The 60,948-nt window shown below is 39.8% G+C and overlaps 3 protein-coding genes across 4 annotated transcripts; all 3 read left to right on the top strand.

Moving 5' to 3' along the window:
* The first annotated feature begins 834 nt into the window (after window positions 1-834).
* Window positions 835-24,245, top strand: LOC101874211 (transmembrane serine protease 7). The gene is made up of 16 exons (XM_034074519.1): window positions 835-885; window positions 4,967-5,034; window positions 5,892-6,085; window positions 6,969-7,007; window positions 9,581-9,809; window positions 11,109-11,239; window positions 12,488-12,600; window positions 14,225-14,331; window positions 16,226-16,362; window positions 16,983-17,090; window positions 17,906-18,016; window positions 18,977-19,093; window positions 19,317-19,494; window positions 19,673-19,941; window positions 21,783-21,919; window positions 24,075-24,245. The coding sequence occupies exons 1-16, from the start codon at window positions 835-837 to the stop codon at window positions 24,243-24,245; spliced, it is 2,160 nt and encodes a 719-aa protein (XP_033930410.1).
* Window positions 24,246-25,993: 1,748 nt separating this feature from the next.
* LOC101876606 (suppressor of tumorigenicity 14 protein-like) lies at window positions 25,994-43,848 on the top strand. The gene is made up of 17 exons (XM_034074518.1): window positions 25,994-26,074; window positions 26,400-26,568; window positions 27,214-27,332; window positions 28,210-28,277; window positions 28,959-29,140; window positions 29,237-29,275; window positions 29,382-29,601; window positions 31,817-31,956; window positions 33,485-33,582; window positions 34,369-34,481; window positions 35,356-35,489; window positions 37,773-37,880; window positions 38,931-39,050; window positions 39,681-39,864; window positions 40,314-40,585; window positions 42,150-42,286; window positions 43,690-43,848. The coding sequence occupies exons 1-17, from the start codon at window positions 25,994-25,996 to the stop codon at window positions 43,846-43,848; spliced, it is 2,343 nt and encodes a 780-aa protein (XP_033930409.1).
* A 2,897-nt stretch (window positions 43,849-46,745) lies between these two features.
* C2H3orf52 (chromosome 2 C3orf52 homolog) lies at window positions 46,746-55,607 on the top strand. 2 transcript variants are annotated; one of them, XM_034074534.1, is made up of 7 exons: window positions 46,746-46,982; window positions 47,512-47,695; window positions 51,426-51,549; window positions 52,130-52,263; window positions 52,894-52,964; window positions 53,186-53,385; window positions 54,420-55,607. In XM_034074534.1, coding segments are annotated over exons 2-7 (699 nt in total). In that variant the 5' UTR covers window positions 46,746-46,982; window positions 47,512-47,527; the 3' UTR covers window positions 54,422-55,607. The 2 variants fall into 2 exon arrangements, with proteins under 2 accessions (XP_033930425.1, XP_033930424.1); XM_034074533.1 differs by lacking the exon at window positions 46,746-46,982 and having other exon boundaries at window positions 47,332-47,695.
* Window positions 55,608-60,948: the final 5,341 nt, after the last annotated feature.

The following is a 60,948-nucleotide window of genomic DNA, read 5'->3' as shown; positions in this document are numbered from 1 at the left end:
AAAGGATTGTTTGTTTCTTTTTTTTAACGAAATTTGGCATTCTTTCAGTACGGTTTCTGAAGCTGACCCAAGGAAGGTATTGAGATTGTTAATCACTTACATGTAAAGTCAGCTCTGTAGCTCTCATCCATTGAGGAAAGTACTGGTTTACATCCTCTATAAATATTTAATTAGCAAAGAAAATAGGATGGAACTGTTATGGTACAAGTGGCTTCCTGCATCTGGTTATAAAAAGATTATCAGTTTGAAGCTTAATCTATTTAAAAGATAGGAGATATGTTGCCTGGAGCAGTTTATTTCTCAGTTACAATAAATAACCAAATTGGAGTGCTCAGTAGGCACATTACAAAACTGCAGGAAAGAGTCCAAGTGCTCCTCTTGGTTTGCAGTTATCTGCTGTTTGTAGCACTTACACTCAAGGTGTTTACTTTTAGTTTCTTTTAGTTGCATGGTTTTGCTCTCATATTTTCATTTTACTTCTTATTTATTGTTGGTAACTTATTTTGTGAAGATTTAATGCTATATAGATTTTAGCTGTGTGATTTTGTGTTTGAACAAATGGGAGTTTATTTTAGCTTAAAAAGACTATGAAAAACCTATTTTATTCAGTCTGACTTGATGTCTAAAGTTACATGATAGCATCCTTCTAATATTCACAAAGGAACAATAGGGCAGATGAGATTACAATTGGAAACTCATTGAAGTAAATTGATGCCTCTTTTGGTCCTGACGTTGTTGTTAGCTGTCTTCAGCTTCAGAAGTAGAAGTAGTGCCTGAGAAAAGGTTCAAGGCTCTGTTGTAGTTCAGACAAACAATAACATTAGTTTTGGTGTTATGGATGAAAAACAAGATCAGCCAGCAGCTAAAACTGAAGATGAACTAAGTGTAAGTAGATGACTTAAGTGTTCTTGGTTTCATGCGCTTCTTGACACTATTAGATCTCTTATGATGTATTTCTCAAGTATTAAACTCAACATCACAGTTAGATTTAGTATGTTTTTCTGTTTTGTAACTCAATCTGAAAATGTCAGCATATGTTTCATAGCTGGTAACGTGTTTTCAGGCAATTGAAATAATGGGCATGTGAGTGTGACAATGTGAAAAGTTTATATTGGTGTAGAGGTAGTGGGCTTAGAGAAAAAAGGATTTCTTGACAAGGAAGGCAATATTAAAGGTAAAGTGTGTTGTTTTTCCCTGAGGAAATGCAGAAGGGAACACTTGCATGAGCGTTAACTCGTGACAAAGAAGCAATAAATAATTTAGTATGTGCGGATAGTCACATTGCAGCTCCAGCTGGAAACCAGTTCTAGAATACAAGGACTAAGTTGCAGTAGAGAAGAAAGCTGAGTTAAGAATCATGATTCTTATTGAAGAAGAAAACATCTGAACTTTGTCTTTTTATTCCTCTTACTATATATATATATACCTTCTAGTATATAACAAGTCACATACTCTTGCAGTGTACCTTCTGAGAAGCTTTGAAGGATGTAATGGTGGTAAATAGCCATCTTTATGCAAGGGGGACTGGCTTTGTATCTGCAAGTGTTTGGAAGAAAATGACATTATTTTCTGACTGAAGTTTTAAACTGCTACTAAGTTATAGTTGTGTGTATGCAGTCACAGGCAAGTATATATGGAAATATGTTCTGGCTGTTGATCAGTCAGTTTCTGTTAGAAACATTCCATGTTTTCTGTTGTCTTTCACCTTATTTTAGGTAGCCAACATCTCAGTCCAAATGGTAGCTGCAGAAGATAAGCTGGCGAAGCGGATTCTGGCAAGGAAAAAGCATGGCAAATTGAAACTGAAGAAAAGAGAGAGCTTGCTGTGGGATTTCCAAAACAAAATCATTCTCTTTACCCTCATTCTATTCATTTTAGGAGTTGTAACCTGGACATTACTGTGGCTGTTCATTGGTGAGTTGCTGAAAGCTCACGCCAATTTCATACATCTCCATCCTCAGCAGCACTTTCAGCTGGGTTTAGGGTCTCACTTGCCCTGAAAGCTGTTTCTAAAGAAACATGGAACTAATTTAAATGGGGCCTGAAACCCTTTTGGGTGTCTTTGTTAAGATTTAACAAGGGATTAAAAGAGCAGGCATAGCAGCTGGCTTTTTTGTGTGACTTTTTTTATTAAGTGACTTTTTTCCATTAAGTAACGTTCTTATTAATATTTTATTATTTTTTCTTAATGTTCTTATTCTTTTTATCATATTTATATGTTTGACTTTTTTTATTAAGTATTATGAAAATTGTGGTTTATGTGCTAGCTATTGTACAGACGTGACAGTTCCTATGAGCTTTACCCTTCACATATGTTGACTTCCATTGTGTTTCTTGACCTGCTGAGGATCAGGTTAGTCTTTTGTCTGTCATGCAGAACAGGTTGATAGAAATTAAAAGGGACTAAAACATAGAAGTGTCTAACTGGGCAGTAAAAGGGATGCTCTGCTCTTTAGACCCCTGATGCCAGTTCTGCTTAAGATTCCTTAGGGATGCTCCAGAATGTGGGTGTTGATATTCATTGTAGCAGTTCATGTGTAAGGTGCGATCATGTGTGTAGGGAACAGGTGCTCAATGAACTGTATTGTGGCGCTCATCTAGAGCCATTTGGCTGTGAAAATGTAATGTTCTTTCATTAGTTAGGCTGAATAGAATCGTTTGGTTTAGAGTTTAATCAGAAACAATCTCTTTGTTATGAAGACAAAGAAAAGCAAGAAGAGGCGAGCTGTCTTCTTTGTGTCTTACAGTTCAGGCAGAGAACAAAGATGCCTTGTATTTTGTTGGACTGTTCCGTGTGGCCAACATAGAGTTTCTCCCAGAGCACAGGCAGAAGGAGTCAAAGGAGTTCCTCTCGGTGGCAAAGAACGTGCAGCATGTGGTAAGATGAGTGGGCTGCTTGGTTAGCAGAAAGACCAGAGTGACTTTCAGGTGCTGCTGAGTCTGCTGTGGTGTTCTTTTTCTGTTCCTTATTTTGTCTCCCCTCTGGAAGACCATATACAAAGGGTGGCTATCCGCAGGTAGGAAGGAACTGATTGCTTTCAGCTTGTTAATCACAAGCTGAGCTTTGAAAAGGTCTGTTTGACTTTAACATTTACTCCAAATCTTATGTACTTCTCTCCCACAAATAGAGGTCTATGAATAGAAAGCTACAAAAGCCCTTTAAAACTCAATTGCCACTCCAGAGACATTAAACCGATTAAGTCTTTTGCAGTTAAATTGGTATTTTCTGCCAGTCTTATGCCTTAAAGCATCTGTAATAACCCTAGAGCTCTCAAGCATGTTTACATGTATGTTTCCTTCTGATGGTAGGTATTCTAAAGACCATTACGTTTCCCAAACACTTTGCATCAGTCATAGCAGAAATAGCACTGTGTTGTAGGCAATTAAGGCTGCTGTAAAGTTGGGGAGAGAGAGTGGGAATCTTGACTAAAATGGAATTTGACTGTAAAGACATTTGGTATAGGAAGGGAAAAGATGTTAATGTCAGGAAGTACAGCACTGTCCACATAAGAATTCAAGCAATAGCATGAAAACTGCTAAAAACCCAACCACCCAAACAACACAATATCAGATGCACCCATGAGATTCTTTAATAATTGCTCATTTTGTCTTATGATATGAACTCGGGTTCCTGTTTTCCTGCACAGGACATGTCTTTCCCCTGCTCTCCACGGAGCAACTTTAACCTATTGAGAGCCCTGTGTCTTGCTCTTTATCTAGAGGATGCTGCCATTGTCACACATAGTAGAGAGAGGTGACATACAGCAGGTGTGAACTGCCGGTGTCACCACCTCCTGCTTGAATGTAACTTGGGATTTACTTCTTGCCTGTCAACTTCTGCCTGAACTCACCAATGGATTTTGCATTGCTGAAACTGTGCTTCATGGTGATGGCACTAAAATTGCTAGGTGCATTTAGGGTTTTGCTGGTTGTACTACTTAAAACCTGTGTGTTCACAGCTCCTGGCCCACAGACCCTCAGAGTAGCAGTGGGAACACCTCTGAAGGGGGGTTTGTTTCCCCTTTGATAGTAACAGTAATATGTAAAATCCCTTATAGCCTAATCTGGATAAAGATTGAGCTCCCACAATTTTATCTAGCCCCTTAAAATAACTGACAGATTTCCTTTGTCAAATACTGAAAGTTAGGAGCTAACATTACTGTAACTTTTGCAGCCTTTTCTTCAAAATCATCTGTGCTTTAGTCCCTTGAGTACTTATTTTAACCAGCACGATGTGAACAGCTTGAGGTACATGCCACCTTGTGGCTTTAGAAGTGTCTCCTTGAACAAGTGGCAGGAAGGTTATTATTACGTTGCCACCCTGTCACACACACCTGAAGTAGTGATGGAATCAGAAGCTTGCTTTCCCCAAAAGCAGTCCTGCAGCATGAAATACAAAACAAATCCATATAAACATTAGAAATAACTGCTTAACTGTGGAGGTTAGTGGACACTGGAGCAGTTTCCAGAGCCTGTGAAGCCTCCTTTCTTGGAGATACTCAACTGAACATGCCCCTGAGCTCTCTGGTGTAATTGACCCTGCTTTGAGCAGAGGGGTTGGATAGATGCTCTCCAGAGGTCCCTTCTAAAGGCTCTAATGTGTGCTGTAAACTGCACCTTAGTAACAACACACAAAATATTACAAGCACGTGCATATTACCCAAAGACTGGCCTGAAGTTTCAGCATAAGGATAGGGAAGCCCTCTGTGATTGGGATTTGCTGGGCAAAGAAAGAGCACCATATTCAGAACTCATTTATTTGGAAGAAGCATTGCTGTACATGTCATCAGGCTTTGGCAGAAGGTTTGGTGTTTCCTGGAGTGTCTGACTTGTTATGGATGCATTGAAGAGCTGGTCTGTGCATGTCTGCTGCTTTGCCTGGAAATGTGTGTGTACTGCATATTCTTGGTGGAAAGAGGATATTCCTAGGAAAGCCTGGGCTAAATATTAATACTTTCTCTTTCAGATGAACTTGGTCTACACAACCTCCTCTTTCTCCAAGTTTTATAAGCAGACAACTGTTTCAGAAGTCAGGTAAAACTGTGGTTAATACAATTGCCTTTCTGCAGGGTAGTGTATAATGGAATGAGCCTGCAAGAGAAGCCCCTTTCTGGTGGTTATGATTTTATCTCTGCTATGTACTTTTACTGATAGCAAAATACATTTAAAACCTACACCAATTAGTTTCACTAAAGTATGTGCAAAACTGAAGTCAAAAAAGCAGTTGCTTGTCTGCCAGAAGTATAATCAAAGGTAAACACACATGTCCCTAAAGGGATTTGGTGATGCTCTGGCTTATAGGTCACACAGAAATTTAGCCACTTAAACATGTTTTTAGAGCACAGCTCTGCATTATAGGCTAAGATGCGCATGTTTTCTAAGTAATGTTATTGCCATAAACCTCATTTTCTACTAACAGAAGAGCAAATTTCTATAGAATGATAGAATCTACAGAATGATTCTATGATTGCAAGATTGGGGTGATCATACACGTCCTCTGATGCATTACCTTAATAGTCAAAGAATAGTTCCTTATGTACTGCAGTGCACAGTACAGGGTGAAATGCATAGTGATGCAGTGTTCTGTATGTCTGGGGGTGATAATTTTACTACTTCTGTTTTGACTTTCTTAGGAGATAACCCAGCTCTAATTTAAGAACATTTTTTCCACAATACAAAATAATATCCATTATTATAAAATAATAATAAATATAATTATTATATAAATACTATATATTTATATAAGAAAAAAATATCCATTGTGTCAAAGTTGCCACACAAGATGGAAATGAGCCATACACTTCTGAACTTGTACTTCAGAAGCTTGCATTGAGCCTAGTCTTCAGAAAGCTTTCAACATGCTGATAACCTGGAGGACCACTTTATTTCAGTAACAACAACAATGGAGGCCTCCTTGTTCATTTCTGGATCGTCTTTGTGGTACCACAGGCAAAAGGCCAAGTGCTGTGTGAGGACTGTGTGGCTGCCATTTTAAAGGATTCCATTCAGACAAGTATCATTAACAGGAGCTCGGTGGGAAGTCTTCAGGGCCTTGCGGTCGACATGGACTCCATTGTGTTAAGTGGTGAGTATCAGCCCATGCTCATATCCTTGCGGAAACACTTCATTGAACAAATATGTTATCTTGGAGTAGCAAATTCTATAAATAAACCAAAATCTTTATCTGGCATCTTTAGCTTCTAATACTAAAATTATTACAGGGCAAAAAAAACAGGGAAAAAGGAAAGTCAAAACCAGACTTGAGGTCAAATGAAGGTAAAAAATGTCCTTGTGAACAGTGACTGCAAAACTTCATGTATTTGGGATGCTTAGGTTCATATTCAGGAGCTAAGCCGACACTTTGCAGGCAGCTCAGATTTGGGTTAGTGTATAAGAAGATGTAGGGTTAAGGTTTCCATATGGATCAAACTTCAGCTCCTCACTGAAAATGTGCTTCTTGTCACGTCTTTATTAAGAATGGATTATAAAGCTGCCCATGCATTAAACAACTCCTGTACCATTCCTGTCTGGGGAGGAAATTAGAAATGTGGGTTTCAAGGATCTCTAGGTGATGCAATTTAGCTACACACTGTTGTATGACTTTCAGTTCTATGAATGAAGGACAGAACAAGCTGCAGTCCAAGGACTCCATGTAACTGAAAGATGAGAAATACTTTGTGTCCAAGGGTGAGAAAATGACCTGGGTACTTCAGTATCAGTCCTTCAACTGAATTTGACTGATTGACATGGAGTCTCTTCATGCCTCAGATGCTGAGTTGCCTGGGGATGTGATACTTCCAAAGCTGCTTGCAGGATCTGCAGAAATGAAGGGGTCTTGGGTGGCCTCCCTCATAAAGTTAGCTGCTCTGTCCTGTGTTTAGTGCTAGCACTAAAATGTGATTTAATTTGATCCTGAATTCTGGCTTTTAGGCAAATGAAGAGACTCACACAACTCTTTTTCTATGCAGCAGGTCTTCGGTCAGATTATTGGTCATCAACAGGAACAGGTAATTCACCATTTTGGCAGCTTCCTGGTAAAGAAGTGGAGAATAAAACTTAGTTCTTGCCTTAAGCTCAAAGATACTCTTCAGAGTTAATTTAAGAGGGTTAAAATCAGCCTTGACATTTATGTCCTGACTTGCTATAAGAGAAAGGTGCAAGAAACATGATCTGCCTTTAATGTGACTGGTAAACTTCATGCATGCACCCTGTGGCATGGTAGGAAATAAACTCAAGTCAGCTGTTTACTATTCACTGTGTTGAAGAGATTAACCTTTCCTAAACTGGGTAGTACTGGATTTAAATCATTGCCTTTTACACTGAGCAGTGTGCAGAGACTTCATGAGCAGTTTAAAAGTACAGCACATCTATATTCACTAGTATGTGGAATAGGCACCTAGAGACAAGGTGCCGCTGGGCTAAGCAATAGTGTGGTTATCACCTTTGGTACAGACACCTGATAAGTTTCTGTTGGGTTAGCAGTTGTAAGTCAGCTAGGGTTGTGTTTGTGTTCCTTGCTCATTGACACATGCTTACACTTCATGTTTTGAAGTTGCACTCTTCCAGTTTCTTAAGGGGTTTATACCATTTCATGTCTGCAGATTTAACTTCTTTTTGTGAGACATTAACTTGTTACACTTGTAGCTGTGATTTCCACTTCTGCTATCCTGCAAGGTTTTAATTGGTTTTTGCTGGTGTGCAATAGAGTTGTAGAGGAAGAGCAGCATGGATTGCCACAGGAGTTGAGAAAACCTTGTATTAGTGTAATTTAGTTTGTTGGGGTTCACTGAGCGTGTCTGCTTAGGACTATGGAATCTGGTGCATAGATGAAAGTGTTAATGCAGCAGCATACAAGGAAGGTGCGTCTCATGGTGTGTATTTTGAGAGTAATGGAGTTACTTTGCCACGAAGATTTGCACTCAGTTATTAGTTCAGGCCCAGCACTGGAGGGCAGATATATTAAAGCATGGCTTGGAGAGGAGTATTTAGCTGAGGAGAGTGACTTGCATTGCTATGGTACCCGGCAATGCAGGATTTGTTTGGGTAAGGACTGTATTTAGATTTGCATTCAAGCTGGTATGCTTGCATTGATGCTAGCTCTGAATTCTGTGCACTGTGCTCCATACCAGCAGTGAGTTTGTTAGATTATTAATTACTTAGTAGAAATAATGGCAGTCATATAATTCTAAAGATTATGATCACAGCTGTCTTTGTTAAGGGTGAGTAAATAAGCACAAACAACCATTATAAGAACAATGTTATTGGGAAGAGATAAGAACAAGAAGGAAGTAAGAACAACAATGGCTCAACCAAAGCTTTAAATAGCTGTAACTGTAATTCAGCTCAATGGTATGTGACCCTTATAAGTTGTTCATAAACATTCAGAGCATTAGTTTCAAGATGGTAAATTAGAAGTGGAAGTCAAACAAAGCCTGCCACTTCCTATCTTGATTAACTGCTGGTTAAAAGGTCAACATTTCATTCGAGTCAGCAATTGATAGTGAACTTTTACAGTGCTGTAAAAGATGCTCCATGATAGTAACTATTTCAGAGACTTGTGTTCTTAATGGGCAGAAATTAATGCAAATATTTACTTTGGATCTTATTCTCTCTAATTTGTATATTTTCCTGCTTGTCATCATTCAAAGAGCTATGTTAAATTAAGAGTTTTAGATATGACCAAACAAAAAAATCCCTAAGCTTTCTGCTGACTGTGAGCTGCAATATTGAATTGAAAGCCTCAATATATTTGACTTGCAAGTCACAATTGTTCCAGTCTAATTGGAAAACTGGATGCAAGTAGGGTAATTTTCTGGTTATTATCAACTAAAATACAACACAACTCTTTCTGCCTTTTTTTTTTTAATATAACATTATGTAGGTTGGATTCTACATATTTCACACTAATTCCATTTCTAGCAGTGACTTCTAATGTGGCAAAAGTTTACAAGACTTGAGAGATCTGAATTCATTTTGACCCTGCTTTAAGCAGGACGTTACATTGAACAACAAAATGCTAGTATCCCTTCCAAACTGAAGGAATTGGTCAATCTGAATTTGGTGGTAGCACTTACAGCCCATTCCACAATACAACAACCCAGATGTTTGAACAGTAACCTAAACAATCCCAGAATAATACAGACATGGAGCTGAGTGTTTATTTGGTTTTATTTATTCTAAATATCATTATATCTGCAAGGGGTGAGCAGCTGATTTATACCTTAGCAGTAGAAGGACATTTCCCAGTGAACCATTATTTAAGCAATTGATCCTCTGGGAGCCCTACAGAGCTTTGTAAAGTGCAGATACCAACTGTCCAAACTGATGCTGCTTTAGTGCGAATACACTGCAAAGACACCTTACAGCATTACTTGCCATGCTTTGTAGTCTTATGAATAGACTTTCCCTTGACCACAGACTTAGAACTAAGATGAAAACAGTGAATGGCACAGATGACTTTGTTTTCAGGTTTAGATCTGCTTTCATATGTTGCTTTACTTGAAAATAATTGTATTTTTTTAAATGCCACGTGGATTTAACATTTCCATAGTGTCCAATGTTGAAAATGCCTTTTTCACAGGAACAAATTGTATGTATGATATGTATGCTGATCGCTTACATGAGCGCTTCCCTCTGGATATCCGCACTACCTCAGGGTCAACAATATGCTATTTTAAGCTGACTGCATCAGTGGGCCATCTTATTCGTCTTTCAATAGTATCCCTTCATATTGAAGCAGATAACTGCATCACGGACTCTCTAACCATCTATGATTCTCTCATGCCAATCACACAAAAGATACTGTACCGGTGAGTATGTTTGTGTGGGGTTTTTTGCTTGGTTGCTTGGTTTTTGTTTCATTAAAAACCCTTAAACCTTCATGCATTACACATACCATATGTGGCAAGTTGTGTCCAACCACCTCCTCCTGCCTTACAAAACAGGAGAAGTTTATGTTGCTAATAAAAGAAACAGTAAATGTATCTTTTCATTCTTCTGTAGTCTTCAACCGGAGTGCATCTTCCCTTAGTTACAGAGCTATGAGAAGTTCACACGTTCCCAGGTGGAATTTTCTGTTTCTATTGGGAAACAGATGTTAACTAATAGATACTGTGAAAACTTCCTCCCCTAAGCAAACTCTCCTTCTATTCTTAGTGTTCTTCATATGGAGACTGAAGTTCTAAAACAGTCTCGTGATTTTTGGGTACTTGCCACCACCGCTCACCAGCTCAGTGCCTTTTTTAGCTGTTCTATTTGAATCTGTTATAGGGGTTTTGAAGCCTAGAGTTGAAGCTGCAGTGGTTTGAGTGCTGTGGACTATCATTTCCACAGCCTTCCCTTCATGATCCAGTATACTTGTTTGGTGACATTTTCATCCAAAATTCCTATTAACTAGTTTCACAGTGCTTTGTTAGACCAAGAGGCACCTCTGGTCTAGGAGAAAGCATCTCCATCAAGCAAATTAAGAGCTCAGTGCTTTGATCCCTACAATCCTTTCCTTTGGCCTATCAATGTATGTGTAAGCCTCAAAAAGGAGCATTGGCTTTTCAGTTCTCTTCCATACCTGACCTTTACTAACCTGAATCACTCTCTGACCTGTCTATAAAACAGCAAATGGCATTCACTTACTCATTATCTGTAGATGGATGAGGATGCCTGCTAGGTAATGCATATGGAAAATACTTTTGAATGAGATCAGTTGATTGGCTTTATTTCTGACTTAAAGAATAACTTGCTTGTCTTTCCCACTCCCCAACAACAAGCTAAATATGTCTGTCTAGTGAAATAATTCTTCTCTTTCTACAAGACTTTCTTTTCTATTGGCTTTGTTCATTTTAACATGGAGTCAAGGCTCTAAGTCAGTATTATCACCTAGACCTAACCATTCCATCTTCATTATCATGTTTGCATGATGTGACTTTCCAATACTGGATTTCTAACTGGCCTTGTAATAGATGCTTAAGAGCAGGGAGTTTTTACCAGGCTTTGAAGTAAGTAAGCACTGCAACAGTGGGAAAATCTATGCACAGAATGCAAGCAAATGTGTTGGGGTTTTGGTTTGGTATTTGTTTTTAACAATTGTATGTACTCTCCTTTCTTCCCTTCAGTGCCTGTGAACCAGCTGATTCACTGGTGTCACTTGTGTCCACAAATAACCTCATGCTGGTGATGTTTAAGGCAGCACAAATAAAGGGACAGAAGGAATTCCATGGCTATCTTGAGGTCATTACACAAGAAAGTAGGTTTGTTCAGGAATTGTTTCTTGTGTTGTTTCTAAGATTCCAAAGGGGTTTCTATGTTCCTATGAACAAATGACTCCTGTACCTCAGTTGTTCTGCATGCCTGTCTCTCTCCTTCCTTTCCTCTGCGTTGCCAAGGGTCTGCCTTCCTCCTGAGTGATTTAATCTGTGCAGATAAACTGCTCCTCACTGACATTCGTCGGTAGAAGGCAGCAATCAGCAGTCTGAGCTCAGTTGGTCACTACTGCTTGTATCAGTAGATGGAGCTGTTATTCCGAGTGTAGCCCTGCTCGGGATCCCTCCTGGTTTGGGGCTCGGTGATGATGTTAAAGGTGGAGGGAGTTCAGCACGAAAACCTGCTTTCAGAAAGCTTCAATAGCTTTGTTCGCATTTTCCACCGCTGCCTATTTCCACATTAACACAAAGGAGCCAGTTTTGTTTGTCCTGCAAGTTAATAATTCGCTTTTTATTGCTTTAAGCTTTAAGAAGTGCTTAGATCATAAGCACAAACACTACAAGGGAACCTACAGTTCATAATCACAAATAGCACAAGGGAACCTACCCAGAAGCACAAGGAGTAAAACTCCAAGATAATGCAAGGAAATTCAAGCTGCTCAAAAACATGCTGCATACTTCACTTTTGAAAGTAATTAAGTGTCAAAGTACCATCATAAAATCATGTTAGAAAACCTCCATCTTGTGTAACTTTAAGTTCTAAGCTCTTGTTTTGTAGATATAAAATCAGAGTTGAGCTTTCTTTGTTTCTGTGTATTTTGTTTCTGTATTTTGTTTTTAATGAGTTACTTAAATCCATTCAGCAATCATAAAAGGAGAAGGCTTTGAGGAGGCTGGTTAGTATAGCACAATGTCCATTTCTCTTCTAAACAGTTGTATTTTAAAACTAGAGATGCTCATGTATTACTGCAGTGTGGATGCACTGATGTGTAATGCACTGATGTGCAACTAAGATCTCTTTGCAGAACCAATATAAAACTTGACAATGTTTTACCCTGGTCTTGCAGAGCCCTGCAAGCATTCCTAGATTATTATATCCCTTGTCTGTCTGAGTGCACAATTGGAAAGGATATCTTTTTTGCAACCTGACCTTGATAAATGGACTTTGTCAGCTGCCCTGTTTTGCTCTGAAGAGTTCTGATACATTTGCGCTTAGCCCATTGAATATCTACTAATATCTATGTGAAGTATATTGAGATTCACTAAACTTTGCTTTCTTCTTTATTCCCTAGGTTGTGGAAAAGCAATAGAGACAAAAGAGAAAATTGGCTATGAAGGGAGAATCACCAGTCCCTATTATCCAAGTTATTATCCCCCAAAATGTCTTTGTGCATGGAACTTCCAGGTAACACGGTTTTATTTCTCTCATAGGCTCTTGCATGCTTCAGGCACACAGAGCCTGTAAGTAGAGCAGAAACAATTGTGTAGGGAGTAACCTTCACCCTTATGAATGCAGCAGTTTACAGATGTGATACAGCTGAATAGCTGGCTGTGCTCAAGTGTCTTGTATTGGGGTTTTCCTTTCTTTTTTAGTCTGTGAGCCTTTTCTTAACTAGGAGAGCACAGTTCCTCAGCTGTCCTATTATAAAGGTGAAGAGCTGAGGTAAGTTTTAATGTTTAGCCTGCAGCATTGTTTTAATGACAGAGAATGCAAGACTTCACTGTTTTTAAATCATCTCTTCCCACCCCAAAACAACTGGTAAAAAATATTCCCCTAATGTAGTTATTGCTGCCACTTCTGTGATGTCTCTTTTCAGTCTATTTTGATATGCTTAATACATTTACAATTTAAGATGGTCTATCCTATTAGCATAATCCCACAGATTGTTTCCTCTGGGTATCATTTCTCTGCATCTTTTCTGGTACTTTCCTGAAAGCAGATGTCCAAGAGATTGACATCTGTTTAGAATATTGTCATGTCTGGTCTGATGACATTAGTGTTTCCCTATTGATGCTGCCAATACAAGATCTTTGACTTATGGTTTGCCTTTCAGTGTTTTCTGAATAATATGGCAATGGATATGACACAGTCCACGTTCTACCTATCTTTCTGTTTATGTTACTCATGTTTGGTTAAGCTATTGGTTGCCCATGCTGAAACTGGCCAATCTGCATGGAATGCAGCTAGCCATGACTTATAGCCAATTCCTTTTCAAAGCAAAGGCACATTCGTCTTTCTCCTTTGTTGAACTTCAGGTGTTCAGCTCACTCTGAACTTCTGAGGGGAAAGCTCCTGAACACTTAATATGAGCATCCCTCAAAACATATTTCTCATTACAGTTTAATTTGTCAGTAATTCAATGCTAAAAACTTATCTTATTTTCCCCTGTTCTCCTTTAAAAAAGAGGAAAAAATCTCCATTTGTGGATTCTTATCCTGAAGCAGCCCTTGTTTTTAAAGGAACATTGCCTTGCCTTGCAAAATAGTTCTGTGCGTTTTAATAAAGGAAATTCTAATTCATTATGAACCCTTACGATACTGGGGGTCTTTAAAACCTTCTATAATGTGCTGAAGGATGCTTGGCTGATCAGGTGCTGGCAGAAGACTGCAATATGGTGGTAGAAGTAACTCTAAGCATTTCTAAGGTGACACAGGTATTCAGTGCAGTACATTACCTAACAATCTGCTTAAGCTGTGTGTCCCTACACAAGTAAATTGGGTGTGTTTGAGTGTTTTCATCATGATACAAAGGCTGCATTCTATGGCCAGTGGCTTTTCGAAGATGAAAGGGCTGTTGTTGTATGAGGAGAAAGCTCACAGCTATGGTGAGGCTTTGCCAACTTTGGCTTTTACTCAATAGCTGGCAGGTGTCTCAAGTGGTGGCTGTTGAGCCAGCAAAGCCAATATAGTTCCTGCAGTGTTTCATTGCCAAGCCCCATAATTGCTGAGATAAGGCTAAAGACTTCCATGTTCAATGTCTGCAGAAGGAAAACGATGACTGCTTTCCCTGTCATTCTTGTTGACAACAGACTCCATACGAAAGCCTTGGTATAGCTCTGAAGTTTCATAACTATACCATCAGTGAGAAGAATATTAAAGGCTGTGAGCGAGGGTGGTGGAAAATTAATGAACACATGTAAGTACTTTTAATGTTATTAAACTAACATTACCAAAAGAAACCTTCCTGTCAGTACTGCAGCTCACTAGGATGGTTTCCACAAAGACAGATACATCACTGGTTGTCTCTTACCATTCTTTCACTATGCCTTATGATATATTTGAAATACTACGAAAATATATATGTTGATATATAACATTTTCTATTGTACAGTACCAGAACTATGAAAACAAGAGGTTTTGGTATTCTCTGGAGAGAAAGAAATGGGAACAGTTGACTGGAGAAAGATGCCCTGTGAACCCTGAAGTAATTAAGGGTTTTCTGGGATCAATGAGCAAGGCCTGTTAAAAACCCTTTTAAGTGAAACTTGATTCTATGATTGCTCATGAGGACACTGAACCTAATTAACTTCTCAGTGAAAGCTATTACTATGAGATTATTGGATATAAAAGAGCAATTGCTTCCGCATTCCAGTCACTGGCTCTCTTGAAAGAGAAGCTGCACACATTGACTGCCAAGGTACCAGCGTATTCCTTAAATGTTTATTATTAAAATACTGATGCTGTTTTTTAAGTAAAATACTGCTTTTCCATGCTTATTGTCCCCCCGTTTTCCCTCAGATTTTTAAGTCATCTTTCAGTCACTGGATGAGGAGACAAAGTTGGATTTAGGATGTTGGATTGTATTTATTTATTCCTGCTAAAGTCTTTGTTCAGGTGGAAACCTCAGTGAGATCAGACTTGAAACTGAATTTGTGAGCACACTGCTGAAGCTAAGCAGAGCCAGTTAGGCCTTCCAAAGTCTAAGTGAAAGAATTAAGGAGTAGAGAACTTTCTGCGTTCCTTGATATCATGTTGTACTCACATAGACAAAACTCTGCTTGTCTGAACCTCCTCAGGTGGAACCTTGTTGGAAACTGGCTGCTGGATTACATGGGCATATAAAAACACCAGTCAAAATAGAGCATTCGGTGTGCTTGGGGATTTTTTTTTGTGTCCTTTTTATGACATAATTATAAAGATTTGAGATAGGAATTAAATCAAAGTAAAATCTGGAGTAAGAAGGTGATGGTTTCATATTGTAAGGATACAGTTTAAAGCATGAAACATTTTGATAGTAAATTTTACTTTTCTTTCCTCAAATTTTAATGGTTAATGAAAAGGGACAGACGTCACTTTTTCAGCTCCCTGCAATTGCAGCTCATAGCATGCATCTTCTGCTGTCTCAGGTAAACAGGGTGAAGAAGCTTCAGAAGGCAGATATCTGAGTTAAGTGCATCCCAGGTTGAAGTCCAGGGCAGCTCTTAGCCGAAATAGCAGCTTAAAGTAGATGTGCACCCAAGGGACTTACTCTCCTGCCCCATCCAGCCTAGTTACCTGAACATGCAACTTTCCAAGGCAAAACTCCAGAATGTAAATGGTGGATGAAGGCTGGGTGACTACTTACAAGTATTTTCAGATTCCCTACCTCTATTGCTTCCAAAGTTATCCCAGCTTGGATTTTATCCCAGTGCCTTTGCACACTCATCTTTAGGGGCAGTCCTCAAAATCAAAGCAGCTAAGCTTGCTCTCTGCTGTGCTGATGTGTCTCCTGCCACCAAACTTACTTAAGTCTTCCCAAAAATGCAAATCTGAAAAACAGCTATCAGAACTGCTGACAAAAGTACTCATTTCTTTATTATATCCTTATGCCTGTAGACTTTATGGCAAAACATTTTTCTTGCATCTGTTTGCATGGTCATGAAGGATTGTGACCAGCATTTGAGGGAATGTGGGCACTTGTTTCAGTTCTTGGTTCTTCAATTATGTACAGTATGATGGTGTTGCTGAATTCCTGTGATGTTCACATTTAAAGTGTATGCAAGGCAATTTTGATGTGAAGGCTGCTTTAAAGCTCTTTAAACCCTTTTTAGGTACTGTGGTTACTATGTTGATCACCAAACAGTCTTCCACATTGCAAGTTCTACTGTCAGCATCGAGCTTCAGTGCAGTTCCAAGGTCTCGGAGAAGCCACTTCTGGTGGAGTATGGCAGCTACAACATCAGCCAGCGTAAGATGGGTTTCATCTTTTTCAACCCACCTTTGCATTTCAGACCTGTGAAGCAGTATCTTTATGGCCATTAGGACCTATTTAGGTTTATGCAGGAAATTCCCTCCTGGGTTTCAGTTTGTATTGTTTTCTAATCTTCCTAAGCAAGGTGACTAGTAAAGAAAGAGCCTTTACTTAGCTCATTATGGCTGTGTAGCCAATGTTTGTGGCCATCTGCAGCATGCTCTGGTTTCCTTTACGTGCACAGTCTGTTCTCACCTTAAAGCTCCGTGTGATGCTGTGGCCGCAGTGCAGTCAGTTGAAGCCTCCTGTCCCTGCTTGTTTTCATCCCTAAGGTTTCATTAGTAATGTTTCTATTACTACAATTACTTCCAAGTAATAAAGAGAGCACCCAGTCACCAACCGCTTACTCCAATGTTTCTGTCCATTGAAATACTTCAAGTGCAAATACAAGGAGTTGATAAAAGTGAGATTATCCTTAAAGAAAAGCATTCTAAGCTGTCTCCTGCCAGTGACTGCAAATTGAAATGAGCTGGCAATAACTGGGAGAGGTAAATATTAAAGTAGGGCTTTCCTTGTTTGTGTTTTGTTGTTTTGTCTGCTTTTTGTTATGCTTCCAGCATGTCCACCTGGACATTTCAAGTGTTCTACTGGCTTATGCATCCAGCAGATGCAGCGCTGTGATGGGATAAACAACTGCTTCGATGAAAGCGATGAACTCTTTTGTGGTTTGTATTTGCTTACTGGAGATCTTGACCACAACAAATGTGTTCTCTAGCCTTTGGAGACAGGTGAAACAAGATGAAAAGGTTATAGGGGGAAAAAAGAGTGAATATGTTTACAGCTTCCTTTGCAAGTCCAGCTACAGACAATCATAGAACCATAGAATAGTCAGGGTTGGAAAGGACCTTAAGATTGTCCATTTCTAACCCCCCTGTCATGGGCAGGGACACCTCACACTAAACTACATCACTCAAAGCTTTGTCCAACCTAGTCCTGAACACCGTGAGGGATGGAGCATTCACAACTCCCTTGGGCAACCCATTCCAGTGCCTCAGCACCCTCACAGTAAGGAACTTCTTCCTTATATCCAATAACTCAGTCTCTTCAGAGCTAAATTCATAGTTAATTAGCAAGGGACTGAACTAAGAACAAAGTAAGTATGACATTGGAAAGCACAAGAAAGACAGATATGCTCAGATATCTTTATTAGGCTGTATTTTGATTTTTGCTCATGTGATAAATGCTGGTAATTATAAAGTTCTGTTCTGAAATGAGTTATTTTTGTGGGACAATGACAAATTGGGGTGCATAGAGTAGATAATAATGTCCATGGTGAAAGAGAGTTAGCCCTGGGGTAACTGCACTTGGGGCATTGCGTGAACTGGGTGACTGAACTCCGTTGTGCTTTGTTTCCTGTGTGGATAATGAGGCACTCATACTGTGCATTGATGGTACAAAAGTGGTACCCGGGCATGGTCAGAAGTGTAGTGTTAGCAGTACAAGCACTCCTCTGTGGCTGATCTGACTTATGTTTTTAAAGTTGTCCCTGAGTGGAACTGTAACTCCAGCTTCACGATACAGGATAGCCCTCTTGCCTGCAATGGAGTAAGTGATTGTGAGGATGGGAAAGATGAGCAGAACTGCACCCACAGTAAGGATAATCTCTTGATCAATTTTCTTCCTTTCTTCTACCACCTATCCAGTCCCGACTTGAATACTGAGTGCCCATATTCAAAGAGTTAAGCACTATTAAATCTAACTCAGGCTACCTAATCCTGTTCAGTTTTCTGATATAAATAAGCCATTTTTGATTTATTAAACTGCTTCTTTTTAATGAGCTCTCAAGCATCTGTTTCATCAAAATACTGGCAGGAGAATTAAGTACTCTGGGTAGAAGACAGGCATCTGGGGATTTAAAGCTTGAATCCCGGATTATTCTCTCTTTAAAGCGTAATCTGTGCGAATTATTTCCTAGATCTGTTTTACCATCTGTAAAATAACCATGAAAGTGATAGTTTCCCTGGAGCTGTTTTCAGGGTTATAAGGTTAATGTGTTTAGAATGCTATGGAAGCTATGAATTAGTATTAGGCACATGAAAGTTTTGAATCAGCCATTTGTTTAACTCTTCAGAATAAACGGATGGGATACTTCTGTGTGTTGACAGAACTGGGTTTGAGTGGCCTTATTTACTGAGAGCTACAAGGAAATACCAAATGCCAATGTTGAGGATTGCAATTTAACTGAATACCATTAGCAGGACTGCTTTCACTATCATCTTACATTCAGTAGTCAGTATGAAAGGAGAGCTTCTTTCCAGAGTACTGGATGGTTTCTGTTTGTAGCCTAACATTTGCTCTATAGTTAATTTGTTACTACTCTTCATTACTGCTATGGGAAAGGACTCAGCCAACTTGAGGAACCTCAGTAGTTCTACTTGAATAGCTTACTCAGATCAGTTTAAGCTTAAGTGCTATTCTGCAATGTTTCCTCCTATCTATTAATACACACATGGATCTTCTGTTTGTGCAGACATGTCTTCATTGGTCAAGCTTAGGCAATAGTCTCTCTTTCTATTTTGTTTATCCTTCCTTTTCCCTCCAACTCTTTCAGGTGTTCCTTGCACCAACCACACGTTTCAGTGCAGGAATAACATTTGCATAAGGAAACAAAATGCCAAGTGTGATGGGACTGTGGACTGTATCGATGGAAGTGATGAAAGCAGCTGCAGTAAGTCCCTCTCATTCAGCTTTTTGAACTTGGAACCTTTTACACAGTAAAGCCCTTTATTACTTCCTGTTTTGGGGTGGGTAGAACGCATGCAGTGAGTACTGGGAAGTGGAAAAAGCAAGTTTCCTGACTAAAGCAGGAAATAAGTGGTAGTTTTTCTGGATCACTTTAATGAAAGGAGAGCACCATGGATGTGGATTTTAACCTGAAATATCCCTTGCAGGTTGTGGCAGCAGCAAAACCAGCAATCCCAACTCTCGGATTGTAGGCGGTACAAACACTGAGGAAGGTGAATGGCCTTGGCAGGTCAGCCTCCACTATGTGGGAGCTGCTTACTGTGGGGCATCAGTGATATCGAAAGAGTGGCTTGTGTCTGCAGCACACTGCTTTCAAGGGAGCAAGTAAGCAGTTTTCCCCCTAATCTCTGTCCCAGATAACACCAGTGTCCCCAGCCACCTTTAGCTTCCAGACTTTGAACTGTTCTGAGGTTGGATGTGCTCTTCTCTTTTACCTGTCCCACTGCTGGTAGCTCTTTTTGGGTGCTTTTTAAAGTGATGACTTGTGTTTGCTCCCAACCAGGCTGGCTGACCCCAGAGCCTGGAGCGCTCACCTGGGCATGCAGACACAAGGGCATGCCAGGTTTGTATCTGCGGTGAGAAGGATCATAGTCCATGAATACTACAACAGCAGGAACTATGACTATGACATTGCATTGCTGCAGCTGAGCAAGCCATGGCCAGACACCATGAGCCACGTCATCCAGCCCATCTGCGTGCCTCCCTTTTCACACATAGCTCGCAGTGGTGACAAGTGTTGGATAACAGGTTGGGGCCAAAAGCAGGAAGCAGGTATGGTTTTTGTGGCTTCATTTCCCAGATAAGCAGCCACCTTCACACAGGTGTAAGGGGGTGGTTGTGCAGGGCACCTGCCTTGATTGCATTGCTGAGGTGTGTAGAAAACCATAGTGTTTTGTATGTACTGTCCTACAGAAGTAGGTTCCTTCATGCACAGAGCATCATACACTCAGGAAAACTGGCTGCTGGTCCTGTGGGTCTGGAATTGCTGTGTAGTCATGTTGTTAGCTAAGACTTAAAGGGAGCTAGGCAGTGAGGCACTAGCTCTGTCCTTGGAGAGCGTCTTGACATCATGGGTGCTCCTGTAATGGTGTACTTCAGTCTGCTTGTCCTTGAGCTGTCTCTTTGGCTGTGTGAATTCTGGTGCCTTCTGCCTCTTTTGAGGCCACTTTCCTAAAGCACTTCCAGTGTAACCACAAGTGTAATGGCTTCCCTTGGTGTGAATCATGGAACTGCTACTGCACCAAGCCAGGGGTCTTGCCACCAGTGCCCTGGTCCAGGCAGTTTGCTTGTACTTGCAGGGCTGTCTCAGTCCAGCCTCATCTGCTCTTCCACTACTGCAAGCCCTGGGGTGGCTTAGCCATCCTGCTTCTCCTTGTAGGCTGTAGGAGAGGTAAATGCATGGTACAAGGCAGCAGCAGGAGGGGAACCTCCAGCATTTTGATGTGATGTCCAGAGGCAGAATTACCATCTGCTAAATTACCTTCAGCCTCCCTATAAATACCTGTGACAGGAGATATGGTTGCAAAACCAACTGCAGCCATGTGATTAGGAAAGGATGGTGGTACAGATGTGTGGTGTAGTGCTTCATAGAATCATAGAATGGTTTGGGTTGTGAAGGATATTAAATATCATCCAGTTCCAACCCCTCTTCCATGGGCAGGGACTCTTTCCACTAGACCAGGTTGCCCAAAGCCCCATCCAACTTGACTTTGAACAGTTCTAGGAATGAGTGTCTATAACTCTGGGCAACTTCTCTGGGTTTGTCATTAACCAATTGGTTAGTTATCCTTGAAACTTAAAAGTTGATTATTCAAAAGATAAATGTGATGTCTGAAAAAGAGTTTTCCCTGATCCCCTCTTTTCTCTTCATCATTTTATTCACTTTAATTGCCAAATCAATCTTTGAAGTATTTTTTCAATGTACTTCATTAACAGCAGCTTTATCAAAACCTGAAACGAAGTTTCATGATGTCAGGCAACACTTGTGTATTTGAAAATGTTGGTAAGGTTTATTTGGCTATGTCCAGTGATCACCTGGTGGTATTTTAGAGCTATTGTACACAAAGGAGGGGACAACCCAGTTTAATCCTGTTTTTCTGGAAGAAGGTATCTTATGGAAGTGTTTTACCAAAGCTTTCAGACAGAGATGACCAAGTCTAGAGATATATTCAAGTTCTTTATGCTGCTAAAGGAATAATGTGTCTTCTGTGACTCATAATCTTGCTTTTAGATCCTGCACCTTCAGGTACAGCATCCTAATTGTGAATATGTCTCATGATGACCTGAATATCTTTGTGAGGTTCTGTTTCCTTTTAAAGCTAAAAACAGAACAAGAAGTCTTGAGGTGTTTGCTAAAGGCATTAGAAAAGGCTTTTTTGGCTAACCCTAGTGATTATGCCTTTGTATTTGATGTGGCCAGAGGCCCAAGACCACATTACACAAATGCCTGGCACTTAGAGTGCTTCTGTGCTATTGCAGTTAGTTGTTTGCGATCTGGTATAACTTGGATGTCAAAAGTACCTGTGAATGTTTTCTGAAGACTTCCTGGTTTATATTTCAATAGATGAGTAACAAGTCCTGTTGGATCATTCTTATTTCAATGTGTTTTCCAGATGACGAAGGTTCAGCAGTTCTTCAGAAAGCAGAGGTAAAAATCATTGACCAAACAGTGTGTCATTCCACGTATGGGATTATCACAGCCAGGATGTTTTGTGCTGGACTCATGTCTGGGAAAAGAGATGGATGCAAAGTATGTATCTTAGCACAGTTTGCATAGTGTTTACCTTGTGTTTTGTTGTTGCCTGATGAGGTGTAAGAGTTCAGTGTCTGTGGTCTGTACATTTCAGTTCAGTAGAACAACAGTGTAAGAGTTCTCTGTCACCAAATCTGTCATGTGGGTGTTTCTTGTTTACTGCTTTATGTGCATGAGTAGCCACCAGATTCATTGGCAGGCCAAGAGATTGTTGATTTGCCAGCTGCAGTCACAAGTCCAAGTCAGGCAATTTTTGGCACAAGAGTCTCCCAGCTGAAGCAATCAGTTGGGAACCAGCTTGTCTGTTTCCAGGATTCCTACCTCCCAGTTTGGAACTACAGGGTCATCTAATGAGATGCAGATATGTGGGCATACATTTTCAAATGCATTATATTTCTGGTCTGGAAATGCTGAAAGATAACAAATGTGAAGTTCTAAATTTACTTATAATGAATAGTAGTAAAACTATATACACAGACTACATGTTTATATATTTTATATAATATAGCTTATATATGTTACATAACTATTATATAGGACTTATATAACCATATATACACTAATAAGGTAGTATTCATTGCTAAAATACAAAACTGAGTTTTTTTTATATGTGATGATGGAGATATGAAATTTGCAAGATGTTCTAGCTTTTACTGGTCTATGTGAAAGTGAGACCACAACTGCTCTTAGGACAGGCAGCACCCTAGGGCTTTCTGAGTATAATGCACTAGCTGCTTCTTAGAGATTAGGCAAAACATTAATATAAAACATCATTTTCACTAACTGGAGAATCTGTTTCTGCAGTCACCTGTATGGCCATTGAAGATGTAGCCAAGGAAAGGCACAATTTACAGGTCTTTTGGCTGGTTTTCTATAAGGACAAATGATTTATGACTGCCTATGGCAGTTGTTAGAGCTGATTGAGATCTCCTATTTTGGTTGTGAAAAATGCCACTGTTCCAATTTTTGCCCCAGGAATTGAAGAGGAAATTTAACTTGCTAAATGCAAAATCTTAGCATATTTTATTTCCTTGGTAATTATTTTCTGAACCCAAGCTTTAACAATTGTGTAACACATGTCAATATCATCTTATTTTGAGCAGCAGGTGGCTTTAATAGATCACCTTCTGATGCCCTCTTAACCTGCATATCCTAAAATCCTATAAAGTTAAAGCAAAATCATTTGCTAGCTCTAACAAAATATGTCCAGAAAGAAGGAATTTCTCCTGCAAAACCTTTACTTTTTGCCTACTCACTTTTTGCTTTTGGAAGTCCTTTTTTGCATCCAGTGTTTTGGTAAAGTTTAGTTTGATACCCGTTGTCTATTTCAGAGATGTTGTGTGTACAGTAGAAAGTATAGGCTTGGTCCAAGAAAATGTGCCCATCTGGTGGCACATTGTTTCACCTAAACCTCTGCCAATATATTTCTATAAGAATACTGCATAAAGGAAGAGGACACTTTGCTTTGTTCTGTATTATGGAATTATGTCATCCTGTATAAATCTTTGAAGTCAATAACAGACTTCATTTTAACTGCTCAAGTTACAAAGGTTTTATGTGCTCCTAAACATTACCTGCTGGTTTGTATCTATGAGAGGAAAACACGTGGGGCTTTTTTCCTTTAGGAAAACTCCACTGAAATCAATTGTGGAATTCAATCTGTTTCCATTTAACTTGGAAGAAATGATATCATCATTTAATCTTTTTGTTTTGGTTCATGTTTTTTTAAGCTTAGTATTTTTTGGAGTCATATATGTGTAATTTATAAATGAAGATGCATATTAAGCAGCAGATTAGGGGCTTAGAATCATAGAATCATAGAATAGTTCGGGTTGGAAAGGACCTTAAGATCATCCAGTTCCAACCCCCCTGCCATGGGCATGGACACCTCACACTAAACCATATCACCCAAGGCTTAGCTTCAAATCTGAGGTTAGGAAAGAAAATGTGAGTTTCAAACCTAGTCTAGTAAGTCTCTTTAAAGAAGAAAGAAAGGAAAGAAACCCTATTAACCATCTGATGGTTTGAACTATGTGAATAGGAAAATATAATCACTGTTGGGATTACATAGGTAATCTATGTCTTGTGGAATTTTGTCCCTGTTTTGATAATCTGCATTGCAAACACTTAAAACTCTATATATTCTTTTTAGGGTGATTCTGGTGGACCATTGTCATGTCAAAGCAATGGAGATGGAAAATGGTTTTTGACTGGCATTGTTAGCTGGGGTTATGGATGTGGAAGACCGAATTTCCCAGGTGTCTACACAAGAGTGTCAAACTTTGCACCATGGATTCACAAATACGTGCCTTCAGTGTTGTAGCTTGAAAACTGTTTTCCTGGAATAAAACACGTTTTGGATTTCTTCATTAAAAATCAGATTTGGTAAAATTGCTCATTGGTGGCTTTTCTTTGCACTTCTCCCTGCTGATTGTGCAATACACATGTGGAGGTAAAAAATACCCTTTGTTCAGACTTTGATGGAAGAGGGCAAGACTGTTCTTTGTGGTGGTTGCTCGTTGCAGATGCCTGGTGATGCAGGAGGAGGTGCAATAATAAACTTCTGCACTTTGTGTTAATCTTCCAGGTACCATCTGAGTGCGTGGGCCATCATTTATTGGGAAGCTGAAGATACAATTGATCACATAGAGATAACTTAAATGTTACTCAGCCATTTCCTCTGAGCTGTATATGGTCCAATACAGTAGTAACTGTGAGGTAGCAATAGACTGTTAGTACTCTTGCAAATGCTACTTTTCCTATCTCATCTCCTCCTCCTCCACAAAGAGAAGCTGTCAAAGAGGGCAGAAAGTGAACTTTATCTTCTAAAAGCTGTATGGCCTTCATTATTTAGATCTGTGGTTAAGCATGGTAAAAAACAGTACTCTTAACTCCAATATTCATTTTAATTAAGTGCATGATTTAGAGATACTCTTTAATTTCCTGCCTTAATTTCTTCATAATCAAGTTTATTCACCTGAGGACTTGAATTCTTTATCTTTAGGCAGCCTTAACAGGATGAGTAAACATGGTGATGTGTGTTACTGCAATGATCTTGTCCCTGCCAAATGAAACTGATGCTTCTGCTCTCTGAGAGGAACTGCCATGGAATTGGGTTCTCTGAATGTATATATGTTAAGTAAAGTCCTGATAAAGTTTTTAGAGATGATGAAAGAGAGTCTTTGTTTTCTCTAGGTACTTCTTCTGTGCATTTCTGTTCCATAAGGGAAGGAGCAAAGTATTAGTCAGTCAGCCAGCATGTTGGGTGTGCAGCACAGCAATCTGTCTACAGCTGTAGTTTGCATTCCTGAGCTGTGAGGATTGCCTTCCAGTTAATCCCTTTTGTAGTCCCTGTGTGCTCTGCTGGGGTTGGTTCGATTGTTCCCGTTCTGTTTCCCAGGGCTGAGATATCTTGGACCTGTTTTGTTTCTCTAAGTTTCAGCCTTTGTGCACACTCTTTCTCAACATGTATGAAATATGTTATTCTCCTGCATACACCCTTTATTTTCCTATTTGCACATATATAACTTAGAACTTGTTTGGTAACTTGAAAGTGGTTTTTATTTCAAACCAGAAATGTGAATATGAATTGCTTTACAATTACATTTATTCTATGGCACTGGCCTGCGGCTGGGAAAATCAGGTGGTCTGTGGAACTGTGCCTTTATTCTCTATCATATATAGTTCTGTGGCCTCCACCAGGTATTCACTAGAAGTTTCCTCATTTATCTTTCTCTTATCTGTAAATTGTTTGTATGTCCTTTTATTCTGTCACAAATTGTTTCCTACTCTTGTATTTCTGAAAACAGTAATGGATCTGTTTTGGAATTGAGATCCATACCCTACTTAGCCAGTTAGGAAAACAAAGAGTTACAGTGATGGTAACTTCTCCTCCCCACCTTTGATTGCAGATCAGCTGGCTCTGGCTTCAAGCAGTATGGCACAGGTGAAATGAGAGAAGCCTGGTGTGCATAGCAGAGAGAGCAGCACAGTATTCTGGGTTGTGCTGAAGAGATGAGGTTCATTTAGGGCTCTGTTATTAGGTTAGTAAAAGGCATTTGTCAAGGCATCATGATAGGAGCGTTCCCCTCCAGCCGGGTTTCAGTGTACAGCATACCAGCTCCACACGGCTCTGAACAGACTGCAAGGCAGGTAAGAGACATTGCTAGCTAAGCTTTATGGTAGGAACACAGTAAATGATCTCTCTGTTTACTCTGGTGTGTATTCATCTCTGTTCTTCATGTGCAAATTGCTCCTAACAAAAGGGATAACAGTTCTCCCCTTTGCTTACACAGCTTGAAATGCATGCTGCAAGCAAGCAACAGAGAAATGTAGGTTTCAGGTGTGGCAGAGCTGATAGCATGAAATATGTTATCTCAATTTAAACCTGTTAAAGAAAAAACCTAAGAAGGTAAAGATACTGTATAATTGCTCTTGTTCTGTTATCTTACTAATGCATTCCTGTGTCTTTCTCTAGGAAGGTCCGCATATTCACTACTGCCCAGCCTACCGAGAAGGCTTGTGTCGGAAGTACTGTCTCTTCAAATGGATGAGGTCCTGTTTCTGGAGAAGATGGCTTCTAGGAATACTACCTATTGGTTTTTTAATAGTTACAGTAACCGTATTAGTCCTGCACTATTCATTCTGTAAGAGTTATTCCCCAGTATGGTCTGGGTGGGATGGGTGGTTTTGCACTGTGTGAATGATTACTATGGCAAAGTTCTGCTTGAAACAGCTAAGCACATAATGCATGTATAAACTGCCCACTTTCCCTTCTCCTTAATGTCTTTGCTAAAGCAACCAAATGCACAATAATTAACAGATGGTAGTTGCATAAGAATAACAGAGGTGTGTGTTTTCTGTCTGAACTCTTCGTTTCTGCTTGTAAATACTGTTGTTGTTATAACTCTTGTCTTTACCAAGAACACATAGGAATTAAACATCTTCTAGGCCCTTTTTCCGCACAGAATGGGTAGGTAAATTGTGTGTGGTCCTACCCAGATCTCCACAGACAGCTGATAAAACTGTATCTCTTCAGGAGGAGATAGCTGCAGTACATGAAAGTTTAGCAATTGAAGCTTCCCAGTAGAAATGCCCGTCTGAACCTGTACCTCGTTCCTTTCCTTGGGACTGACTTAGCACTTTGGCTATTATTGGAAGTTTCTTTTAAGAGCTAATACCTACAGATGGCAAGGACAAATCCATCCTTCTTCCAGCCTCTTGTTCTGGAAGTTTTTCCATGTTGTTATTGGTTGTGTTAATCTTTTTATCCCTTATTTCCCCAGCTCCAGCATTCTCCTTTATTTATATTGGTGGGAGTGTAGAAATTCCTAATGTGACTTACACAAGTGACTTCAATGATCCAGAGTCACAGGAATTCCTCCTGCAAGCAGAAGCGATCCAAAATTCTGTAAGTTCCCACATAAATATAGCAATAACTTCCAAACCTTTTATATTGAATTAGACTGGGAATGAGGAGACTACTTCAGTTAGTCACATAGGGGTTTTAAAGCTAGAATGTGCCTTGATGATGTACAGGTTTAGGTATGTAGCTGGAGAGCTGGGGTTTTTCATACCTATACCCTAGGTGATAAAGCATAGGGGCGTTTCAAGCTTATGGACAAATAGTTCATCTGAAAGGAATTTGGAGTGTTTGTTTTGGTGTGGGTTTATTTGTGCTGTTGTGCTGGGTTTGTTTTTTAAGTATAGCTCCAATTCAGTGTCCAACTTGGTTTTGTTTTATCTTACTCCCTATAACATTTGCTTTCCTGCACTTCATATGCAGCTTTCTATTCATGAGATCAATACACTTTCTTGGGTCCATGTGAGCAACAATCTTAAACACAAAGCAGTTCTCTGTTAGCCTCTGCTTTTCAGAAGAGCTAATCTAGTGTCTCAAAGCTGCTTTGTGCAGAGCCAATACACTTTGCTCATGTCCAGATTATATGGTAGAAATTTAAAGACTGAAACAGTCTTTAATAAATATAAATAAATAATAAATATAAATACTTTAATAAATATAAATATAAAGGTATTCATAAAGGCTTCTTTTTGATGGCTAGTTTTCAAGAGCTGTCTCAATGGTCTGAAATGTTATGCGTCTCAAAAGGTTTTGATTCTGTTTTCAGTGCAAATGGATTCACATTTTGTGAGAAATATAGGTAGTGCTTGCAATATGAGGGATGAGGAAGAGGAAAGGAGGAAAAAGGTAAATACTTAATAGAATAGGAGATGGTATTGATGCTAAAATGTAATGCTTTATGTTTTCTTTCAATATTGCTTAACAGTTTGCAGAAACATATGAATCTTCCTTTTTGGGAAAGTATTACTTGAAGTCTGTAGTGGCTGCTTTCAGGTGGGTCCTGTTCCTGCATATGGTGTAAATTTGAGATACTCTTGCAATAGTTATATCTTTTTCCATGGATTTTAAATGAGTTATCTGGAAGAACACTGCAGATCTCTACAACAGAGAATGAAAAATGCAGACATGCACACTAAATAGTGTGAATTCTGTATTGCCCTGTAGAATTGGACAGAAAAATGAAGTCTGATTAATTGTTCCCTGGTTTATGGATTTCTTTGTAGGTTTTTTTTTACCTGCTTTTCATTTTGGAAATTCCAACAAGAATGATGTAAAATATATGTATGAGCATGAAACTATATTGTCATATGGTGCCACAGTCAAAGAATATTAAGGAAGAATGTGTGTAGCTGTAATGTGATCTTAAAAGCGTGTAATTATACATTAAGGATGGAAACATCCAATTCCATAAGAAACATTGCAAGGATTTGCTGTGAGGTGTAGTTATCCATCTCTGTGTGTAACAGTTGAAGCAACTTATTTCCAAAGTATCTCTCATGTATAGAAAATACAGTTGTTAAACAAGAGAGCTTTTGGCCACCTTGTTCAGCTGCAATTCATTGTGCCACAGTTCAACTGGCTGTGTTTTGAGTAAGCCAAAAAGGCAAAGCAGTGGAAAGCATGTCCAAGATACTAATTAGACTCTATTTATAATGCATTTCTTTTCCCCTGCAGTGAAGGAGAGTCTGGACTTCGAGCTTACTACTGGAATACATTCTGGGCACCACAGGATGTGGTTGCTTCTCTTCAGAACTTAACCCCAGTGGAAATAAAGAGAATCAGCTGTAAACAAGCAGCCCACACATTCAGTTCTTCTGGAGAGGAAGCTTTTGATCTTGTTACGATGGAGCTTTTTGGTAACAATGTACCTGTCATTTAGTACCTATTCTGTCTATTTTTCTTTCTCCTGTTTGTGTCTTTGGCTTGTGTGGCTGATAGCTATTAAATTTCAGTTTCAGATTCCACAGAATATGATGTGATGCTGAAATCAGGTAATAATGCTTCAATCCTGACTATCACTTTGGGGGAAAAAATCCTGTAACAGAAAAATGGCAGTTTCCCTGTTTTTCAGCCACTGATCTAGCTTCTTTTGTATAGCAGCATCCTTTGACCTGTATGCCAAGCCAGGTAACAACAGGACTCTAACTCTGATGAATCCCAAAAAGTCTTTCTATCAATGGAGGCTGCGAGTTCCTTCTAACTATGTGGTGAGACTGGTAGTTATCTCTTTGCATGGTGTCACTCCAGACAGCTGTGCATCACACCATTTATCAGCATATGATTTCCTTCTTCCTCTGCAGAACAAGATCATTACAAGGTATGACAGTACACAGAAAAGATATGTTATTGAGCTGTACAGAAACTCTGAAGCTGTAGTGATGTGAAATTGATATTAAAGGGGCTTCCAAAATGTAAGAGTCCAAGTGCAGCTTAATTAAAAATCTTGTATAGGGCAACAACAGAATCTTCTGTATTCTCCCTCCTCCCCACAGTGAATTAGGATAATAGGATATCTTGAGTTGAAAGGCACCCATAAGGATCAAGTCCAGTTCCCTAAACATCACAGGTGTACCTAAAACTAGACAATATGACTAAGACCATTGTCCAGATACTCCTTGAACTCTGACAGAGAAGTGACCACTTGCTTGGGAAGCCTGTTATGAATTACTGTGAGGTTTATTCTACGTTATGATTCATTTACAATAGGGTTTTTTTCATAATAACTCAAAAAGATACCTTTTTTTCCCAGTATTCTATTCCTTTTAGGAAATAATAGACTTGTTTCATAGCAGTCCAGTCATAGCCAAGTCTTTGGTCATAACAGGGGCATTGTGCCTATGGAAGACACCATCTTCAGAGTCCCTGTGTAGTCAGTCCATTTGCTTAAGTGAGATCAGATGATATTTAACCTTCAGTAGCCACATGGTTCCCATTTTCCAGAGTAAAATTTAATATATGGACATGTTATCCAGCCTGAATCTGTCTTCATTAACAAAATAAATAAGTTTTAGAAGCTGAGATTAGATGTTTTCAAGGGGTATATATTTTATAGAGGCTAGCTGAGCATGCGGGTTCAGTTAGGAGTGTCTGATTTAGTAGTACCTTAACTTACCTGAGAAGGTAACAGACTTATTTCTCTCCTTATGCAACAAGACACAAAAGCTTGTCATTGTTGGTGGACTATCAGAAGGACAGCTATGGAAGTGAACACAGGGTTTGCGTAAGGACTTAGTCTGGGACTGTAGCATAGCATGGAGAATCCCATTCCTGATGATGGGCTCCATCTGCTCTGCTGCTGATTATGGGACAGTTACTATGGCATATTATAAGCAGTGGCTCTGCTTTTTAGGAACCAGAAATGTAGAGTTGGCCATGTGCATGAAAGCACCTGAAAGCTAACAAAGCCAATACAGGTGTACAATGAAACATGTTTAGGGAGCATCAATGCAGTTATCTGTGAGACAGAAAGCTCAAGAATGTGCATTGGTATCTATCAAAGAACCAGAACAGAATCTGATAATTTAAATTATGTTAAAATCCTACTGGTACTTAAGAAAAGTTGTCTTTTTTTGGTTACTTTTGTTGCCAACCTACCTATGTGTGTTTTTGCATATGTCTATTAATTTTCTATTTAAGCTCCAAGCAGCTGGTGATATACTTTGGACAAATATGGTAGAACTAATAATATGATTTCCACCATCTATGACAGCCAGAAATTCCTGTTTTATAGCCGTTATTCTCTGATGTTGAGGCATAGGATCACATGGTGACTGAGTCTCACCAGTTGCTGTAAACTGGAACAACAGAGTTGTTCAGTGACAAATACTAGAGAGTGAGCTGAGATTGTGAGTTGTAGTGTAAAAGTAGACATCTCATGTGTACAACTCATATGTACTTGCCTTATTATTTGGCTTATGCTGTGACAAGAGGTACAGCTACAGTATAAGTCAGATTGTCAGCTGGGTAGCATGGCAAGATGCTCAGAGACTTCAATACACCAGTGCAGAGGGGACTCAAAGCATTCATTTTGTAAAGGATTTGACAGGTATTATGATAAGAAGTATTTAGTAATGTGTGTGAAAGAGGCAAATCATAGATCCATTGTGCAGTGCCTCACATGACATGGGAGCAGGGAATAGCCAGCTAAAGCCAAAAATGACTTTCTTCAGTTTTTTTAATGCTGTCACTCTGGATCTTGGTGGTGTCAAATAATAGGGTTGTGATGGAAATACTCTGCTATTGTGAGATCTAAACTTAATTACTTTCATTTGTTATGCATAGAGAAAGAAAAAACTTAAATGTTCATCCATGGAGACTAAGACTCAGTGCTGGGAAACCAGTGTCTTGTGTACTATCAATTGGGTGCAATGCTAACAGGGAAGTGGTAGCCAGGGGAATGCTTCTGACAGAACAGATGACCAGATGAGTGTTACTTCTGCCCCTTTCTCAGCAAAGCTGACTGCAATGTGGGAAATGTTTTCTTTTGGTTTTCTTTGGTTGGGGTTTTTGATGCAGTTTTGGGGATGTTTCAGATGGTGTGGCCCTGGAGCCTGGCCTCCTCCTATTGTACGTTTAACTTCGTCAAGTAATGTAATGTTGCTTACCTTTTCACTGGACCGAAGAGAAGAAAGCAGCATTTTAAAAGCTCACTTTCAAGCTGTTCCGAAAACCAGTAAGTAATTAATGGAAACAAGCATCTGATGTAAGCACGCTTATCCCTTCTGTTACCTCTAAAATCAACGATCAGTTGATATTGCCTGGGTGCATTTGGGGAAATGGATTGATGGCATGGAAGTCATGGAATTATCATTTTGATCTACTAAAAGAATGCCCAGACATCACTCTTAGCACATGGCAACACTGAGCAATGGCAGCAGAGCAGCCAGCCAGATAGGGTTACAGGTATTATATGTCTAGACAAAGCTAGCTATCCCCTGTGCCACAGCAGCACTTGCATCAGTTTTGGCAATCCATCCCCAGCTTAGGGATGTGTTTTTAATGAAAACGGATAATGAGAGCAAGTGTCTCTAATATGTCTTTGATCCTTTTCTGAAAGCCCTGTTCAGTGTATTTAACTGTATATGTATAGTGTACATATGCAGTTAAGAAAAGCATATTCAAGACCCAAGTAGTATATTCCAAGCCTAGGGAGTACTATGAAATTTGCAGGAGATCCTGGTGATTAGTGAAGTATTTTGAATAAAATGTTAAGTTATAGGATAAATATTTGGTTTTTTTTAAATTGTTAATTTAAATGGCTTAAATTTAAATAGTTAATTTACAGGATAAAAAACAATTGTTAATAATTGTTAATGTTACAAGAGATATAGGAGCTTTTAAAGGCAAAATTTAGCCACAGTTACTTAGTGAAGTCCAAGTGAAAGAGTTTGCCAATTAATAAGTGAACACGTTTTAACTTGTGGAACAAATTATAGGGGATAAACTTCTCCAAAGCTTACACATTTTGGCTTCTGTCTCTGCTTAGGCAAGTACTTATCCCATGCACATTGCAAGTTCAAGTTGTTTCACTGTTCTGAGGATGGGCATTCCAAAGGATGTGTAGCCTGGGATTTGCCAGAAGACTTGGCTGTTTTCAAAGTTGTCTTATTATCTGTTATATTCGTGTTTGCATTTACTCTGTTACCTAAAGGGAACTAAAGACTGGTGATGTAAGAGAGATCCTGATTGATATAAGATAAAACCTCAGAGACTTTGTTCAAATGCGGCATGAATTTTCAGACTGAGAACTGACACACACAGTGCTCTGGTTCATATGGAATAAATCAGAGGTTTCACTTTGGGCTGATTGCTATTTAATGCTTGAATAAGTCAACAAGAAAGGTCAGAAGTAAATTGGAAGGGGGAGATTTGTTGTGTCCACATTTCACTGCTGCTTCTACCTACCATGAAATAAAGGGGTTTTAGAAAAACACCAAAAAACCAAAGCTTTCAGTTGAAGTTGTTTTGTATTTATCCTTTACTGTATTTTGATCCAAAAATAGGAGAAATTCAGTATGATGGGGAAGTAAAGTTATGTGACTTTCTGTTAGTGCAGGCAAAATACACTACTAATACTGTAACACTGTCACAACTGATGCTTCTGTTTCTGTACAAAGAGGAGGTCCTAGCAAGTGAAGTATACTCTGTACTTGAGTACAGCTGAAATAACTGTGTTTCTTGCTGATGTATTTCTCTCTCAGTGTGTGGTGGTCATTATATTTCCTGGAATGGGACGCTGAGTTCCCCTTACTACCCAAGTTACTACCCACCAAATATTGACTGCAGCTGGATCATCAGAGTAAGTGCTCAGACACCTGCTAGTGATGACTTTGCTTTATGTGACATAACATTGGGAGAAATGTTTTTGTTGTGGGTGAAATGGAGGGGAAAGATACTAAGGTTACTCTACCTGACTTCTTAGGCACCCAGTCTGCAGAAACAGGACTTCTCTGGCTCATAAATTCAGCTCTGGCTTTCCAGAAAGCCCTTTGGCTGGACTTAGAAACTGCTCCTGTTTTCCACCAGCTTCCTGGTGTGTTGATCTGTTGCTCCATTGAGTGTTAACTGTTTTCTTTTGACTTTCCCTGACAAAGGATGCTTTTCATGTCTATGAGTTGGTACAAGTCTCTACCTTTCACCTGCTCAATGAAAACTGCAGTTTGTAGCATAAAACTCTCACCTATATGCAGGAAAGGGAAGAAAAAGGTTTTCCAAATCAAAGAGGTCATAGTTAATGCCATTGAACAACCAGCTGCCATAGATATCTTTAATCTCTTATTTAAGCTACTGGAGCACACAGCAGTACAAACACAGCACGAACCTCAAATACTGTGCTTTGTGCTGATTGCAGGAAGTCTTACATGCTTCTATCTGGCAGAGTCTGGACTAAGAATTTGGGTATGAAAGGATTTCTATACATGTTTAAAATAGTGAAGTATTTTGGTTGTTCAAAGGTGATGATTTGCATAATACAAATGCAGTATTTTTAATCTGATAATAAGCAAAACAAGATTTACCATCTTAGAAGCACAGGTCTTTTCATTTTCGGCTCTGTGTGTCAGGATATTCATCCTTTGATTTTTAGGCACCATTGCCTGGCTACAAGCTCTCCTTGAAGATCCTCATAATACAAATTCAAGAGAAGTCTCCAGGGTCCAGTAAATGTGATAAAGACTGGTTAGAAATTGATGGGGTTAGGTGAGTAAATACTCTATTTTCTGATGTATTAATTTGCACTTCAATGTTGAACAACATACTGTACTTGAGCAAAAGATGTCTTGCCACTTCCAGTGCAATAAGGTAAATGTCAATAAGAATTGGGTGCTTCCAGTGAATTTCAGCAGAAGAATGTTGTTAATCCTGCTCTAATACTGATGATTTGTCATTATGTTCATTTAAGCATCCTGCTTTTTCTACAGTGTTAGACACTCATTTCATTGATCCCCTTAAGAGCAATGACATAGAAAACTGGCGTTTTATGCAGTTGCAGTTGAATTGTGTATTCCTGGCAGTGGTCTTGATGTTGGGGAAGAGCTTGTGGCATCTGAGGTTTCATTTTCTATGCTACTTACTCTTCAGTGATCATATTCTTTTCTGTAAATAAGATGAATGACAATGTGTGTGCTTACAACAAAAAACCCCGTGCTTCCCAAAACCCCAAACAGCAAACACCGAACCTCAAATAACACAGTATCCAGAGTACAGTGAAACCAGCATCAGCACTTGGATTACACTGTATGATTCCATATTCTGTTACTGGATTTGTAGCCTTTTGATTTGCAAACCTAAAGGGGAAATCTGAGATCAACCACACTTTGAAGTGGTTTGAGTTTCTAAGGTAGACTCTGATATGGGTCATCTTGCTGTATTTGTTTCAGTCTATTAGTCCCAGAGAAGTTGTGGAGTGGAACACATTTGTAAGTAGGCTTCCTAATACTTCTGTTGTGATGTTTTAACACTAAAAGAGCTCATCTTTCTTATTTAAAGCTTTTGGCATTGGTACCCTTAGTTAAAAGGAGAGGTAATGGTCAGTTTGGTTAGAAATTGATTATTCTCTCTTTTGTCTTGCTAGATACTGTAAAGCTCTTCCTGAAAGCAACAGAAACAGAGAATATGGTTACTCTGTCGCAATCAACTTCCATTCTGACGAGCTAGTCACCCACAGAGGGTTTTACATTGAATACAAAGCCTTCAGTCACACAGACTGTAAGTGAATAAGCCTGTACTTCATTTTTTAAGGAGAAACCTTATCAGACCAACCACATAGAAATCAACCTGTGTTTTTTCCTTAACCTAAGTGCAAGAGATCGATGTTTAAGATGTTATGATGCAGCTAATTGAACAAATAAATGTACAATATTAGGTAAAAGATGCCTTTAGAAGTTAGTACTCATTTTCTAACTTTTCACACCACTTCTGTCAAATAGGAAGTAAAATTTCCCAATTTTTCTGGATCTAATTATTAATCATTTTTGCCATCATCTTAAAATAGCCAAGCTGCAACTTGAAAACAGGAGAGCAGAGAGCCTCTTAGCATGACTCTTGCCAAAAGGAGTTAAAAATGGCTAGTTCATCTTCATTTTAAACTCACAGTTCAGCATGCTTTGGGTGAGCTTCTAGGTTTAGACAAATGAAGCTTCCACTGAGGGGAAGTTTCCACTAGAAGGGAAATGTCTGTTAGCTTGACCTGGGCAGAAAAAGGAGTATTTTTGGTTATGTTTTCTTTCATAGTTCTTATTTTTAGACATGCCAAAAAAAAAAAAAAAAACAAAAAGAAAGTGGCAGAAGATATTTTTTGTATTTTGCAAAGAAACACCTTTGCATTGATGTCAGTTGTTAATTGAAGTGAATCTGAAAGGAATTCTTGGTGAAAGGCTGTTACATACTGAAACTAGATGTGTGAAGTGTTCGATAAAGCCTTTGTCCACATCAGACATGAAGCTGGAGTGTAGCAGCACAGAGGTGAATACTACAACGCTTTAATGTCAGGCAATTTGTATTGCTAGTACTATGGAGAATGCCTTGTTTTGGTTTCTAGCACTACTAACCTCCCCCCAAGCCCTTACATGATCCTATGTAAAACTCATTACCTTAACATACCGAAGAGGTGTTCACCATCAGTAGTAATTATATCTCTGATGAATCACTTAGAGTCAGGCAATGAATGTGAATTTCATTTGCTAAGTCTATTTAGGTGAGTATTGATTTATTTAATTCAAATTGCTTGATAAAAATCTCTGGCAGATTATGCCAAAATTAATGGGATTTCCTGTTTGTTTTCTTTCAGTTTAGGTTAAAAATGACACCTGGCTTTGTTTTTTAATGGCCATTTTAATGTCTCTCCAGGGTACAGTTCTGTGTTAATGCATTTAGCATTGGCTTGGAGACTGCTGAAATGATCTCTAAAGTATTGGCAGCTCTCTTTAAGATAACATGAAGGATGTGGTGAAATCTAAAAGCCTGCAGAAGAGGCTGAGTAATGTTTTTAAAGAGTGGGAGGACAGAAAAAACCAATGCAGGGGATTTTACACTGATCTTTACAAGTTAAGCTTCCAGAAAACAAACAAAGCACCAAGTAGTCAAAGTAAAGTATTGGTAAACAGTGAAATGGGTGTTTAAAACCAGCAGGAAGGTTTTAGTTCTCTGCTGTGACATGGTAAATAGAGCAGAAGTTGTATTTGGTACTGTTTTATGTGACAAACTTATCAGTAAGTAAAGGAAGCATTGTGAGACAAAACCATATAAAGCTGTTTCCAGAGCATGATTGCCAATGACTCCACCAAAATGGAAGGATATTGTTGTCATTCTGCCAGTGTCTGTCCTGTGTATATTTTGCTAGCTATTGAAGTGATAGATTAGAGGATATTCTTGTGAAATAGACACAGTCCCACATCATAGGAAGAGGGAAGTATGTGAGAGCAATGTATTGAAACAGCTCATCCTGACAAGCTGGAGAATGTATATGGAGACAATTATATCCCACTCAATAAAGACAAGAACTGAACTTAGGTGATCAAATACACATGTGGATTCCCTAAGTTGCTTTTTCAGCTGAAAAATACCTGTGGCTTACAGTAGCTCAAAAGCAGATTTGAAAGTCAGAGTTACACAACTGTCTGTGCTTTGTGTTCGGTTTTTTGTTGCTTGGGTTTGTTAGGGGGGGTTTAAGTGTCACACTTGATTTTCCCAGTCACCAGTGGGAAGGTTTCAGCTAGAATACTGGTTCTAGGCTGGATCTTGAACACCAAAGATAAGGAACAATAAAAGAGCAGCCAGAAAGATTGACTGGGAAGTAATCCATGGTCAGAGCAGCATAAGTGAAGTGATGCAGTAAGTGTCTCTGTCACTTGAGGCTACCAAAACCAAAGTAGACTAAGGTCTGGCAGAGATGGCACAGTAACATCAAGGTGACCTCTGGTAGGGAGCATAGCACATGGCTGCTAGCCAGCTATTGGGATTATAAAGCATTTATAGACCTTTCTTCTTCAGGTTGTAACCCAGAACGGTTGAACTGTGGTGATGGGAAGTGTAAGCACCAGTATAAGACTTGTAAAGGTGATGACAGCTGTGGGGATGACAGCGATGAAAACAACTGCTGTAAGTATACATTTTTAGGTATCTTCCAAAAGATATGGAAAGCAGAAGCAGGAGTATGCTTATTTTAATGGATTAATGTAGTATTTTATGTATTTTTCACAGCACAAAGTACAAGATTCATAGTAGTGGGGAAAAAAAAACCCAAGCAGAGCATAACTTGCTCTTTTGAAAGTCTATATAAGAAATTAATGAAGCTAATGGTGATTTTAGTTAGATGACCTAACTACAGCATGCTGTAGTTAGTGTTAGCAGAGCACTTTCTCTGAGCAACAGCCAGATCAGTACCAAATAATGTAAGGGAGAGAGACATCATAGCTTCGGGACATGTATGGTTTCTTCTACTGTAGACCCACAGCAGTTACAGACATTGCTGGTGGTACTATTGTCTCCCTAGTGGCTTGTTGCATTTTGCCTTTGTAGTTTTTGCCTTGACTTGAATCCTTGAATTAGCCAGGGGCATGTCCTTGGTTTTTGGAAAATGTAAATAAATCCCTTCCACTGCTCATGGGTCACTGTGAACAACTGACAAAGAGAATGATAGAAATGGAAACCTATTGCTGAGATCTGTCAGGATTCCCTCTGAATCCTGTGAAACTGTGATAATCCTTAGCCAAAAAACTTATTGGAAGCAGGTATAAAGCTCCTCCACAATTTTCTCAGGTTTTAGTTAATAATATAAAGGTTGACTTCTAGATGACATCTGCTGTGAAGATCTATGATCTGTGATGCCAGTAGGGCTGGTGAAGCGAGAACAAGCCTAGCTTGGTCAGTTTAGACTTCAGTAACATGAGTGAGAACAGCAGGAAGCTCCTCTTTTTCCTTATGAACAGTGGAGACCAAAGTTAGCATGATTGTTAATTAAAGTGGAACATTCCCCCTGTCCCTTCTCTATAGAGGGCCCAGTTTATACCAGTGCAGACTATGACTTCAAGCAAACGGGAATATGTAGCTTTGAACAACTTGTATTACATAGGTTGAAAATACAAGTTGATTTTAATCATTTGAAACAGTGCCTCCAATCATGACACTGTCTCCTCTAAATTATTTCAGCCTATGAAAGTTGCTCCCCTTATGCATACAAATGCCTCAATGGAAAATGCTTGCTGAAGCCAAACCCTGAGTGTGATGGGGAAAGAGACTGTGCAGATGGATCTGATGAAATGAACTGTGGTGTGGTAACATTTGTTTACAAATGAATGACTTTGGGAAAGTGAGTCAGGAATGTGTGCTGTGGTCAGGCATTGTTGGATTAAGACTTGATTAAATCAAATGTGAATTAAAGAAATCAATCTCCTGTTAACATCAGTATGAAAATGTCTGTCTTGAACTTTGTACTCTTTCCTTTTAAATCCACTGATCCAATCTGTCTATGATGACTTATTTCAAGCAATGCACTCTTCCATGGTGAGCTAGTAGGTCTTAGTGCTTGGGTTTGGCTGAATGAAATGCAGTCAAGGAGCTGTGTTCCTTGTACATACTATGTAAGGAGGGAGAAGATAGGAGGTTTTATTCAAACCAGATTTTGGAACAACCCAGCTTAGAACTGTGCTGAAATACCTTTTCGAGCTACTAATGTCTTCAAAAAGCTGTAAGGGAACATAGATAATAATGGGTTTATCAATGGCCTGCCTAATCAATGAGAATGTGCAAGCACATTTACCTTTTTACTGATTGCACAGCAACAAAGTACTTACTTTCAAACAGTTTTGAGGAGTATGGATAAAAGTTCCTGTATTAAGCATAATAAAGTGAAATGACGTTGTGGTTTATGTGATGATTTCATTAAATTATCTCTGTTAGCCTGTGGAAGACACCAGCTGAAGAAAACCAGAATTGTTGGAGGTGAAGATGCAAGATCTGGAAAGTGGCCTTGGCAAGCAAGTTTGCACATGGGAGCACATGGCCACGTGTGTGGTGCATCTCTTATTTCCAATAGGTGGCTCCTATCTGCTGCCCATTGCTTCCTGGATTCTGATTCTGTGAGGTATGAGTAAGTTACACTGTCATAGAGTTAGATTGAGGATGAACACTATAAGGCAGGGATTTTCTCAGTACAAGCTATGGTCTTTCCCCCAAGGAAAGAACTATTTATTGATAAGTGGAGTATTAAACTTGCCAGGGTTCTGTTTAGGTAATGTGAATTGAAAAGACTTCTCATTGTGGCAAGGAGTCAGCTTTTCTCACTTCCAAAGCATAGTGCATTGCAAGGAATTGGTCTTATAGATCCAGGAAAACAGTGTTTTCAAAATAGTAAGTAAAACATTAGTTAATATTTTAGGAAACAGACACTATAGTATATGTATGTTTCTACTCCATCAACTCCATCTGCTTTGGTTTTGTTGTGTTTCATTAAATACTTAAAGCCAATAAAAGGGAATGAACTGACACCACGTTACTTTGTAATGGGACATTCTAAAACCATTCTCTTTACAGATACTCCGTTCCTTCGGGATGGAGAGCATATATGGGCTTGCATACCATTACTGAAAAGAGCAATCGTGTAGCTATGAGATCAATCAAAAGGATTGTTGTCCACCCACAGTACGACCACTCTATCTCAGACTATGACATTGCCCTGTTGGAAATGGAGACTCCTGTGTTCTTCAGTGAGCTGGTACAGCCCATTTGTTTACCCAGCACCTCTAGAGTGTTTGTTTATGGAACTGTCTGCTATGTAACTGGCTGGGGAGCCATAAAAGAACATAGTATGTTCCTTTCCTGGATTTGCTTCTTGCAAGTTTGGCTTCGTGTTAAATTCTAGCAATGAAATACTTAAAGTTGTAACAAAAATACTGTTGGTTTTCTTAGTAGGTCTATAAAAAGCTAGAAAATGTCCCTTTAGCTCCAGTCTGTCAGTTCTAAGTGTTTGCTTGGGTGGATGGTGATAGGTGACTATTGTAAGTACTCAGGTGTCACAGACCATTGAAAACCAAATGACCATAGGTCTACAAAAATGTGCTTGTTTTGATGCTTATGGCTCATTTTATCTAGTGAATAGCTCATAAGTAACCCTACAGGTAAAGAAAACAGTTATTTGCAATTAATCTAGAGAAAGAAATTGCCTCTGAGACTGTGTTGGATGATATGAAGCTATGAACAGCAGTAATTGCAGTATTGTGTGAGATCTTTTTGTTCTGTCTTAACCAAAGGCAATTTAATGTATGCCCCATGAAGAGTTTTGCCTTTGTGCAGCCTGGAGCAGCATGCTGCAGTGGGGAGGCAGGAAAGAAGCAAGCAGTTGGAGAGAGGAGGTGATGGATCCCACAGGATCTTGGCCCTGTTTCAGCATTTAACAGGAGCCAGCTTTGGAATCTGGGCTTAGCTTCTCAGAATTGCAGTGGTCTCCACAATTGTGCAGAGATCTAGGTCCTTGTGTTTGATCAGAAGCCATTTGCTATGGTAATTCTGGCTTTCTTAATATGTCTTTTTAAAAGAATAATATTGAATCTAGATAATAAAGTAATAGCTTACTGAAATAGAAATGGTTTTACAATTGATGCCTCCTTACAATTGCTTTTTCGCAAATGTAATACTTAAAATGCAACTTAATGGCATGTGAAAAAAAAACCACATATTTTTCTGTCTTACCTGTTTCATTCCCAACCCATCCTCAGAGCTGAAAGAACAAACAAACCAAAGCCCAGCGCTTCCTCTGATCATTCAGGTATTGAAAGGTTATGTTCACTGTTGGCCAAAACAGTACTGAGGATATTGAATTAACAATGACACCTTACACCAAGACTGTAATACAGAATTAAGCTCTTTAAATCACTTGTAAGTTATAAATTTCATGGTTTAAAATGATTTATTGTTCCCATCTCAGCTTCATTCCTCAGCTCCTTCCATAGAAGTGAGAGGATAGACAGGAATGTAGAAATGTCATTTAGTAGTTTGACAATGTTTGGAAAACAACCATAGTGTAAATAACAACAGAAAGCTTTGGGCATAGTTTAAAATGGCATTCAAAATCAGTCACACTGTGTGTAGTGTTCTAATTTGCATGGCTTTTTGCTGCTTTCTGGCAGAACAAGCTCATAAGGATAAGGACTAAGGAAAAGGAAAGGTGGTGGATGGAGAACATCTGTCTAGAGGGTCGTGTAGACAACAGCTTTCAAATGCTGAGGGCAGGCAGCAATTGAAGTGTGGGGGGGAATTGCTCTTCTGTCATCAGATTTTGAGGTTGGAGTTACTCTCTTTAGTTTGAGGTGATATCTCTGTTAGAAATCTCTATCTCCATAACCTCTGCAATACTATTGTTATTTTTAATAGGTCATCTTGCCAAAACACTGCAAGAAGCTCGGGTGAGGATAATCAACAGAAGTGTTTGCAACAGGCTGTATGATAACCCTATCACATCACGTATGCTGTGTGCTGGAAATCTGAACGGTGGTGTTGATGCATGTCAGGTAATCCGGAACTTGTAGAAAACCCACAAAAGAATATTTGCTTGCATTGGAAAACTGTTCAAAGCTGTGGGTTGTTCACAGTTTGTTGTTTGGGGGGTTTATTCATTAGTAGTAATGAAGTGATATGTCTTGAGTGTGTGTTGTTAACATGGTAGTTGAAAGGTATCCAAAATAAGGAAGGAAATTCGACATAAATATCAAATACCTTTCATCTTTAGAGGATGTAATAATTACAGTGAGAGATAAAACATTTACTCTTCAGACTCTGTTTTCTCATTACTCTAGGATGTTCTTTGGTTTTGGCTCCTGTTTAGGATCCTCCCTCTCTCCACCAGCATACAGCCCCTTCAGTCCTTCAGAACTAGCTGTGTAACTGGCCAGACTACATAGCCTCCTGTCTCAAGTCAGTTAGAGATCAGCCTCCTGGATTATCAGAATTGGCAGTACGACAGCAGCCTGAGGGAGGGCAAGAACTGTTGTGGCTCTTTACTTAATTCTTGATAATTTTGTTTGGTTTGGCAATGAAGGTTTTCTGTTGTTACTGTTCTTCATGGTACATGGCTTTATTCTGAGCCCTTCCACATTGTAGCTCCAAGTAAGCAAACCACAGCAACACCCCAGGGTCAACTTGGAGGCTGTGAGCTGCCTTGTATGCATCAGAAACAGCTGCAGAGATGAGCTGTGTTCATCAGTGCTCAGAGTTCCATGGGGTGGTGTGTTTACAGAAAGCATACAAGGTGAACTCAAAACAGCACAAAGCAGTTGTGAGCCCAAATGCAGTTGGGTCCACTGAACTGAATGGTCATTTTTGCTTTTCTACATAGCTCTACAGGGCTGTGTGCTCCCTTTGAGAAGCCAGTTTTTATTTGCACATTCCTTGGTCTTTATTCCTTCCTCTTATCTATGCATGTGAACACAGTCTTGATTATGAAACTGCAGAGAATACTTGATTGTACCTGGTTTTGTTTTCATTTGATTGGGGGTGTGTATTATCTTTCTGTTCCTATTTAACGCACAATATAAGAGTTCTGCCTTCAACCTGTGAACAGTTTATGGTCAAACAGTAGCAGAATTCCTGCTTTCCATCCCTGTTGTCTTCTCTCCCCATTCAACCTGTCATCAGGCACCTTATGAATCCTGTAATGAGACATTTAGCAATGAGTATTTGTAAGAACTACTTCTTGCCATTGTTTTATACCCATTAGTGTGCTACTTCCATAAGTTAAAACAAAGGAATTTGACATCTACCTGGGTATACCTTATCCAGAAATAAGATTCTAATATTAATTTTGATTTGAGAAAGAGGGGCAGGAATTTACTGTGTTAGAATAACTTAACCTTTGCTACGGTTCTCTGTGTGTGTATGTGTGCATGCATTAATGGCTGAACTCCCTTCATTTCAGGGAGATTCTGGAGGTCCCTTGGCCTGCACAGGAAAGGGGAATAGATGGTACCTTGCAGGTATTGTGAGCTGGGGTGAAGGATGTGCTCGACGCAATCGTCCTGGTGTATACACTAAGGTGACAGCGCTTTATGATTGGATTCGTCAGAATACAAACTGATGTGCCAAGGCAAAAATGCAGGTCATCTCCTATAGGAAAGCTGCTTCCTAAAGTGGTCTGTCACACTCTGATGATAGAACATGAAATGCCACTGACTGTTTCTTCAGGAAAGAATGCGCACTTTCTTAATGAAGAAACTATAACTTGTTGGTTATCTTGTTGTTCACCTAGCAGTAACTGCTCAGATTCAGAGCAACTTCTGATTCCTCATGGATTCTTGTTTTTTATCCCCAGCAGCAGAAACAGCACTATGGTAAAACCAACATAAAATGTATTAGAACCTCTTACAAAATACAGCCAAATCCCTTTTATGAATCTTCTCCCCTTTCTCCACCTCCCTTGCTGTCTATATAGCCATATGTTTCCACATACACATATGTAGATATTCATGGCCACATCCCATATATACTCAACTCATATATTACCTTAGTGGTGTAACAGGATTCTAAGCTTAAAATATTATTTCATATATCTTGAAAATACAAATACTGTAATCAGTATAGTGTGCAAAGCTGAGATTGATTCATTCTCTGGTTATGCTACCATTGCATGACTCTGCTTTCTGGGCTGTAACTCTTGTGCTTTCTCCACTGTTTTCCTAAAAACACCAAATATGTATCATAAATGTTAGGATGTAAGACATTTTCATTCAAGAACTGGAAGAGCATCATTTAGGTTCTTTGTGATGTTTAAATAAGAGGAGAAAAGTGGTTAGTTTTAATTAATGAAACAAAAGGAAACTTCAGTTCTTTTTGACATTACCTTTACATTTCAAACATAGTTGTGTAGGATCTAATGTTTGTAGTACGTTGCAAGTGTGTCTCTGCAGCTTTGTCTCCTGCATGCTTTGTGAATGTGTTTGGCATGCTTCTGATGTGTTCACACTGATTCTCCTGATGTCCTTGGTCTGCAGGAAGCCAAATTTCAGTGCTATGTCTTTCGTTTTATATCTCTTCCTGAGCTGTGCTCACATGGTCACACTACATTGAAAGGGACATAAAAGGAAAAGGGATTTATGCGTCCCTATGCATCCTTGGAATCAAAGATAGTGGAAGAGGAAATGACAGCCGCACTCTTTAACCCGAGCTGTAAATCTACCTATCAAAGCTATCATAACCTCCTGAGTAGTAGATCAGCCCAAATCAAGATTATTTAAGGTTACCAAAGCTGTTCATGGGACTTAGGAATGCTGGTACTGAGTTTAATGGAAGTTCTGTCCTGATGTTCTTTAAATTGTGCTCAATATTTGGAAGTGTTGAGTGTTCTCCTTTAACAGATTAAGAAACAGAGAGTTTGGCAATTTCAGTACCAATCACTTGGTGTCCACACAGCACACTTCTACTGTACATAAATGTGTGATCCTTGTTTAGTTTCAGACCCACCACAGCATCATGTGGGGAAAACACTGCAATGAGCTAGCACTGTAATGTGCATGCTGTGAGATTTCCACATCTAACACTGATACTGCTTTTCCTTCTCTCCTTGCCCTAGTGTTGGGCATTTCCACTCCCTGCCCACCATTGCTGTGTCAAACTTGCTCTGTAAACTATACTCAAAGCCTATATCTTAGGGGGTTTAGTATCTCTAATGACTAGCCAGCCATTCATCTCTTTTTAATAAACACAATGTAAAAATGCAAGTGGCTTTGATTTATGTTTGATTGTGCCTATGAAACTCTAGCCCCCAGGTGAAATCAGAACTACATTTCATTCTTGGAGGTTCCTCTTTTTGTAATGCTGATGCTAACTTGCCTGTTTACTAAAGTGTACTTTTAAGGGCATAAGTTCCTTTTCATTACATTGAAACTAGAGAAGTTTCCACTATGTAAGAAAACATTTTCCTGCTGTTGTAATGGTTTAGATAAAAGCCTAGGTCAGAAGTTTCGATAAGTTCTTGACTTCCTATTTTCTCTACGAGCTTCTCAGCTCCATGTGCCAGAACAGTTAGTACTTGACACACAAGAAGTACAGAAAGCATTGAAGCTAGGTCACCCATCGAAACAAACTCAAGGACCTCATTCACAGATGTAAATAAAAGGACTTTGGCTTTTGCATAGTGAGACCTGTAATCATTAACTCATTTGACTTTGACTGGTTTGGTTTCAGATAGTTCACTAGGAAGGTAAGGTCTTTTACTGTGAGTGGGAATGAAATAAATGAAGCTCATCGTCTAGCAGGAGTACTGAGAACAGCAGGTAAAGGCTTGTCTAATGAAGATGTTCCGATTAAAAGCTTGCAGATGAAGACATGTTTTGACCTTGATGGCTGTTCAGGTTCAGCCTCAGTCTTCTGGAGTCTTAAGGATTCTCCAGAACAAAAAGGTGGAGTATGCAATTTGTATTTGGTTTTGTTTGGTGAATGAAGCCAAGCCTTGTATTCAGTTTTATGGCATGCTTTTGCCTGGATGGCTGTGGCAATGACATCAGGAGTCTGAACCCTTTGGAATGCTTCAGGCATCAGTCACCAGATCAGTCGCACAAAGATCTGTCTCAGGAATGCAGGGTGGGGATGAAGAGTTGGGGGTGAAGCAAGCATCCTCAGCATTTGGCAGGAGAAAGGAGCAATGCTACTAATGAGTACTGAGCCAGGAGGGGAGGGAGCTGGAGACAGAGGCTGTTTCCTTCTTAATGCATTGCTCTCGGCTGGGACAAGAGAGTGAACAAGAGTTCAGTTCCAGCTGCCTGCTCAACACTTTTTATCCGAACAGAGAGGTGCTTTGGGAAGGGGGATGCAGAAAGGGCTGGGGGGGAAAAGAGACATGAGGATGGAGTCAGAACAGGAAAAGAGAGAAGGAGGAAGAAGGATACTGGGTGAGAGGGGGGAGAAGGAGGGGAGGAATCAGCCCCTGGCTGCAGCAAGCTGTGATTTGAAGTTGCATAGCAGAGTTAACCCTAGTGCAGAGGAGATCTCAGCTCACACCATGATTTGCTTCATAAAAGCATGCCTTGTAGACCATGGGTTGAAACTGAAGGTCATCTTCCTCTTGTCTTCGGGTTTGCCCTTTTGGCTTTCACACGGAAGCAGCTTCTCCAATTTAGGTTGGATACTATGTGAGTAGATATTCATGATTTCTTTACACCAGAGATGATTTCAGCCTGCAAAGCAGCTCAAGAGTGAACAATTCACAGCACAAAGGTCAGTAGTGCTCATTTAATTATCTACTATAAAGAGACTAAAATTAGAAGTGCTGATGGATGTTGTACGTGCCCTTCACAGCCTAACCAAACTACAAGCTGTGTGAACCCTTACTCAGTTTGTGCTGTTCAGAATGATATCTGTTTGTTTAGCTGTGTGGATAACAGCAATGCTATTTCACCATTTTGGCTGACAGCAGCAGGGAAAGCAGTCTGGTTCCTTTCAAAACTGCTTCAGCAAATGACAACATAGCTGAAGGCTGAGTCACCTGCTTGCCAAGGGCTGTTGTGATAAGGTAGACAAACTGGAAAACCTGGTATTTGCATAGTTGAGAGGTGTAGCTCTGAGGACTGGGCAAACTGGTACTTCCTCCACATCCCGTTTCTTTGGAACTACTGCAGACATCGTCATTTCCAAGGAATTCCCCTTATTTACCAGTGTTTTCAGATCACTCCTATGAAAACTCTCCAGACTCTCCCTGTTACTGTCTCCAGCCTCGTACAAAAACTGTTACTGACCATATCAGCAGCTGAAACCAGAAGGAAATGAGTTGCCTCCTCGTTTGCTTCAGAGACAGAGGTCCTCGTGCAGAGGCAGAAGCTATGAAAAGGCAAAGCTGTGTTCAGGAGCATGAGATCATTGAATTACAAGCAGATAACGTGGAGGAAGGTGAGGCTGACCATGACAAGCCTCCGAACACTCAAACCAGAAAGGTAGGAATTCCACTTGCTCCTTTTATCCTTACTCTTGGGAAAATACCACACAGCAGAAGACACTGCAGGAACATCTGGTAGGGGTGGTTTTATTTGTTGTTTGTGAGAGGGAGAAAGGTGAATGTGAAGGTTGAAAACCTGTCCGATGTATTTCTTCTTCTCAGTTTAGTGTTCTGACATTGGAATGGGATTTGAACCCCTCTTAGGTTTTGTGTTTGACTCTTTGTGAATTTTCAGTTAGGAAATGAAGTTGTAATTGGTACTCTGAGTTTTGCTTTCTCTTTTCACATACTATCAGTGGGATTGGGCTCAGAGCCAGAGAGGACAAGAACTGAAAGCCTTACTATAAACAAGCTTTCACTCAGATCAAATCAATTGGGAGAACAGCAGTACCCAAATAAGACTTTGATGTCCTGCAACAGACCATGCTGGGATTCTCTCTACCTTTGAGTCATTTGCACTGGCTAACAATAATGAATTTGTATGAACTGAGGCTTTGAGGCACTTTATGAAGACCAGCACGTGAGCCCCCAATGACGTAACTCACAGTGTTGAGCTTGAAGCTATGGAACAGACTAATGCCGGCAGGTTATGTTCACAGGTGGTTGTTGTATGATGATTTTCATTGCTTATAGCAGAGAACATGTCTATGGCAGAGCTAAGAAGTTTCCCACTCTTCTGTAGGGATGGCTGAGCCTTCCAAGGGAGTTCAGCTGTATTAGTCATGCCACCCCTCCCTTCCTGCTCCCAGCCAAGCAACCACAACTGCTTCCTTGTGTGGGCCCCACTGATCATCTCTGTAGGCTGGTTTACTCCACCAGCTAGGCAAAGACCCCATTTACTCTGCTCTACTGGGGGCTGGTTAGTTCTTCTCTGGTCTGGTAAACTGAATTAATTCAGGGTCAAATTAATCCTAGGGAGTTGCAAAGAAGGAATGGGAGAGGGTGGAGGGAAAGCAGAGATGACCTAGATCCACTTAACTGTCTGGAGAAACTTTAGCCTTACATTTCAGTTTAGCCTTCAGCACTGAGTTTTCATTTGGGCTATTTCTGCTAATTCTGGCCATTGGCTTGCTATCTTATAGGGACTGCTGTAAGTTTATGGTGCTCTGCTTCCTGCTCATATGCAGGCTAATCAGAACTAGTCTGACTTTTCTCTGTTGCTGGTCCTCCCCCGCAGTCCTGCCATATATACAGACTATGACTGAGGGTGTTGCGATAGGGAACTGAATGTTTGCTTGAGATCAAACCAGTTTGCCATGTGTGATTAAGAATTCTATCATTATTATTTTGTGGTGGCCAGAATATGTGACTTAATCCAAACCTGGGTCTGATATTTGATATTGCCATGGCTGATTTCATAGTTGTACCCTAGGCAGTAGTTAATGGCTTTTATCTTTTTCAGGTATTTGGCATTAGCATAGCTTTTTTCATAAATGGAAGGTCTATTTTTCTAATACATTTTAAACATCATATTAAAACTAATATATAATCACTGTCACACCTGAAAGGATGCTGTAAGCAAAACTGTATTCTGCCTTAGTCCTTCATTCCCTGCTATAGGAAAGTTCTGCATGCAGGGATGTCTGCAGAAAGTGCTTTCCCTTTCTCTGCCCATGCTCCTGGAGCAATGACTCTAAGATCTTTCTGTGGGTGCCTGCTTTCTCTCCCTGTTCATCTTCCACCCCAAAAGAAGCTTTAGGCCAGTTGGGGGCTTTAGTTAAATTCAGTGAAGGGCTATCTATTGTACTGTGCTCTTAGGAAGCTGTAAAGCAAAGGTTAACATTGGTTAGTGCCTCCAGCCAGCAGCTAGTTGCTGCCAACCTGCACGTGTATGGCACTGACAGCCTACAGCACATGCTTTTACTTGCCTGGTATTGATGCCAAGAAGGACAGAGTTTATTGCTGGGTTTGTGGTGGATGGGGAGGAGGAGGAAATAAAGAAGCAGCATGGTCTACTTGTGAATTCATGCTCTTCCTTCAGACCTCCGGCTGCAGAACAAAACAGTTGGAGTTGGTTCTTATTTCCTGTGTCATAGAATCATAGAATAGTTAGGGTTGGAAAGGACCTTAAGATCATCCAGTTCCAACCCCCCTGCCATGGGCAGGGACACCTCACACTAAACTATGGCACCCAAGGCTCCAATCTGGCCTTGAACACTGCCAGGGATGGAGCATTCACAACCTCCCTGGGCAACCCATTCCAGTGCCTCACCACCCTCACAGGAAAGAATTTCTTCCTTATATCCATTCTAAACTTCCCCTGTTTAAGTTTGAACCCATTACCCCTTGTCCTATCACTACAGTCCCTAATGAAGAGTCCATCCCCAGCATCCCAATACCCCCTTTCAGATACCTAAGCTTTTTAATATTTATTTCTTCATTTTTAATATAAGTACTGATTAACTAATTACTTACTACTTACTAATTAGGGATAACTTATTATAAGACTAATTTTTGCCATGGTCTTATTAAAAAGTAAGTGAAAGGCAAATACTGTCCTTTCCCATATGAATCTGCATGAATTTCCAACTGTTTTGAAGAGAGTTTACTTGTGATCTCCTACAGCAGGTGGGATTTGTAATAAACTTACTCAATAGCCTTTTAGTTTCCAATTGTCTGACCAAAAGGGAAGTCAATGGTGAAAGTCTCTGTTATTTCACATTGGTGTTTAATGCAAGAATATCTAATGGATAGTTTTGGGTGCTTGCATCCAGGAGCTATGGAGATGGGTATCATCAACACTGCAGAGGTGAATGATTCTGGAAATTTCTCCACAAGCATCTTTTGGTTGTCAGAGATGGCAAAAATTAAAAGGATGATCTTCTAGATCCCCTAAATCAAATAGATGTCATTGTCCTGGTTTCAGCTGGGATGGTTATTTTTCTTCCCAGTAGCTGCTGCAGTGCTGCATTTGGATTTAGTCTGAAAACAATGCTGATAGAACACTGGTTTTAGTTGTTGCTGAGCAGCACTTATCCTGGTGAAGGACTTTGCAGTCTCTCATGCTCCACCAGTGAGATGGGGCACAAGGAGCCAGGAGGGAACATGGACAGGGCAGCTGACATGAAACAGCCAGAGGAATGTTCCATACCCTAAAATGTCATGCTCAGGATATAAACTATGCCAGAAGCCTCCAGGCTGGGGGATGAGTTGTGCATTTGTCATAGTGTGGCAATCAATGGTACTGTGCATCCCTTGATTTTATTGAGTTTCATTCCTCCTTCTCTCATTTTCATTATTATTGTATGTTACTTTATTTCATTCTTTAATTCTTAGCTCAACCCATGAGTTCTACCTTATTCCGATTTCCTTCCCCACCTCACCAGGGAAAGTGGGAAGGGAGAAGACTGAGCAAGCAGCTGTTGGTACTTAGCTGCCAGATTGGATTAAACCACACCAGTAGGCTAAAAAAGCATTTGGAAGATGTGAAAGCAGCTTCATAGGACCTCAGCTTTATGGGCAATTCAGGAATTGGACACTTGACATCTATGAAGTAACATTATGCCTATTAATGTTCTTTGTCTTCTGCAGGTCTACATTCTTACCTGCAGTAGTAGTTAAGGGTGGAAACTCCTGATGTAGGGCATTGCTTACCAGTGAGGCTCTCCCATCCATGTGGGGTTTGGGGTTTTGTTTTGTTTGTTTCTAAATGTGACAGTAGATACATACTTCAATATTTTCTCCCTGATTTATTTCTTTAATCATTACGCTCTTTCCTTTTATACTAGGAGAGAAATCATTGGAGATCATGTAGGAATGTAGTTTTCTGGAAGTGTCAACTATGGATGGTTATAACTACAATTTTTCTAGTATTCTTCCTGGTCATTCTCATCAGCCTAATTCTTTATTCTAGTAAGTATCTCACTTTTGGTTCATCCTCTAACACAAATGTACAATGCACACAATCTGAGACAAATTGAATGGCAGCATCCTTTAAACTCCTTCTGTGAAGTGCTGAAGGGACTGGGATGCTGACTGCAGAGTGGGGTGTGTTGAGTAGCGGATCTAAACACTTCCATTTTAGCAGGCAGCAAGCGACTTGTATCCTGATCAGATGGCAATTCCAATTGGTGTAGCTAAGTGAGAAAACGTTACAGGAACAGAGCCTGGGATGAGGATGGGAACGATGCTTGTAACATTGCAGCAAGTGCAATAGAGCACTCTGGTCCCCTTATCTGGTGTCAGCGCCTGTCAGGCTCCCAACCTAATGGGACTTTTGCTAATGGGAGTTGGGGGTTGAACTCCATGTGCTGTCACTTTCCTTTAGGTGACTTGCACTTTCTTTCTGTCATTCCCAATCAGTCATTACATAGGAAATCTGTGAGGAAGCCACCTGGGAGAAAGTCAAGAAGAGAATTAGTTGGTTAGTTATTCTCTCTGATATTGCTTCTAATTGGAACCTTTTCCTCCACTTTCTCCTTTTCAATATTAGATGTTTACATAGATGAGGATGACTATTGGGATGCTGATGCACTCCTAAATAGTGGAAATTGCCGCAGCTTTTCAGGAACACTGGAATTAATGTGTGGTCTCCAACACCTTTTCTCTGACAACATTACTAAGAAGGTATGTGTTGATGTGTTTCTTGGCAAAAAGTTAGGAGATGTACTTTTTCTTGCATGATTTAAGTCCTCAACTAGGAAACAGACCTATTTGCTTTGCCCGTGAAGGTCATAAAATACCAAATGGTGGTTAATAATACTGTGTTTTGCATCTTCCTGTGAGTACATAATGATAGCCTGTGTTTATAGTTGCTATTTCCATTGAACCATTGCAGTTCTGAGTTAAGCTCAGCAGGCACGGCAGTGCCCATTTATATCTACTGTGGAAAGGGGAGTCTCAGTAGAGAGACCCTTCCCTCTGTCACCTAATAGTAGAAGGGCTTTTGGTACTAATCAGAACCAGACAAACAACCTAAATTGCACTGGTAACATGAGCACACACTTTGAGCTCACCCAGAGTGCCTCCATTGTGTTAAGGTAATGTAGTAGTCACTCAAACACACAGATTAACTTGTCTGTCAAGCTTAAAGGGATTGTGTACCTCTTCTAGGGCAGACCCTTGCTGTTATTGACCCTTCAGCAGCTGTGTTTCTGCCCCTTAAAGAACCCTTTAAGAATGATTTTCTGCACTTTATTTTATGGAGAAAAAAGTGAATGGAAGAAACTTCTTTCTCTTTTCCTTTTTCCCTACAAGTTAACAGATGTCTACAGTTCATCTCTGGCTCTAGGACGCTACTTTAGGTCAGCTCAGGTGGTTTCTTTCAGGTAAGCAATTTCTTGCCACCAAAAATATCCAAAAATTCCAGGCTTTTGATGATACATACGTGTGCCTATGCAGATATGCATAACATTTAAAGCTGTGAAATATAGACTGGGGGAAAGTTACATACATAGGTAGTGAAAAACAGTCCAAGGATCCTCTGGTTTAAATGGCAAACCCTAACTGTTCTATGGTTCTATGATTTATACTTGGCTTTGTTTTTCAGTAATGAAAACTCCACTGTATTTTATCAGCTAGAGTTTTCTGTACCACCACCAACAGAGGGGTTTATGGAAAACACAATGAACCCAGACTTTATAAAGAACATTCTACGTCAAAACATTTATGATGAAGATGATGTTTCTAATCCTGGGACGTCTGAATGTAACGAGTTGAAGTTTGACCCGACTTCTCTCACACTGACATGTGAGTACATTAAAGAGATGGTTTCCTTACAAAGAGTACAAGCATTTCCTTGAAAGAAAATCATTCTGGAAGATGTTGGGATCTGTTTGTAAATACATTTGGCACAACAATGTTAAGAAAACTGTGAATACTCATGTTTCAAGGAAGTCTTGTTGTGCACAGCTTATAACCTTGAATTGACTGGTCCTCTGATGAGAAAGGGAGTGATTATGAGACTGGTTGGCTACAGACTTTTCAGCTCTCCTTTTGCCTTTTATGCATAAAAATAATTACAACCAGAAAATCTCATATGTGTGTATTGTAACAGAGAGCCAAATAATTAAAACTGTTTCTCCTTATTCTATATTGACATGGTTTAGTGTGAGGTGTCCCTGGCCATGGCAGGGGGGTTGGAACTGGGTGATCTTAAGGTCCTTTCCAACCCTATTCTATGATTCTATGGTTCTATATTTATATTTGAACATTTATAGAACAAATGTTAATCCATATAAGACAAGGATAGATAATTTGGGAGTAAATTCAATTTTTTTTTTTAAGGATGAAAAATCCTCCTGATTTTTTTGTCTTTTCAGTATTTTTTTTTTTTAGTTATTATGTACAGAGATACCTTTTAAAGGAACCAAATCTTCATTCTGCCATGTTGGTAGTGATTCCAATGACTACCAGTAACTAGCTAGTGATCCCTGTGCATTTACAGTTGTCTTGATTGAAATGTCACTGTAAAAGTTCTATGGTCTTTGCAATTTTACTTAAAGCAATTCATGGAGCTTCTTCCATCCACCCTCAACTTATTGAGCCAGACCAATGTGCTTTTATAATACTTCTGGGCTAGCACATCACTATACACTGTATATAAGTAAGATGTCTTAACAGAGCAAGAAGTAATGAGTTCCAATTGTCAGTATCATTTTGTTCCTTATATAATTGACAGTACTCATAGAAATTGCAGTGTAAAAGAGACAGGAAAGAATATGCTGAAATATCTAACTAAAGTTTCATTTTAATGTTAATGTTGTAATGTTTTAATTTTTCAGAGAAAAGAGGGAAAGACTCTTCATCTTCCTCACCAACTAGAAGAGGGGCCTTCTATCTGTTATTAATCCCAGGATATGGAGCTATTCATTAGTAGAAACACTTCTAAACAGGTTGTCCTGCAAGTACTGTCTGTGATGCAGTATTGTAAATAGAAAATGTGGTACATTTGTAAGTGTTGTACTCCTATAACACCACTACCTCCTCCTTTATTGTTGTCCTGATATCTCAATAACTCATTTCACTCACACAAATGATATATGGTCTGTTGACTTCGAAACCTCTGCTTTGTCTTACCTTAAAATTAAGTCTGGATTCCCTGTATGACCTTTAAAAAGCAGTCTTGCATATGGCTCATTTCTTCTTCACTTGTCTTATCCAAAATCATCTGCACACCTTCATCCTTGATGCTCACTTTCACCCATGTTCATGTCTGTTACTTTTTTCCCTGCTAACTACATATGCTATGTTTCCCCATTGTTCTTTCCTCATAAAACAAGCGGAAAGGTTAAATATACTTTCTATTTTATTTATTACATGCAAGACCTTTGCACTATCTTCTTAAGTGAGCTTCAATTCCCATCATCTCCTCATTCATCCTATAGTCTTGCTGGATAAGGTGGTATCTGTTCTATTGTTCTCTTCTGTAATGTGAAATAGAAACGGAGAAACAAACATTGGTAAGACATACATCTTGCTCACTAATGTATCTGAATGCTATAGGAATCTTTCAAGGGTCAGATTAACTGTGTTTTAATAGCTAGCTAGTGGTACTGGAGAACAGACCATTATTTGAGCCATGTTTGTAAGTTCCAAGAGAAACAAATCAATATCACTAGTTACAGACCCTGTCCCAGCAGTGGGGATAAAAATGAACAGATGCAATGTATTTGCCTTCATAAGGCAGCAAATAGTTTTCGTTAACAACAGATCAGATGAGATAGACCAGTGAATGCTAAGAGGAAGGTGCTGAAACAGACAATGTAGGCCACTGTGGTATGAGAGTTACAACCAATAATGGTTAGTTTTATCTAACATGTTAGTTAATATTAGAGCATTAACTTTATGCAGAATGGATCCACTACCATGTTAGTGAAGTATGGCTTCTTGTCATTTGCTTATAGCCATTATCAACATTAGTACTATAGGAAAACAAAATTATTTTAAGAAACCTTTTGTATAGTAAGAAATATGGGAATTTGTATGCCTTTTTTTTACTATTATCAGCTTATTTAAGAATCTATCTGACAATTTTACTATGCATTAAACTATTTATTTTTACTCTTAACTTGATTGTTTTCATTATTCGGTAGCTCTGGTCTTTCAGCTGTTTGAATTGGAAAACAGCCATTGGAATTCCAAATGCTGATAGCTGTATGAAGCATCTGTCTGAAAGAGCTGTACACTCAAGCCTGTGTTTGTTACTGACTGAGTTTTAACTGAGCTTAGGAAGCAGTCTGGACCAAATCAGTAGTTCATGTGGCTCTCATATTTGTGGCTAATTCTGATCCCATGTTGATATGTAAGGTGCAGTGTTGGTTGTGAGAGCCGTAGTTTCTCTTGATGCAATATTATATGCAGTACACAACTAGAAGAGATGTTCCTTCTGATTTTTACACTGGGGAAGGGTGAAATTCATGGTTTCTATGGTTTGTCCCCAAAGCATCAGGTTACAAAAATACTAGCAGTGACGAAAAATTTGCCTTCATGATGCTGCTTGATCTCATTGTTGAGCCTGCCCTTGGATGATCTTTATCTCAATTCTGTTTATAAGAACTTTAACATAATATAATGATTTTTCTTCTTTATGATGATACCCCTATGTGGATTAAGAGTTAACAGACAAAAGGAGAAGCCAAGAATTCCTTTTCTTTTCAGAGGTCCTCCTTTATCCAAGTACCAGAGCAATTCACAGGAAAGGAGGAGGTGGAGTTGGAGCAGGATGTTGTGATATTCAACAGAACATGTCCAACTTCACAGTCTACCCCAGTCCAGCTTTGAATTCTCATTGAAGGAAATGTCCAAAAATGACAAAATGTGGTTTCTCTTTTATATCATTGAGGTGAATTACTAATGTGAAAGAAAGTAAGTGAATTAATTCAGTCTTCATCCATTAGGGACAAAGCAATGTGAAAACAAATCATTTCATTGAGGTAGGTGTTTTGTGTGCATGTTTAATGTTAATTTCATTAGAAGAACTGTGGGTAATACTTCAGGTACCTGAGACACTGTTGAAGAGAAAGAGAAAAGATAGTTTTGGTAACCCAGCTTGTGGAGTGTACAATCAGCCCATTAGCATCCCATGGCAGGCAGTCATCTGTGGGGTCCGAGCAGTCCCAGATTCATCTGCCCCTTAGGACAGCCAGCAGTCATTTCAGAGTGGTGTACACACCAGTGTGTCTTACTGCTGCATGCAACCATCCCATGTGGGACTACCCCCCAGCACAGGCAGTGCAGGTGGGAATCACAAAGGTGCTACACCATAAAGACAGGGCTGCAGCCAGCAGTCACATACAATAAAAGATTTAGAATCAGGAAAACTGATCAACATTTTATTTCAAAGTGTTTTATTATAAATATGGAAAGGAGGATAACAATCATGCTGAAACAAGAACAGAAGTACGTAATCACTGTATGAGCTCTGGTGAGTAGTTGAATACCTGGTTTCAGTCCTGTGTGCCTGTCAGGAAACGCTGCTTGCAGGAGGGTGGTGGGCTATGAGGAGGGTATGTTCTGGCTTTGCTGACTGCTCTATGGAGGGTGTTGGTCAATGAGAACAACTTGGGAGTGTTGGTCTATGGGAAACTGAACATGTGTGCTCACAGCCCAGAAAGCAACCGTATCCTGGGCTACATCAGAATGAGTGTGACCAGCACGTCAAAGGAGGTGATCCTGCACCTCTGGTCTCCTCAGATCCCACCTGGAGTAATGTATACAGCTCCTGTGCACACACAGCTCGGAGCAGGCACTCAGGGCATGGAATGACAAGGTGTGCTGGGGCAGTCAGAGTGTGGTGCAGGCAACCTTAATTGCTTCTAGTAAGGAAGCACCTTATTTTCCATAGAGAAGCATCATCTTACAATGGCAGTTCCTACTCTTCCTCCTGGTTTAATTGTGAAGTCCTCTACCTTGTTCATCTCTTTCTGTGATCACCTTTTCAATGAAACAGGTTTGTCTTATTGGAAATGACTGGCAGATGTGTCCTAAAGAAGATTAAGTTTGCCAATGAGAGTGAGTCCTTTGTTTGAAGACCTGACAGCAGAGGTAATTATCAAGGCTGCACACATCCAAATGAAAGAGCAGACCATGTCCCTTTCTAAGTTATCAGGACATAATCATAATCACTTTGCTCTTCAGCACCGGTGATGTTTTCCTTCCTCTTGGGTATGTTGACAAGTGCATATTCAGTTTGATTATTGCTGTTAATCACAGAGGCTTCATGCTTTACATGGTGGTTGACAGTAGAGTACCACAGTTCTTTGGAATTCATTGATTCTGGGGAGTCAAAGTGTTCCTGGATGTAAGGAAGGAAGAGAGAGAGAGAGAAGCTTCAAGATAATTGTACTATGAAGAAGTCTGCAGTGTGAACAGCTCTGGTACAGCCCTTGTGCTCATGCAGCTGTGTTGAGCAGTACACCTTATTACTGAGTATCTGCAGCCATTTCCCTACCATACAGGTTGTGGCTGAGCACCAGGAGCACTGAACAGCACATGCACACCTGGAGTGGATGGATGTTAGATGCAGCAATGGCTAAATCCCTGATGGCCTTCATGTAATACTCTCCTTAAAAAGAGGGATGGGAAGGAAGAGCCATTACTGAAGGAGGAGGTAAGACTGCATGGGTAAATGCCTTCCTAGCTCTGTTTAGACTTGTCTCTCCTTTTGCCTCTTGAAGTGTTTGCTAATGGGTTGTGGGTGATTGTGCATCTAAATAGTTAGGATGACTTATTCAGTCTGAAGAACTGACTTGAATTGAAGAAGTCACTTGGAACCAGAAGTTCTAAGTTTGTTTGCCCTGATGCTCTTGATTTGAATCCACTGGGTAATAAAGCTAGTAAGTATGGGCTTTATGGTAGTATTCTCTATTGTCTGCAGTAGCAGTAGTATTTCAAGTGTGTGTTGCTGAGTTCATGCTGACATTTGTGGCTACCTTTTGTGCTCTGTAAGTGGAACCAGAGGTCTCTGTTTCATAGGTTGATAACCTCCAAAAGTTTGCTTTCATTTTTCAAACCTAGAAGTGAGACTTTGAATGCAATTCTTGCAGCATCTGCCTCAGATCTTCCCAGCTTCTATAAGTAATGTAGAAATTACAGTTTTATGGAGCTGAGTGGTCAGGGTGGACTTGCTTCAGAAAAGGAATTCCCAGCCTATCTGCAGGGCCATGGATCTCTCTTCCCCATGTCATTGTTGCAATGAATTGGGAGAGTAGCAGTGCTTGTCCTAATGTGCCTGTGAAGTGAGGACAGGTAGGTTCCAAATCCTCTGTGTGAAGTCTGGAGCACCTCTTGTCCCTTCCAACATACAGGTCTATTTGAAACTTATTCATAGACACACTTTCCAAATTCCTTCCAGTCTACAGGTTTTGGCAGCCTGAATTGCAGAGGTGAAGTGATGGGTCCCACACACCGATAGTGCACAAAGGAGAGAGCATGATGACTTGAGATTTCATCTGAGTCTCCTGTTCCTCACAGGCCAAGTTTAATACTTGGATGTAGCACCTCTCCTATCACACTAACAACCCTCACAGGAGTGTCTTCTAACTACAAGCTGGGGTTTTTGCTTGGGCCACCAGGAACTCCCAAAACCAGACAGCTAGTTGGCAGATTCCCCCTTACAGTTCCACCCCCTTGCTTTCTCTTCCCCCACAGTCCACCCCATGCTCACATGTGCAAAGGATGAGCTCATTTAATCACACCCCTTTCTGTCATCTTGCCCACTTGCTTAAGAACTTTCAGCTAAACACCCACATATCCACTGGGCACCAACTCCAGTTTTACTGATGTCAGCTTTATAACAACCCCAGAACCAGGTTAGGCTGCTAAATGGCAGCACTTTGCTCTGTGGTACGTAGGGCTTTTGGTGATTGTTTGCCATTGGGTGACTCAGGAAACAGCTTGAGTTGCCCTCTGCTAAAATGAACTACTTACAAAGGAGAGGTAGCAAACCACAGGTACTCAGCTACTGCCTCTGGGAGCCTGGTGTGTTAACAGACACATAAGTCCTCAAGGCTGTGAATTGCATTAGTTGAGAAGTGGCTGCTCCCCAACCCCTGCTTCCAGGACATTGAGCCTGGGCAGAAGAGCAGGGCACACACCATGTAGTTACCCCTTAAATAACCTTAGAGGGGTACTGCCAGAGCTGCTGAATCTAACCCCAAATCAGGGAAGTAAGATGGACTGGGCAAAGTGGTTGTCATGCCTGTGTTCCCTGAGTGTCCTTTCCTGCAGTATAACCATAACCATATGATCCGTTCTGTTTTATAGGAAACTAAATGGTCAACCTAACAGTGCATGGTTTTGGTTTATTGGTTTTCTTGTCATTGTTTTCCCCTTTTCTTTCTTCTAGAGGCAGAGGCATGTTGGAAAGGGAAACCTTATTCTGTTCCAGTCAAGACTTAGCCATTCATTGAGATACCTGCTGTTTTTTCACAATGGGAAGGTAAAGCAAAACCTTTTAAGCCTCCAAATGTTAAATCTCCCTTTGTCTTTCAACTAAAACCTTATTTTATTACTAAAGCTGGTTGGTAATAGTCCAGTTAAATGGGTTTTTATTAGAAGATAGCATGACTGAAACAGAAAATTTTGTGGAAATACACCAGTTTTGGTGAAACTGTAGGCAAGAGAGGTTATGCTGGCTATCAGAAAGCTGGAGAAGGAAGAGAGGTTATGCTGGCTATCAGAAAGCTGAGGGGAGAAGGGAAGAAGGAGGAGAGAAAAAGTATCCCCACAGCCATAAGTTGCCCAATGACTGAGAACCCTTGTATCAGGCATAATCATGAGGTTTAGCCATGCATTGTCAGGCCAGGCAGCATTACACTCAGTCTCTGAAATTCAGAGTGCTGCAGTCTGTTTGGCCACATGTATCTGTTGCATAGCATCATTATAGTTCATATACATACATTTATTTCGTACATAGCCTTTAAGTGATGTTTTCTGCATCCCAAGCAAATACCATGATTACTGTCTTTTGTTTCTTCAGTGGGACTATGATGGGCAGCTTGTCTTTCTGACACACGTGTCTTTCAGATTCAATTGCCCCAGAAAACAGCAAAACCATTCACATTTACTCATTACCTTGATGGTACTTGTTGGATCATTGTCGGTCTGTGCTGAGGGAAGAGGAAGAAGACACATGTAACTTAGTCGTTGGTGCAGCGATGGGACACATGGGCTTTCTGCAGCACAGGATTTACTCAGTCATTTAGTGACCGAGTACAGGCTGTGCAAAAGCATGAGCTCATGTGACATCAGTTGGGGAAAGGGTTGGATCTTTGAGAGCCAGATAAATGGCATCTTCTCAAGGTTTGTCTG

This window comes from Melopsittacus undulatus, chromosome 2 (assembly GCF_012275295.1).
Source record: "Melopsittacus undulatus isolate bMelUnd1 chromosome 2, bMelUnd1.mat.Z, whole genome shotgun sequence".
Taxonomy (NCBI): Eukaryota; Metazoa; Chordata; class Aves; order Psittaciformes; family Psittaculidae; genus Melopsittacus; species Melopsittacus undulatus.
This window is presented reverse-complemented; position numbering and strand designations above follow the sequence as displayed.

Excerpts from the sequence above, each read along its gene's own strand:
- LOC101876606 (XM_034074518.1), top strand. The coding sequence starts at position 25,994 with ATGATAGGAGCGTTCCCCTCCAGCCGGGTTTCAGTGTACAGCATACCA. Across the intron at positions 28,278-28,958 it reads TCTGTAGTGGCTGCTTTCAG|TGAAGGAGAGTCTGGACTTC; the intron begins GTGGGTCCTGTT and ends TTTCCCCTGCAG. Across the intron at positions 31,957-33,484 it reads TCAAGCTGTTCCGAAAACCA|TGTGTGGTGGTCATTATATT; the intron begins GTAAGTAATTAA and ends TTTCTCTCTCAG.
- C2H3orf52 (XM_034074534.1), top strand. The coding sequence starts at position 47,528 with ATGAGTTGCCTCCTCGTTTGCTTCAGAGACAGAGGTCCTCGTGCAGAG. Across the intron at positions 47,696-51,425 it reads CGAACACTCAAACCAGAAAG|GAGAGAAATCATTGGAGATC; the intron begins GTAGGAATTCCA and ends CTTTTATACTAG. Across the intron at positions 51,550-52,129 it reads CAGCCTAATTCTTTATTCTA|ATGTTTACATAGATGAGGAT; the intron begins GTAAGTATCTCA and ends TTTCAATATTAG.
- LOC101874211 (XM_034074519.1), top strand. The coding sequence starts at position 835 with ATGGATGAAAAACAAGATCAGCCAGCAGCTAAAACTGAAGATGAACTA. Across the intron at positions 18,017-18,976 it reads TGAGCAGAACTGCACCCACA|GTGTTCCTTGCACCAACCAC; the intron begins GTAAGGATAATC and ends CAACTCTTTCAG. Across the intron at positions 19,495-19,672 it reads CACTGCTTTCAAGGGAGCAA|GCTGGCTGACCCCAGAGCCT; the intron begins GTAAGCAGTTTT and ends GCTCCCAACCAG.